Raw genomic sequence first — 53,392 nt, forward strand, 5'->3', positions numbered from 1 at the left:
CCAAGATCATCTCTCATCCGTTGGAAATTTGCTTTCCTGAAGTTTAGTGTCCTTGTAACCCCTCTACTACACATCTTATTAAAGGATACATGAAAACTTATTAATTTGTGATCACTATTACCCAAGTGACCCCCAACCCTTACATTTGATATGCGGTCTGGCCTGTTGGTTAATATTAGGTCTAGCAGTGCCCCCCCTCTTGTTGGGTCCTGAACCAGTTGTTAAAGGTAATTGTCTCTCATAGTTGTCAGAAACCTATTACTTTTGCTGGAACTGCAGGTTTCTGTTCCCCAATGTATTTCAGGGTAGTTGAAGTCCCCCATAATAATGACTTCTCCTTGAGTCGCTGCTTCATCTATTTGCTTTATGAGGATATTCTCTGTTGCTTCCATTATTTTTGGAGACTTATAACAAACCCCTATCAGTAATTTATTATTTTTTCCCCCTCCCCTTATCTCCACCAACAGGGACTCTACATTTTCATTAGATTCATATATATTATCACGAAGGATGGGTTTTAAGGATGATTTTACATATAAACACACACCTCCCCCTTGCTTATTTGTTCGGTCATTTCTGAACAGACTATAGCCCTGTAAATTAACCGCCCAGTCATGGCTCTCGTCCAGCCACGTCTCAGATATGCCCACCATGTCATAATTATGTTCCAACAACATTAACTCCAATTCCTCCATTTTGTTGGCGAGACTTCTGGCATTAGTATACATGCACTTTATGTATCTCTCTGTACCTCTATTCTTTCTTAAATTGTTAACGCTTCTGTTCTAAACAGAGAAAGCGATTGCAGTGAAAAAAAAAAATTAAACTATTTAATGATCTCTAATGAATAGATGCCAGTGATATATCTGTAGAACAGCTCAGAAGGTTGGTTTATTAGGAAAGAAGCATGAACAACTCTTGGTAAAGGACGGGCTTAGAGTCGGCACTGTACACTGCAGAAACAACATACTGGTTTTCTCTATTACTCGATGTTGCTCCTTCTGTTTCAGCTTTGGGGAATTACTGACGTCTAGAACATATGAGTCACAATGGAAGATTAACCAGAAAATCGGTATGAAAGCATCACATCCTCCCAAATGTTTATATTCAATTAACACCTTACAAAATGGTATATTCTCCCTTCTGCTTTTGGGATCTCCTTCGCTTTCAGATCGTCTTACCGTATCTACTGAAAACAGAGCACCACGCATGACGAAGGACTCGGGCAAAAGATCTACACCTGTGGGGAGCAGATTTGTGAGTCATCTCAAAATCTATTTCTTTGCATTATAAAACAAAGAAAGCATCACAGGTTTGTAATTTCTGTGACTTTTAAAATAAGAGGAAGAATAATTAAATAGGTCTTGTTGGCATCCACATGTAGATCATCATGCTTTCATGAATCCAGAATCCCAAGTACAATACCTGCTTTTTGTCACTTCAGTTAACACTTGTGCATATAAAACCTACAATGTGAACATGCGTTTATGTTCTGCATGTATACCAACTCAAGTCAAGCTCAATTTTTGTGCATGAAGATCTCAGGGTAACATGAGAATCAGCCTGCCGTAATCCTTAAAGCCTTGTCTCATCATCTTAAATGGGTAGAATTTCAAAGTGCGTCTAAAAACATACAACTTTTGCAAGTTATTTATTTTTAAAAACCCTCTCTGTTCTCAAGAATGGAATGATTATTAATTTTATAGTTTACTGCCTGTTGACTAGGATACCAGCCACCTCTGCACCTCTATCAGCAGTGGACAGGCTCCTAGGAAAGGAGTGCAACACTTATAAGCTCTTTCTTATGGAGAAAGGGTGCACAACATTTTTTAGTCTGAGGGCCACATTGTCATACTGAACCAAATCAGGGGCCTCGCTAAAAATTAAAGGGGTATTACCTTCTGTGACATTTATGGCATGTCGAAAGTAAATATCATAAATGTCTGATTGGCACAAATTCTACTTACGGGACTCTTAACTCCAACATTCAGCACCTTAAAGGCAGGTGCAGGTGACCGTATTTTGAGTACGAGTGTGATCCAACAAATCCTCGGATTGCTCTCCGGCCAATGTTACTCTATGGGGCCATTCACATGTCCGATTTAAAAAAATCACTGCATGCCTGAGTTTGATCTAATATTTGTATCACACTCACCCATGCAAGTCAATGAGTGGGTGGAAACCATTGGACATCTGAGTGCAGTCCCATTTTCATGGACTGACACAATTGAGAAGATAGAGACTTTTTTTCTCTATCTTCTCCACATCCGAGAAAATTGAATCACACTGTGCTCATACTGTGATCAAACTCTTATCTATTGTATAAAGAGCTGTTACCTTTCATTGTAATCCTGTCTGTGATGGAAGTTTATTTCTAGTGTCAGGCTTTTTGGCCACAGTGAAAATTTAAAGATTTTTGGATTTTTTTAAACAGTGTTATGAAAAAAAGAGAATTTTGTTTTTAAATATTATTACCGGAAACCGGAACTTGATTTGAAAAGTGTGTTGTTTTTTTTTAATGACACTTCCGACTTGCAAAAGTTCTATAATTCTAAAATATATTACTGTACCAATGTGGCACGTTTCTGTTTATAATGGTATGGACTGATTAGAGATGAGCAAACTTGGTCTGAAAGCAGTCGCCAATCTCAAAATCGTTACAAACCTCGCACATTTTGATTCGTGTTCGGATTCCCGAGCATTTTCCTCAAAATCGGCAAAATACTACCAATGTTCTGTCTCCAACATCTGATTAAGAATCCTGATTATCTGCTTGTTAAAGGGGTTGTCCAGGCTTTTCACATAATCTCAGTACATATCTGGGCTGCAGAATTATGACAATAAGTAATTTACTTTGTCACTAGTTTGCACGGTTTTCTAGATATTCTGAACAGAACGTCCAAGGTGTTATGGCATTGAAATGAGAACTAGTCGTAACCTCCTACTCTACTCCAAGCATGCCATGACGATTTTCCCTCCTCACTGGTTTAGTTTCACTTTCCATAGATCACTGTTCAGTGTGTGTCTGGGGGAGGAGCAGCTGCTCTCTGCAGTGAGGCTGCTAGAGGGGGAGGATTTGTTACTGTGTGATGAGGGCTTCTTCATGTGGACGCGGAGGGCCTGTAGTTATGGAGGGTGGGGTTGTTGCTATAGAGGGCATGTTTGGAGTAGAGTAGGAGGTTGCGACTAGTTCTCATTTCAATGCCATAACACCCCCCCACTGGACGTTCTGTTCAGAATATCTGGAAAACCGTGCAAACTAGTGACAGAAAGTAAATTACTTATTGTCATAATTCTGCAGCCCAGATATGTACTGAGATTATGTGAAAAGCCCGGACAACTCCTTTAATGTTTTCAGTGTTTCTGGCTCAATCTAGTAACCAGAGTCATAACCACAGTGTTATTGTGTGTTTACTTTAACTTTGCTATTTCCCTCCTTTTGCAGTGCATTCTTGTAAGGTTGCAATGCACCCTGGTAGACCTTTGTAAAGGATTATGGTTAGTTCAGCCCCCAATTTCCCTCCAGTCCACCATTTTCCTTCTGCCTGCATTCAGGAAGCATCTCATTTCTCTTCTCCCCTTGTGACAGCATCGCTGTTTCACCGCGCCAATATACCATCACGTTCAATAAAGCACAGATTCAACCTACAGTCTCCTTATTGCACCCCCGGTATAGTGGTTTAGCTGCCTGTATAAGCTGCAATGACATCTGTCTCATTCAGTGAGGACAGAGCAACCAACATTTGGTAAATGATCAAATTCCCACTAAGGCTGTGTGCACATGGCATCTCTGATCGGTGGTAATATTACCACCGGTAAGATCACTACCATCGGTCAAAGTAATGCGGGGTCATGCTGTCAGATGTCAGCATGACCCGCATTTGTGACTGTTACCCACGGTAAAAAGCTTACCGCAGGTCACAGGCGTTGGCTGATGTGAAACTACTGCTCCCATCAGCCTACGCCTGCTCTCGCTGATAACAACGGGAGCTGGCAGCGGCTGATGGGCATAGTCATCAACTGACACCTGTACTCAAAGTAAAGAAAAAAAGTTAAAATAAAGAAACATATATTGAAATAAAAATTAAAAAACACAGTATATACTCACCTTACACCTAATCCCTGAAGCCCTTTGTCTTGTGTAAGAAAACAAACCGCTGCGTGAGAAAGCTCTCATGCAGCAGAGGTGTCGTGAGATCACTTACAGTTTTTTAGTACACCCTGGATCCGCCACCTTCCCTTTTTGTGGTTTCACATCCATCTTTCTCTGTATGCCAAAGGATGAGGCACTCTTTGTAGTATCTGCATCAAGGCTTGAGATCCGGTTGTTGCAGGAATGTCTGCAAGTGATTCCATTAAGGCTTCCCGGTACCCCAATCTATAGATTCTTGCTGACACCAGAAGCCCACTGCACTTGTATTTAACCTTGGTAACTGTGCTTCCTTATCTTACAGGAAGCAGTTCCTTTATACTTGGGCTTATCCCTTCCACTATGGGCTAGTCCCAACTTTAACTATGCTTGTCTCTACAATATGTAACTGGGCAGGTCTCCCGTGCAACATTATATATTATATTACTTCCCGTTAAAACACACTATACATTATATCTGTGATTTTTTTTTTCCAGCTCAGATTGGATCATGAATCATGATCGGACTAGAAAAAAAATTGCAGCATGCTGCGATTGTACGTGAAAATCAGATTGCATTCACCAATAGAAGTCAATGCAAAAAAAAAAAAAATTGCACAGCATTAGGACTCACACATCCATGTCCTTTCAAATGACTGCAATTCATCTGCCGCATGAAGTAAAATCACAGCGTGACCAAACAAGATAGAATAGATAAAATAAATATATATACAGTGCCTTGCGAAAGTATTTGGCCCACTGGAACTTTTCACCCTTTTCCCACATATCATGCTTCAAACATAAAGATACCAAATGTTAATTTTTTGTGAAGAATCAACAACAAGTGGAACACAATTGTGAAGTTGAACGAAATTTATTGGTTATTTAAAAATTTCGTGGAATTGCAAAAACTGAAGAGTGGGGCGTGCAATATTATTCGGCCCCTTTACTTTCTGTGCAGCAAACTCACTCCAGAAGTTCATTGTGGATCTCTGAATGATCCAAAGTTGTCCTAAATGACTAATGATGATAAATATAATCCACCTGTGTGTAATCAAGTCTCCGTATAAATGCACCTGCTCTGTGATAGTCTCAGGGTTCTGTTTGATGCACAGAGAGCATCATGAAGACCAAGGAACACAACAGGCATGTCCGTGATATTGTTGTGGAGAAGTTTAAAGCTGGATTTGAATGCAAAATGATTTCCAAATTTTTAAACATCCCAAGGGGCACTGTGCAAGCGATCATTTTGAAATGGAAGGAGTATCATACTACTGCAAATCTACCAAGACCCGGCCGTCCCGCTAAACTTTCATCTCAAACAAGGAGAAGACTGATCAGAGATGCAGCCAAGAGGCCCATGATCACTCTGGATGAACTGCAGAGATCTACAGCTGAGGTGGGACAGTCTGTCCATAGGACAACAATCAGTCGTACACTGCACAAATCTGGCCTTTATGGAAGAGTGGCAAGAAGAAAGCCATTTCTCAAAGACATCCATAAAAAGTGTTGTTTAAAGTTTGCAACAAGCCACCTGGGATACACACCAAACATGTGGAAGAAGGTGCTCTGGTCACATGAAACCAAAATCGAACTTTTTGGCAACAATGCCAAATGATATGTTTGGCGTGAAGGCAACACAGCTCATCACCCTGAACACACCATCTCCGCTGTCAAACATGGTGGTGGCAGCATCATGGTTTGAGCCTGCTTTTCTTCAGCAGGGACAGGGAAGACGGTTAAAATTGATGGGAAGATGGATGGAGCCAAATACAGGACCATTCTTGTAGAAAACCTGTTGGAGTCTGCAAAAGACCTGAGACTGGGACGGAGATTTGTCTTCCAACAAGACAATGATCCCAAACATAACGCAAAATCTACAATGCAATGGTTCACAAATAAACGTATCAGGTGTTAGAATGGCCAAGTCAAAGTCCAGACCTGAATCCAATCGAGAATCTGTGGAAATTGCTGAAAACTGCTGTTCACAAATGATCTCCATCAAACCTCACTGAGCGCGAGCTGGTTGCCAAGGAAGAATAGGCAAGAATTTCAGTCTCTCGATGTACAAAAATTTTAGAGACATACCCCAAGCGACTTGCAGCTGTAATCGCAGCAAAAGGTGACGCAACGAAGTATTAAGTTAAAGAGGCCGAATAATATTGCACGCCCCACTTTTCAGTTTTAGAATTTCTAAAAAAATTTAAAATAGCCAATAAATTTCGATCAACTTCACAACTGTGTCCCACTTGTTGTTGATTCTTCACCAAAAATTTACATTTGGTATCTTTATGTTTGAAGCATGATATGTGGGAAAAGGTTGAAAAGTTCCAGGGGGCCTAAAACATTCGCAAGGCACTGTACATGGAATAGATAGATATAAAGATGTCAGTGACATATATTATTAGTACATTGCTTGTGTAGCTTACTGTACATGTATTTATTTTTACAAAATAAATTATTTTCTGAAAAAAATGGCATGGATCCCCCAACATTTTATTAACCAGCAGAGGGAAAGCAGACAGCCAAAACAACCAAAAACACGTATACTCACATCAACGCCCAATCCACTGAAACCAATGTCTCATGTAACAGAATTAAAATAATAAACAACCATATTCCTCACCTGCCTGATGAGAAGATAATCCATTTGTCCTGTGATGCCTCTAGCTCTGCTCCATCTAGATGAACTCCTTTTACCTCATTGACATGAGTTCTAACTGCGCTAGCGTTGACATCAGTAAGTTGAACTGAGTTAATTGGCAGTGAACTCTTAGGACTTTTCTGACGGCACAGCGAGTGAGAGTACTTTCTCACGCTCGTGGTGACATCAGTGAGGTGAAGAGAGTTCCCAGTCAAATTTTGTTATACAAACAAACTTGTGATTTCCCTGAGCTGAGTCTTTCCCCACTCTCGCTGGTGTCTGCTATTGTCTGCAGAGCTGATGTCACAGGGTTTTACCAATCAGTGTGCTCAGCAACTCATAGCTTCAAATCATGCTTTTTTTTGGTGTATAGCATGTTCTTTCCCCTTTCTTGGACAAGAACTCCTCCCATTTGGCACAGGTGATTTTAAATTAGCAGGAAACTGCAAAGCAAAGGGTCCAGCCTATTTTTGCTCTCATTGGAGAGATTGATAAAGGTGATTTTCAATGCTCCTTTCATTTGATGTGGTGCTGTGTGGCAGCAATTGTTGCTGTGGTTTTGTGATGGTGGGTCGGCGCAGACTGGAGTCATGGGGACTCTTCCTTGCAGCATGGGCGCTGTGGGGCACCAAGCTGTCCGCCCTCCCGGTGCATTGCCACTGTAGCAGTGGATGGCGCATGTCTCTGCTCCGTTAGGGTGATAGGGACCCACTAAGAGGTTCGCCGTGAAGTGACAGTGGGCTTCAAGTCTGATCATAATGTTAACCTAAGAACCTCATATTCAGTGAGGCCGTTCTAGGCCATAGGCCATAAGAGGGAGGCCGTCATGACAGGGTTGAGAGGGAAAGTAGATTCGGAGGTTGTTGGTGATGTGAAGGTAGAGTAAGGGGTTAATTTACTGTGCTGGCTTGGCAGGGCTGGGCTAAGACAGGGGAGGGTCACATGGTATGGGGGGAGGGTCACGGGCTGCTAATATAAATAGGGGAAGCCATTTTAGAGGGACAACCATTTTGGGTTCCCATTAGTAGCAATAGGAATCTGAGGTACCTGTCATTATGGAGATTGAGTTCGCTCTCCAAATGCGGAGGGATGCCGCGAGTTCCCACGGCACAGGATGGTTGCAGGCTTCAGTCCAGGGTCTGCTTCAAGGGGTGGCGGGGCCCCCTCAACCCCATCCAGAAGGATGCTGGTCATGGAAAACGAGGCCTCCGGAACGAGCCCTCGATCGGCCCAGGGATGGGTGTGGTCTCGTCTGGACCCCAGATCTTCGGCTGCTGGGACCTCAGCACCCAGGCAGCTAAGTGAGGCACATAATGATCAAAATGTTAACCCTTCTTTGTCTTTTCTTGATAGCAGGGGTAGCGTCGGGTTTGTTGGGGAAGCTAGTGGGGGTACAGTGTCTCTGTTACACGACTTAGGAGAGCTAGTTCGTTTATGGGATTCGGGGAACTTTCGGGGTGGGGTGTCGCCTGCGTCAGCTTGGTTGGGTGGTGATAGGGAGTCAGGAAGTCAGGGACAGGTTATGTGGTCAATTTTACCAGGCTCACTTTCAGAGGTAAGCGCTTCCGGCTCGGCTAGCAACGCGGCGGCGGTTGGCGAGGAGATAGGGGAGCAAGGTTCAGGAGCCACATCTTTAGAGGTAGCTGAAAAAGAAAAAGACGAAGCTGTCCGGGTTGGCGACGCGGCAAAAGGTGAAGTTTACGTTTGTTTCGTAGGCCCCCTGGGCACGCTTTTGAAGCAGGAGGTTAGGGAAAAGATATGGAAGGGGGAATACGTTGAGATATTCTCCCTACTTCCTTTAGAGCGCTTTAACCTGGATAGGGTGAGAAGGGAAGACAGTAAGAGAGAGGATGAGGATAGGAGGAGGTTTCGTCTAATTCCCAGAACTTTTTCCAATTGGTTGCATGCGTTCGCTATACTAGCTAGTATAATAGGTGAGAAGGCCCCGGACAATTGTTCAGGCCTTTTTTGTTATATGGATGCAATTGGTGAAGCGTATAGGGTTTAAGGTGGGCAAGGTTGGTTGCGGTATGATGAACAGTTCCATCAAAGAAAAGCGGTTAGGCCTAGCATCTGTTGGGAGCATAAAGACATAGCTTTATGGATGAGGGTGATGGCACTGCCTAGAGTGAGCCAGAGTTCTCAGTGGTTTCAAGGGGGGCACCGGGGGTTCAAGACAGTCAGGACACTTGGTGGCAATACAAAAAGGACTGTGTTTTTCCTTTAATGATGGCTCCTGCAGATTCGGAGCAAAATTTAAATTTAAACACGAGTGTGTCACACCATTCCGTCTGTATCTGCTTGTCGGCCTGACAATGCATGTGTTTGCTTTACCCCTTGATCCTTTCCCCCTAATTGAGCTGGGATACTGCTGGCTGTTACCTGTATGGAGCCTGCTCAGTTCCCTGCCCTGCTGCGCAGCTGCACGTGTTGTTAGGTCTTTGCTCTGCTGCTTGACCATCCGCATGTGCTTTCCCTGGTTGCCGCTGTGGAAGCTGTCCGCGGGTCGCGAGGTCATTTGCAGCTGGTGCATGACTTTCCACGTGTGTCTAGGCTTGTAGACGGTGCCAGGTGCTCTAGGCTGCAGTTCCTGCACTGACTGTGCTGCAATGGTTTCTGTGTGTGCTTAGGGCGTGCGCAGCCACACCTCCCCTGCTTTTATCAGGGTTAGTGTGTGTGCTTGAAATGCTGCCCCCAGCCAATTGCTGAGAGGCAGCTCCATTATAAACTTACCCTGCCCTATGGGCGGGGCCAGAGCTACTCACAACTCACAAAGCTCCTGGACTTTGCTATGTGTGTCTCGTGTCTGTGGACCTTGTCTGTCTCAGTTATGGTACCAAATTCCCTGCCTTCATTCCTGCTTTGTCCTGTTCCCTCGCCCTGCCCTGGAGGCGGTATATCCGGGCCGGAATCCCTGATCCTGTACCTGTCCTGTACCTGACCCTGTCTAAATTCGCCCTGGCCTAGAGGCGGTGTATCCAGGCTTGAATCCTTGATCCTGTACCTATGCTGTACCTGACCATGTCTGAACTGTCTGCTGTGTTATTTTCCTGGAATCCCTCTGTGTTTGGAGCCCCGCATCCAGTGACTCTGAGGCTCTTGTAACCGGTGTTCCTGCTGAGCATCTACTATGCTGTGCTCTGACTACCATGCGGTGCTAGCTCCATGCAGGCCCAGCAATCCTGCGGTGTTAGTACCATCACGCTTGAGTTCCTTCCTAGGTCCGATGCCCGGAGCCTGACGACCGCAGTCTGGAACCTGATGACCGCTGCCTGGAACCTGGAGCTGGATGACTGCAGTGGTGCCTGTAGGTCGTGTTGGATGTCCGGAACCAAACGACTCCCGTCTGATCTCTGCCGGTGACCCTGATGTCCTCGTGTGTCCTGATGTCCTGATGACCTTGTGTGTCCTGAGGACCTCGTGTGTCCTGATGTCCAGATGACCTCGTGTGTCCTGACGTCCTGCCTGTGTCCCGATGTCCCACTTATGTGTGCCTCGGTGATCCAATGGTGCCTTGGGGTCCACTGGGTGGTACCCTTCTGGGAGGTGTGGAATCGGGAGCCTGGTTTAGTCCTGTTTTGCCTATGTAATGTGACTTTACTTTAAGTAAACCTTACTTTATTTATACCTGACGTTGTACAGTGTCATCACGTCCTACGTGTCCTTGTCCACATGCTCAGCTGCTACAGTATCCCGGTCGCTGCCCTTCCCTAGTTCGGGTAGGCCCGGGTCCCCCTCTGTGGTACAGAGGGTCCATATTGCGTCCCCTGGGAACACCCACCCCGCGCCGTCAGCGTGGAGGCGCCTGCTGGGCCGCGTCTGCGGCTGCAGTTGTGACAGAGTGTTCCCCCTGTGGGGGCAGTCAAGGGGCATCGAAATGTTTCAAAGCTGGAAAAAAACGAGGGGCAGATGGTGCTGAAAAAAGGAGTGACTCCGGTTCATCTGGGAGAGATGGAGTACTTCCTAAATGAGTATCCCGATATGTCGGCAGCATTGTTATTAAGGGAGGGCTTTAGGGATGGTTTTAGGATTCCTTGTGTTGATGTTGAGGTTAGACTTTCTACCAAAAATTTGAAATCGGTCCTGCAGTTTCCTGAGGTGGTGTCTGAAAAGTTAACTAAGGAAGTTTCGTTGGGTAGGATGTCAGGCCCCTGTTGTTTGCCCATGGGTTGTTCATTGTCATGTTCTTATTTTGAGGCATTCAGTATGTTTTTGGAATGGACGGTGAAGGAAGTGTCTGGTCTGAAGTCATGTATTCATTATCTCGATGATTTTTTGTTCATCGGTCCAGCGCAGAGCACTAATTGTTTGTTGTTGCATACCATGGAGAGTTTAGCTAAACGTTTTGGAGTTCCGTTAGCGCAAGACAAGACTGTGGGCCCGGTTACCTCTCTGAGTTTCTTGGGCATTGAAATTGATTCTCTAAAAATGGAATGCAGGTTACCCGTGAATAAGGTGGTGGACATGCGGGCGGAAGTTCATCGGGTTAGTGATTTGAAGAAAGCGACTTTACGTGAAGTGCAGTCTCTGCTGGGCAAGTTGAATTTCGCTTGCCGTATCATGCTCATGGGGAGGGCATTCTGTCGCAGGTTGTCTTTGGCGACGGTTGGAGTTCGGTCCCCGAACCATTATATCAGACTGAGAATGGAAGTTCGTAACGATTGAAAGTTTGTATGCTTTTCCCTGATTCTTACAATGGCAGGTCTATGTGGATGGCACCAGTCTTACTAGCTGAGGAGCTGGGTCTTTTGGTGGGTCTATCAGATGGCAGTGGTTTTTGTTTATTTTTTCAGGGAGAATGGCTGGTTGAGGCTTGGCCTCAAACGTGGAAGGGTGTGGGTTTGTCGTCTAGTCAGGCGGTTCGAGAGATATTCCCCATAGTTGTCGCATTATCGTTATGGGGGTCGAGAATTCGGAACAGAAAAATTTGTTTCAAGTGTGAATCGTTGGGAACGGTGAGGGCCCTGAACTCCTTATCTTCTTCGGATGGTACTGTTGTGAGGATGCTGCAACATTTGGTTTGGTTAGGATTGAGTAATAATTTGTGGATTGTTTCGGAGGTTGTTTCTGGAGTCAAGTTCCCTATTCTTGAAGCTCTTTTACTTCACAGTGGGATCATTTTCGGGAACTGGCACCTCAGGCGGCATCAGGAGGGTTGAGTTGTCCCGTGGAATTATGGAACTTCCCGTTGACGCGGTAAGGGAATTACTATCCAGATTGTTTTCGGTGGGTACCTGAGCCCATTATAGGAAATCTTGGAGCGTTTGGGAAGAATGGAAGGCTTCCTTGAATGATGAGTTGGATGAGGAAAGTAAGCTGTTGATGCTGGTGGGTCACAGTTGGGAGTTGGGTTAGTCTGTTTCAAAAATTAATAATTTTATGCTTGATTTGGCGTTCGGCTTTAAATTTAAAGGTTTGCGGGATCTAACCAAAAACTTTTTGGTACTGCAGGCGGTAAAAGGCTGGAAAAAAGGTTGGAAGGTTTTGGATGGGAGACGGCCAGTATCGTATGAAATATTGCTAATATTGAATGACCAGTTTGGGTCAGTTTGTTTTTCTCAGTGGGAAAGGGCTCTTTTCAGATTATAATTTTCTTTGGCTTTTTCGGGGCCTTTCGGATTGGGGAATTAGCTAGTCCATCCAAGGAAAAGAAAGACGGCCTTTTGAGGCAGGATTTGGACGTTTATGGGGATAGGTTAGTTATATTCATCCGGATGTCAAAAACGGATAGAATAGGTAAAGGTAGTAAGATTGTTCTTTTCGAGGTCAGGGGTTTTCCCATGTGTCCAGTTACATGTTTAAAAAAATTTTGGGGGGACGTTGGGATACCGGACGCTCCACGAGGATGGTTTGTTTTTGTCGCGCTATCAGTTCGTGACAGTTTTTCGGTCTTGTTTAGAAAAAGGGGGCATTCTGGCCAAAAACTATAGTGGCCATTCTTTTCGGATTGGAGCGGCCATGGAGGCGGCAAAAAGAGGTCTGGGCGATGAGGTGGTTAAGAGGATTGGGCGTTGGGAATCAGAGAGGTTTCGTTCGTATGTTCGCCCCACTTTGGTTTAAGTATGGTATTTTGCATTCGATGGTCTGTCCTTGACATGGTTGGTATATTTTGTTTCTTTTCAGAGTTCGGACATTTCCTCTGTTGGATCATGGGGCACTCGTTCATCTTTTGGGCGGCATTGAGAGCGGCAGTTAGTCCAGACGGGAGACAGCTGAGTGTGCCACGTGATGTAGCAGTCGTGAGAGGGATCGGAAAGCGGGGCATGGTCTGGAAGCAGCATCTTCCGGAATTTCACAGATTCGTAAGACTCGATCGTGCCCCAGATTTACTGATAGTACACTTATAGGGTAACGATCTAGGGAAGCGGCCTTGCAGCGAATTGATTAACGACTTTAAATTTGACATGCTGCGCCTGTGGTCTATGTTCCCTAGATTATTGATAATCTGATCTGATATTATCCCGAGGAAAGTCTGACATGGGGCTCGTTCTGTTCAGGGCATTAACAGGGCCAGAATCAAGTTAAATAGGGCGGTTGCTCGTTTTATGGCACGAAACGGGGCGATAGTAGCTTGTCATTTGGATTTGGAAGCAGGACAGGGGGAGTTCTGGAGAAAATATGGAATTCATCTCAATGCTGTGGGGTTGGATATGTGGTGTCTAGCGGTGCAAGAAGGTATTGAAAAAGGCTTGCAGGTGTGGAGGGACACAAATGTTTGAGGGGGGAGTCAAAACATTTGTGTTGGTGGTGCGGGGGGTGGTCCTCGAAGTTGGTGAGGCTGGACGCTCTGGGGGGGATCGGAATGAGGTCCTTGACTCCCTCCAGCATGGGCTCAAGTGGACGAGCATTTTAGGTATACCGAGGAAGGGAAAAGGGGACTTGGATAGGGAAATGGTTCTGGCCAGGTGGGTTGTTTTGGTGCCTCTGAGCTGGTGCTTTACGGCTGGAGGTAAGACTCGACCTGGGGCCATGTGGGATTATTAACATCTTGGATTTTTGGTTTCGGGGCTTTGCCCCTCTGGGTTGTGATTTACTGTAAAATGTTTATCCAACAACCTGTGCATTGGTCTTTATTTATCTATAAGGGTAGTAATGAGAGGGAGTACAGCTAGGGATCTGGGAAGCGGAGTAAGGGTAGGCCGGGATTGCGGGTATAAGTATAGGAGCTACGAAGAATCTTGAATACCCCTATGTCAAGTTATATATATATATATATTTTTAGCAGCATTAGATCAATGTATGATTTTTGAAGGTGCGTTTCATGCTCTTTTTTTGGTGTACAAGCCCCAAGCTGTCTGCTATACCTTAGCTGGTTATCAAACATAGGGGGGATCCCACATCATTTTTTAAAATTATTTATTTATTTGGTTAAACCAGGCTAAAAACACAATGTATGTGCTTTTTTTTTTACTATGGATTTTCCGTATCTAATACGAGTTAATGGGAAAATTCCACACAATTCCCGCAAGAGAAACTGACATGTTGTGACTTGAAAACCCACACCGCAGGTCAGTTTACGCAACATAAATAAGAAGCACAGTGGGCAGGAGATTTCTGTTAATTCCATGCACTGTGCTTGTACTGTACAGCGCATCATTTTGCAGGCAGCGAAAATACTGATTGTGGGATCGTAGTACCCTTACAAGATATGTCCTCTGCAATTTTGCATACTACAGGGTATATATTTCTCTAGTGAGGTACATTACCTTTTTTTTGGGATCCATGATACTGTGCATTAGCCTTTAAAGTGGATTTTATGGTTTAAAAAAAGTTGAAACACCCGATTAGGGAATTATGAGGTAACCTCTTAATGTTGTGCATACTATTTTTTTTAACGATGTCAAACTTTTTAGAAATTTCTACTAGTTACAGGAGTACTCCGAGAAATGTAATAAAAATAAATAATTAAAATAAAAGTGAATTTAAATATTACAAATTTTAACAAAAATTTTGCAAAAAGGTCATCTTTAGTTAGTGCCCTATAAGGATTTTAAATCTGTCAGCTCCCAGCAGTTTCTCAGTCATCCCAGCTGTGAGATTGTGAAATTCTTACAGCATTTCTTGCGGTTTTGCGGCGACCAATGCAATTTTGATGTTTTGAAATTTTTTCTTTTTGCTCTTTTACTAATATGGTTAATAATTTTAATATTTCAATAGCTCAGACTTTTATGGACTTGGTGATACCACGTATGTGAATTTTTCAGCTTTATTTTTAAGAGAGGGGGAAGCAGGGCCGGCGTTATGGGCAGGCAGACCAGGCAGCTGCCTAGGGCCCCCGCTCCTCCAGGGGCCCCCAGCCAGCGGCACATCACACAGCCACTATGGGGCCCCTGTGAGGCAGGAGGGCCCGCCTGCCCCCAGCGCTGACTCCCGCCGCCGCACTGAAGGAGGCAGTGATGGGGGAGAGAGCGTCAGCTGACGCTCCCTCTCCCATCATTCCCCGCTCTGCCTCTGACACAGCGGGGGCGCAATGACGTCATCGCGCTCTCACTGTGTGCAGGAGGAGACAGGAGCACCCAGCAGCGCGAGCATGAGGAGAAGGTGAGGAGTGTTGGTTTTTTTTTTTTTTTTTTTAAATCAGTGCGAGTACTAGACTGTGGGGCCACTTTGGGGGGACTATATACCATGCTGGGGGGGCGCTATATACCATGCTGGGGGGCTATATACCATGCTGGGAGGGCCATATACCATGCTCGGCTGTATCATACCATGCTGGGGGGCTATATACCATGCTGGGCTGTATTATACCATGCTGGGGGGACTATATATACCATGCTCGGCTGTATCATACCATGCTGGGGGGCTATATACCATGCTGGGCTGTATTATACCATGCTGGGGGGGGCTATATACCATGCTGGGCTGTATTACACCATTCTGGGGGGACTATATACCATGCTCGGCTGTATCATACCATGCTCGGCTGTATTATACCATGCTGGGGGGGGCTATATACCATACTGGGCTGTATTATACCAGGCTGGGGGGGCTATATACAATGCTGGGCTATATTATACCATGCTGGGCTGTATTATACCATTCTGGGGGGCTATATACCATGCAGGGCTGTATTATACCATTCTGGGGGGGCTATATACCATGCAGGGCTGTATTATACCATGCTGGGCGGTATTATACTGTCCTGGGCTGTATTATACCATTTTGGGGGGGCTATATACCATGCTGGGCTGTATTATACCATTCTGTGGGGGGAATATACCATGCTGGCCTGTATTACACCATTCTGGGGGGTGCTATATACCGTGCTGGGCTGTATCATACCATGCTGGGGGGCTATATGCCATGCTGGGCTGTATTATACCGTGCTGGGCTGTATCATACCGTGCTGGGGGGCTATATATCATGCTGGCCTGTATTACACCATTCTGGGGGGTGCTATATACCGTGCTGGGCTGTATCATACCATGCTGGGGGGCTATATGCCATGCCGGGCTGTATTATACCGTGCTGGGCTGTATCATACCGTGCTGAGGGGCTATATACCATGCTGGGCTGTATTATACCATTTTGGGGGGCTATATACCTTGCTGGGCTGTATTATACCATGCTGGGCTGTATAATACCATTCTGGGGGGGCTATATACCATGCTGGGCTGTATTATACCATTTTGGGGGGGCTTTATACCATGCAGGGCTGTATTATACCATACTGGGCTGTATTATTCCATTCTGGGGTGCTATATACCATGCTGGGCTGTATTATACCATTCTGGGGGGGGGCTATATACCATGCTGGGCTGTATTATACCATTCTGGGGGGCTATATACCATGCTGGGCTGTATTATACCATTCTGGGGGGGCTATATACCACGCTGGGCTGTATTATACCATTCTGGGGGGGGCTATATACCATGCTGGCCTGTATTACACCATTCTGGGGGGGGCTATATACAGTACCATGCTGGGCTGTATTATACCATACTGGGCTGCATTATTCCATTCTGGGGTGCTATATATCATGCTGGGCTGTATTATACCATGCTGGGGGGATATATACCATGCTGGGCTGTATTATACCATACTGGGCTGTATTATTCCATTCTGGGGTGCTATATACCATGCTGGGCTGTATTATACCATGCTGGCCTGTATTACACCATTCTGGGGGGGGCTATATACAGTACCATGCTGGGCTGTATTATACCATACTGGGCTGTATTATTCCATTCTGGGGTGCTATATATCATGCTGGGCTGTATTATACCATGCTGGGGGGATATATACCATGCTGGGCTGTATTATTCCATTCTGGGGTGCTATATACCATGCTGGGCTGTATTATACCATGCTGGGCTGTATTATACCATGCTGGGCTGTATTATACCATGCTGGGCGGGCTATATTATACAATGCTGGGCTGTATTATACAGCCCACCATGGTATACAGCCTGTATACCATGGTGGGCTGTATACCATGGTGGGCTGGGCTGTATACTATGCGGTGTGTTATATACCATGTAGGGTACATTTTACACTATATTCTATAGGGGGAGGCTGTGTTAAATAATATGAAGGGCTACATTATATTCTATGGGGAGGTGGGCTGTATTATATTCTATGGGGGACGCTGTATTATAGTTATTATATGAGGAGGGCTACATTGTATTCTATGGAGGGGCTACATTATACTATATAAGGGGCTTCATTATATCCCATGAGGGGGTTGCCATATATTCTATGGAGGGGCTGCATTATACTATATGGGGGTGGGACTGCATTATATACTATGGGGAGTTACATTATATTCTGTGGAGTGGCTGCATTATATTCTATGGGGGTTACATTATATTGTATGGCGGGGCTGCATTATACTCTGTGGGGTGGCTGCATTATACTATATGTGGGCTGCATTATGCTGTATCGAGGACTATGGGGAATACATTATATGAAGAACTATGGGGTGCATTATGCTATGGGAAGTGATTTGTACTACATGGGTGACTATGGCGGTGCATTATACTATATGGAGTGTATTATACGGAGGACTGAGCAGTGTATTTTAATATATGGAGGGCTATGAGGAGTGTAGTATACTATATGGAGGACTGAGCAGTGTATTTTAATATATGGAGAGCTATAAGGAGTGTATTATACTATATGGAGGACTTTGGGGCAGATTATATTATATGGAGGACTATGGGGTGTAAACTGTAGATGTCCTGCTGATAACATGATACTGTATGGTGATCTGTTAGGGTGGTTTCACATTAACGTTGCAGGCCGCTAAGCCCCCCGCTCTCTGCCGCACCTCCTTCGGTAGCTCCGCCTACGGGCGCATAACGCTTTAGCACTGGGGACGCACACGGCCGCCGCTAAGCCCCGCCACCTGCCGCGCCTCCTCTGGTAGCTCCGCCTATGTGCGCATGACGCTGCATGCGTCCTGCATCCCCTATCTTTAGCACTGGGGACGCAGGCTGTGCGCAGGTATGTGTTTGGCGGTGCATGCGTCCTTTTGACGGTGCGCCGAGCGCACCAAATTGCAACAGGTTGCGTTTGGCGATGGTCGGCGCACCATCAAAAGGACGCATGCGCCGCCAAACGCATATCTGCGCACGGCCTGCGTCCCCAGTGCTAAAGATAGGGGACGCAGGACGCATGCAGCGTCATGCGCCCGTAGGCGGAGCTACCGGAGGAGGCGCGGCAGGTGGCGGGGCTTAGCGGCGGCCGTGTGCAGGCCAATGCTGCGGCCTGAAACGCTAATGTGAAACCACCCTTAGGGTGTGTGCACACGTTGTGGATTAGTCTGCGGCTTTTTCTGCAGAGAATCCATATCTCTTGGCAGAAACTGCAGGGTAAAACACATGCATTTTTTCTGCGGATTCCTAGCATGTGTACAGCGGATTTGATGCAGGTTCTAGTGCGGTTTGGCAGTGTGAATGAGAGAGAGAGAGATTGATTTGTATGTCCCGGAACATACACTGCAGCTGCGGTCCCGCAAAAAAGACGTAACATGCTGCGGAAAATAAACCGCAGCAAATCGGCGCGGAATTTTCCGCAGCATGTGCACGGCGGATTTGGTTTTCCATAGGTTTACATTGTACTGTAAACTGCATGGAAACTGCGGCGTAACCGCAGCAAAAACCGCAACGTGTGCACACACCCTTAGTGATCGTTCTGTTCCCATCATTCTTTCTCAGATGGTGGAAAGAGGCCGGGAAACAAGCATTGAACAACTTCAATTTTGACGATCATTTAGCGGCCCGAACTCAGTGCATGTAAATACAATCGAAATGCTTCTGTGTGATGTGCAATATGTTAGCATTTGGGGCCCCATTTTAAACTTTGCCTAGGGCCCCACTTTGCCTAAAACCGGCCCTGGGGGGAAGGGTTATTCAAACTTTTATGTTTACTGTCTTTATTTTTCATTTATTTATTTTACTTTTCACTGTGCTTATTAGTCACCTTAGGGGACTTTAACCTGCATTCGTCTGATCGCTTGTCCTTTCCACAGTAATACACCACAGTATAGGCAGAGACAGACTGCCGTATTTCTCGTGCCAGAATCGCATCGTAAAAATCATAATGGCTGTCGGCTCTCCTGACCTGAGCTTGACAGCTGCATAGAAATACATCATACTGTCTTGCTCAGGTCAGGAGAGGCGCTGGCCAGTCCATGCAGTGCTATGCATTATCGCATTAGTTATATGGCCGTGTGGCTCAGACCTATTGCTGCATATAGTAAAAATAACAGTCTCCTTTAAAACCCAGCCAGAGTGTGGGTTTCCATAATGACAGGTACAGAGGTCTTCAACAGACCCCTGTCCATCTTTTTAATTGCTTTTTTTATAACTGTAGAATTTTACAATTTTTTAACAAATGGAAATAAGTCCGGACACACAATAACAATCAAAAGCTTATGAAATAAAAAGGTTACACTGACAAGGCAGTGTGGGACGCAATAGAAGAAGAAACTCCCTAGTACAATAAGACACTTATATAATGAATATAAAATGGGTCAATCATACCCATATTCTCGAGCGAATCCCGATACTAAAAATTCTCAATTGTACCTTAATTAGAAAGTTACAACAAAAAGCATACAAAGAAAAACACAAAAAAAAGAGTGGGGGATTATCATGAGAAAATCCTCAAATATACGGACAAGAAGACAGAAAGACACAAAAAGGAAGGGAAGGATGGGGAGAGTATAACATCAGAGAAGAGGATGGGTCAATTGGACTAAAGATGGCCTAAACATTTCTCTGAGCCCAATAGTAATTCCATGGGGCCCATATGTAACAAATGCTGATGTATGGGAACAGAGGCTTGCTTCCAATTAAGGTAAGTGCAATCAGACAACTAGCCGCAGTAAGAATATGTAGTAACTGTCATGTCGGACGCTATTCACACCACAGCGTCCGGCAGGCAGAGGTAGTTCCACCTCCGTCCACTATAGCCTCAGTGGCGCCGGCTTGATCTTCAGGCTCTCGGGGGTTAATCTTGCTGGAGACCAGGTTGGATGTTTAGTCACACCCACGGTCTTTAAATAGTCATGCTGGCCTATGGGCGTCGCCGATTATAGCTTGTGTTTCATACCAAGTGGTTCCGGTCTGGAGTGGAGGTGTTGAAGAGAGAGAGATTCGTATCTGGAGGCGTATGATCCTGTGTTATCCTTTCTCCTTCCCATATTTGTGTTTAGTTGTGCCCTGTTCACATTACTGTATATTCCTGTGTGCGTGCGGCGCAGTGCAGTTTAAGTTCTCTCTGTCTGTCATAATTTGTGTGGGGGCTTTGGTGGTGTGTCTCATCACTGGGTGGAGGGTGGAGGGTTAAGTGCAGGGCCGAGCAGGAGATAAGGAAAGGTTGGAGTCTCAGGCATTTGCACCATCAGCAAAAACCCTGGTTTGAGGGTCAGACAGGGTTTTCCCTAGTTAAAGGGACATCACCGGGGCCCCGGGTATTTCAGCCTTAGTTGAACTAAGCCCCGCGTGACATTATAATCGGCCCACATTTTTTCAGGAGTCCATGGATCCATTAGATTCCATAACCCGCCAGTTGGCGATGCTGTCCTTACAGGTCTCCGAGTTGAAAGGGGCTGTTCAGCAGCAGGGACTGGTAGTAGCAAAGGTGCAAATGGCAGCTGGAGGTATCGGTGCAGAGCCGAAGATCCCGCTGCCAGAACGATTTTCAGGGGATCGCAGCAAATTTGTCGTATTTCGGGAGGCCTGCAAGTTATACTTCCGCATGCGCCCTATCTCCTCAGGTAATGAGGCTCAGCGGGTAGGGCTTGTGTTGTCATTACTGAGTGGTGACCCCCAAGCATGGGCATTTTCCTTACCAGCGGACTCTGCTACATTTCATTCTGTCGATAATGTTTTTTCTGTCCTCGGGCTCATTTACGATGATCCTGACCGACTGGCTCTAGCGGAATCTAAAATCCGCGCCCTCCGTCAGGGGGAGCGCTTGGCAGAGGACTATTGTTCGGAATTTCGCCGTTGGGCCGTAGACACACAGTGGAATGACCCAGCACTGCGGAGCCAGTTTATTCATGGGGTATCAGGGAAGGTTAAACAAGCCCTCCTGATGTATGAGACTCCGGCATCGTTGGAGCCGGCCATGAGTTTGGTGATACGTATTGATCGCCGTTTTCGTCAGGGGGCACAGGAGACGCTACCTCTGGGGGATAGCAGAGGTGCAAGTATGGTTGAAGTAGATGAGTCCACTGAACCTATGCAGATTGCTGGCGTGGCACAGGTTAAGCGTCGCGTTCCGGGATTCCGGAAGCCCGGAGCATGTTTCTACTGTGGTAAAGGAGGTCATTATGTTAACGTTTGCCCTGTACTACCTAAGAGGGTCACACCGGCGGAAAACTGTTAAGCTCAGAGGGTATGGAGGAGGCCCAACTGAGCGTATGCATATCCTCCATGATAGTATCTCAATGTATGCTCCCTGCCAAGGTTATTATCGCGGGCAGAGAGCTACCAATATCAGTGTTTGTGGATAGCGGTTCCGCTACCAATCACATAGATGGGGAGTTTGCACACACCGCCGGGTTTAAGATCGAAAGACTTCCTCACCCCATACAGGTGGTTACCATTAATGCGGTTCCCCTCCCTCAAGGGGAGATTACGGAATTTGTGGCAGAGGTGAAACTCCACATTGGGGTCCTACATTCTGAGTCGGTTACATGTAGGGTCCTCCGTAATCTCCCAGCACAAATGGTCCTGGGTTTTCCATGGTTGTCCAGGCACAACCCGGTAATTGATTGGAAAACTCAGGACATAGTACAATGGAGTGGTTTCTGCCAAGACAATTGCTTGGCCACATGTGTGTCCGCCATGACGCCCACCCTGCCGGAGGCTTTGCAGGATTTCGCGGATGTTTTCTCTGAGAGGGGTTGCTCAGAACTGCCTCCACATCGAGCCTATGATTGTGCAATTAGGCTAAAACCCGGGGCCAAATTACCTAAGGCCAGGATGTTTAATATTTCTGGTCCTGAGAGACAAGCTCTGAAAGACTACATCGCGGAGAGTCTGAGCAAAGGACACATCCGGCCTTCGTCCTCGCCTGTAGCCGCGGGGTTCTTCTTCATTAAGAAGAAAGATGGGTGGCTACGCCCGTGTCTGGATTTCCGAGAGTTAAACCAGATTACTATCCGTGATCCCTACCCAATGCCGTTGATCCCGGATTTGTTCAACCAGGTAGCGGGGCGAAATGGTTTTCCAAGCTGGACCTCAGGGGGGCATATAACCTCATAAGGGTCCGTCAGGGGGATGAGTGGAAGACGGCGTTTAACACTCTTGAGGGTCATTTTGAGAGTCTGGTTATGCCGTTTGGGTTGACAACCGCACCGGCCGTTTTCCAACATTTTATTAATGATGTATTTGCTCATGTCCTGGGGAGATTTGTGATTGTATACCTGGATGATATCCTCATTTATTCTAGCGATCGGGACACTCATTTGGAGCATGTCAGGCAGGGGTTACAGTTGCTCCGGGAGAACCAGCTCTATGCTAAGCTGGAAAAATGTTTATTTTTTGTCCAGGAGTTGCCCTTTTTGGGATATATTGTGTCCGCAGCCAGGTTTAAAATGGACACCGCTAAGGTGCAAGCGGTGCTGCAATGGGAGAGGCCGGAGAGTCTGAAAGCACTCCAGCGGTTCCTTGGGTTTGCGAATTATTATAGGAAATTTATAAAACACTTTTTGACTATCACCAAACCGCTCACGGACATGACAAAAAAAGGTGCCGATCTGGCGAGCTGGCCTGAGGTGGCCATACGCGCATTTGAGCGTCTGAAGAATAGCTTTGCTTCAGCCCCCATTCTGGTGCAACCAGACGTGTCTAAACCTTTTGTAGTGGAGGTTGATGCGTCGGAGGTGGGAGTGGGGGCAGTACTGTCTCAAGGCTCGTCCTTGAGAGAGATGCATCCATGCTCCTACTTCTCCAAGAAGCTGTCGCCGGCCGAACGGAATTATGATATCGGCAACAGGGAGTTGTTGGCCATCAAATTGGCTTTTGAGGAATGGCGACACTTCTTGGAGGGGGCGGCTCACCAGGTCACAGTCATCACCGACCATAAGAATCTGCTCTATCTGGAGTCGGCGTCTGTCTCCTAGGCAGGCCCGCTGGGCATTGTTTTTTTTCACGTTTCAATTTCCTTGTGACTTACCATCCCGGAGCTAAAAACACCAAAGCGGATGCTTTGTCTAGGTGTTTTCCGGGGGAGAACCTCGGGAAGAGCCGGTACCCATCCTCCAGGAAGGGGTAGTGGTCTCGGCTCTCACGACTGAGGTAGAGGCGGAGATTGCCGAGGCCCAAGAGGAGGTACCGCCAGGACTTCCCGCCAACAAATCATTTGTACCCCTGCATCTTCGGCTTAAGGTGTTGAAGGAACACAACGACTCGGTACTGGCTGGTCATCCAGGGGTGAAGGGCACCTTAGAGCTGGTATCGCGTCGTTTCTGGTGGCCCAAAATCCGGCAGGACGTGGTCTCATACGTGGCAGCTTGCATCACGTGCGCTAGGGCCAAGTCGCCCCAAGCCCGTCCTGCTGGCACGCTACAGTCTCTGGGGGTACCCAATAGGCCATGGACAGAAATCTCCATGGATTTCATCACTGACTTGCCAGCCTCGGCGGGGAACACGATCATCCTGGTGGTGGTTGACCGTTTTTCAAAGATGGCGCATTTTGTGGCGTTGTCTTCATTGCCCAATGCAAAGACATTGGCTCAGGTATTTGTGCAGGAGGTGGTCAGACTCCACGGAGTTCCGTCGGACATAGTATCTGATAGGGGTACGCAATTTGTGGTGAGGTTTTGGAAAGCTTTTTGCTCATGTTTGGGGATCAAGTTGTCACATTCATCGGCGTTTCATCCACAGTCTAATGGACAAACTAAGCGCATGAACCAAAATCTAGAACAGTATTTACGATGCTTTGTGTCCGACAACCAGGAGGAGTGGTCTACTTTCCTTCCTCTGGCCGAATTCGCGTTAAATAATCACCGCCAAGAGTCATCGGGAGAGTCTCCGTTCTTTTGTGTTTACGGTCAACATCCTCAGTTTTGAACCTTACGTCAGGGTGACTCGGGGGGTGTCCCGGAGGAGGATCAGCTAGGAGCCCAATTGTCATCGGTCTGGAGGAGGGTGAAACAGCGTTTGTTGAGCATGAGTGCTAGGTACAAACGGGTGGCTGACAGTAGACGCGTGCCAGGTCCGGACCTGTGTGTGGGTGAATGGGTGTGGTTAGCTACGAAGAACATAAAACTCAAAATTCCATCTTTAAAACTGGGTCCAAGGTTTATTGGGCCTTTTAGGATTTCTGCCATCATTAACCCAGTGGCTTATCGGTTGGAACTTCCTGCGGTGTACAAGATACACAACGTGTTTCACAGGGCTTTATTGAAAAAGGTGGTAGGCTCTGTGGACACGACGCCGATGCCACCTCCAGTCATGGTGGATGGCGATTTAGAGTTTGAGGTCGCCAAGGTAGTGGACTCTCGAGTAGTACGCCGTACTCTTCAGTATTTGGTGCACTGGCGGGGGTATGGTCCGGAGGAGAGTTCTTGGGTTCCAGCCTCAGACATACATGCGAATCGGCTGGTCAGTTCCTTTCACCGTCGTCATCCGGACAAGCCGGATTGGGGTTAATCTTGCTGGAGACCAGGTTGGATGTTTAGTCATGCCCACGGTCTTTAAATAGTCATGCTGGCCTATGGGCGTCGCCGATTATAGCTTGTGTTTCATACCAAGTGGTTCCGGTCTGGAGTGGAGGTGTTGGAGAGAGAGAGATTCGTATCTGGTGGCGTATGATCCTGTGTTATCCTTTCTCCTTCCCATATTTGTGTTTAGTTGTGCCCTGTTCACATTACTGTATATTCCTGTGTGCATGCGGCGCAGTGCAGTTTAAGTTCTCCCTGTCTGTCATAATTTGTGTGGGGGCTTTGGTGGTGTGTCTCATCACTGGGTGGAGGGTGGAGGGTTAAGTGCAGGGCCGAGCAGGAGATAAGGAAAGGTTGGAGGCTCAGGCATTTGCACCATCAGCAAAAACCCTGGGTTGAGGGTCAGACAGGGTTTTCCCTAGTTAAAGGGACATCACAGGGGCCCCGGGTATTTCAGCCTTAGTTGAACTAAGCCCCGCGTGACAGTAACATCTTAGCTGAATTTTTCCCCATCCCTTTAGGTGTAATATTTAATAGATATAGAATCGGGTCTAGCCCCACCTCAACATAAAGAACCATGGAGATCAACTGTTTCACTTCCTCCCAAAAATCCGTGATACCAGCACAAGACCAAAAAATATGATACTGTGTTCTTACCTCAGAGCCACAACACCAGCACCTATCTGATATTAAAGGGTTCAATCTATGAAGGAGATCAGGAATGTGATACCAAAACATAAGTATTTTATACTGGCTCTCCTTGTAGAGAGTGCAAATAGAGGAATTTGACGCTTTTTCCCAAATAATATTCCAACTTTGGGGTGATAACCCTTTTCCCAACATAGACTCCCATTTGCACATATAGGGATGTTTTAGCTGTTGACCCGCCAGAGAAGAACCCAGTATTCTATATATTTCAGATATTAGCCCTTTAGTCGATGGCCCTCTCCTGCAGATTCTCTCAAAGTCAGTCGGAAGGGAGACCCCAGAAGATCCATAAAAGCGAGGAAGCGAAATGTTTAATTTGCAGATATTGGTAAAACTCTTTATTAGTAATAGAATACCTGAACTTGACAGCATCAAATGTGAGAAGCTCCAGCGTATCCCCATACTATAGGTTTATCATGTATTTCAGACTCTGCCAACATTTGACTATCCCTGAGAGCCAGCGTGTGGTACTCATCTTTTCACTGCTACATTGAAATACAAGGCTAATATGAGCTGAACTCTTACTTTCTAATATCTTAAAGGTTCCTTTAAGACAGGCTACCAATATGGGTTCCCGATGGTCATTAACATCTTAGCACTACAATCCACCCTTGACCACATATCATTTATATACAATACCATATCCCGAGGGAATAGCTTCAGCATATAAACAACACATTGATATAAGAGAAAGAATACATTGTATACAGCAGCATAAGGCAATACAAGCACAGATTATAGCAAAAATTACTCCTAAAATATAGCGTAAATAACCAAAATCAGGCAACCAGGAAAATAACCAATCCCACCATTTACCATTGCTTTGTGTGTTGTGATCAATTGGTCTGAGACTGCAAATCCTGGCTATGATCTGATAAGTTAAAACAACGCATACCTTCAAACTCTAGACACCTATGACAGTGAATTCATAACAAATAATGTATAGTTACTCTATTCTGTAAGATAGCTTTGCGGTAACTTTGTATATCTAATAATATATCTTCTAAGACTCTACTGGTAGTATTTATTGATCTAGCCACAAGACAAAATAATCTTCCTACAGTCTTAGCAGCATATGCGGCTATGGCAGGAGATCCTACAATCGTAAGGAATGACCCTAGAATTTCTAATTCAGTTAAAAGGTTTACATTATAATTGCAATTTTCAGCTAAGCGGGAAAATCCCCTTTTTGGATTTTAGCTTTATGGAATGGAAACAAAGGATGATACATCATTAGGCCTAATCTAGAAATAACACATGGCCCGCCTATTATATTAGCTGGAATATAATTAAAAGTGGTATCCCCACAAAAAAAACATCCCCCCTTGGGCAATTTTACATGTTGTATATGTTACAATTTCTATCTGAATGTGAACCGCACATGATATTATCTTCATTGTGCCTTTTTTACCTTCCATTTTTATTTGCTGACTTTTACCTATTTTATTTTGATTACAAGTCATTTGATAACATAATTCAGCAGATGCAATATTTTGAGTCTTTATAGTTATCATGTCTTCGATAAGAAAATCCTCTCCAGTACAGTTTATACAAACATAATATGGGTTGCATGTATAATTCTGGATCACATCTTCTTCTTCTTCAATCGCCTCATCTTGGACAATCCCCCCTATCAATTTTGTCCACAGTTGTAAGGGGGTTGGTATAGCTACCATGCAAGTTTCTAGTTTATTGGTAGCGGTAGCAGTCTTTGTCATACAAAAATGGCTCACGTTCATCAATTGTGCCAAATAACTCTATAGGTTCTGTTTCATTTTCCACAATACCACATTTTCTTCTCTTTGTTGCTACAATGGTTTGGTAATGAAAGAGACCAAAAGGACCATGCCTGTAACACCGATCAACCACCATCTCTAAATTTGAATTGGACACTAAAAAGAAAGAACAGACTTATTTTTCCCGGAGTAACCCCTGTCTGTTGGAATATGTTGCCACTTTTCTTGTCCTGGTTTCATCACTATCAACACATTGTTTGCCCCTCTAGCAATCACCTCTGCAAGCTGTGGGGGACCTTTATCACCAGGTTGTTTTACCCAAATCTTTGCACCATCATTTAAATAATGAGTGGACCTTTATCAAATCTAACCTGATGGGCACCCCTATGGTCTGTGCCCATTGTTAAGTAGCTTTTTCTCCCAGATTTCCACATTTCTGGTGTGCTCACTGAATCACTCCAAGTAGCTTTTCAGCTGAGTCAGGCTCTTCACTGGCATCAGCAACTGATCATTTGTAATGTTCATCTGCTACTGAGTTGGAGTATTTTCAGTGTACCTGAAGCACAATTAGCATCAACATTAAACACAGTCACATTAATTCTTTGTACAATTGCCCAGATATCTTGCCACACCTCTTATCTCCACACTGCATGTTTGTTCGTTCAGTATTCACAGGCACAAGCACAATTCCTGATTTGTCTCACTGATCTCCTTATTCCCCCCCCCCCCCCCCCCGGGATCCTGCACTGTTTCATACTGATCATCTTTGAGCTGGGAGGAATTTCTACAGGAGACATTTTGACTCTTCCGACCATCACTGGAGCCGCTTTGATATAGGGCTTCACTGACAGCTGAGATGGTCTAGCTGTTACTGCAGGAGGTACCCCAAATTGATACTTATCATCCGGTAACTGTAATATCATCCCTTTCAGCATATCAATGCCAATTATACAGTTGTGGCCAAAAGTATTGACACCCCTGCATTTCTGTCAGATAATACTCAGTTTCTTCCTGAAAATGATTGCAAACACAAATTCTTTGGTGTTATTATCTTCATTTAATTTGTCTTAAATGAAAAAACAGAAAAAGAATTGTCCTAAAGCCAAATTGGATATAATTCCACACCAAACATAAAAAAGAGGGTGGACAAAAGTATTGGCACTGTTCGAAAAATCATGTGATGCTTCTCTAATTTGTGTAATTAACAGCACCTGTAACTTACCTGTGGCACCTAACAGGTGTTGGCAATAACTAAATCACACTTGCAGCCAGTTGACATGGATTAAAGTTGACTCAACCTCTGTCCTGTGTCCTTGTGTGTACCACATTGAGCATGGAGAAAAGAAAGAAGACCGAAGAACTGTCTGAGGACTTGAGAAACCAAATTGTGAGGAAGCATGAGCAATCTCAAGGCTACAAGTCCATCTCCAAAGACCTGAATGTTCCTGTGTCTACCGTGCGCAGTGTCATCAAGACGTTTAAAGCCCATGGCACTGTGGCTAACTTCCCTAGATGTGAATGGAAAATAAAAATTGACAAGAGATTTCAACGCAAGATTGTGCGGATGTTGGATAAAGAACCTCGACTAACATCCCAACAAGTTCAAGCTGCCCTACAGTCCGAGGGTACAATAGTGTCAACCCGTTCTATCCATCGGCGTCCGAATGAAAAGGGACTGTATGGTAGGAGACCCAGGAAGACCCCACTTCTTACCCCGAGACATAAAAAAGTCAGGCAGTAGTTTGCCAAAACTTACCTGAAAAAGCCTAAAACGTTTTGGAAGAATGTTCTCTGGTCAGCCGAGACAAAAGTAGAGCTTTTTGGGCAAAGGCATCAACATAGAGTTTACAGGAGAAAAAAAGAGGCATTCAAAGAAAAGAACACGGTCCCTACAGTCAAACATGGCGGAGGTTCCCTGATGTTTTAGGGTTGCTTTGCTGCCTCTGGCACTGGACTGCTTGACCGTGTGCATGGCATTATGAAGTCTGAAGACAACAAATTTTGCAGCATAATATAGGGCCCAGTGTGAGAAAGCTGGGTCTCCCTCAGAGGTCATGGGGCTTCCAGCAGGACAATGACCCAAAACACACTTCAAAAAGCACTAGAAAATGGTTTGAGAGAAAGCACTGGAGACTTCTAAGGTGGCCAGCAATGAGTCCAGACCTGAATCCCATAGAACACCTGTGGAGCAGTTTGGAGAAGGCACCCTTCAAATATCAGGGACCTGGAGCAGTTTGCCAAAGAAGAATGGTCTAAAATTCCAGCAGAGTATTGTAAGAAACTCATTGATGGTTACCGGAAGCGGTTGGTCGCAGTTATTTTGGCTAAAGGTTGTGCAACCAAGTATTAGGCTGAGGGTGCCAATACTTTTGTCTGGCCCATTTTTGGAGTTTTGTGTGAAATAATCAATGTTTTGCTTTTTGCTTCATTCTCTTTTGTGTTTTTTCATTTAAGATAAATTAAATGAAGATAATAATACCAAAGAATTTGTGTTTGCAATCATTTTCAGGAAGAAACTGAGTATTATCAGGGGTGTCAATACTTTTGGCCACAACTGAATACTCTGAAATAGGGACAATCATGACTTTGTACAAATTCCCTATTTTATGATACTTTAGTTTGCACTGCTTCTATTTGTTTCCCCCTAATCATATGATTATTACTTTTCTTCCTTTAAGTTGCTTTGGATTACCATAGATCAAGCTGGCCTCCGCCCCTGCATCCACTAGGGTTTTTACACATTGCCTATTCATATTTTTCCAATTAACAACCAAATCTACATGAGCGCGTCTATCTACATGCAACAGAGATTTTACTTCAGCATAAAGATCCTCAAACCCTGGCGCTGTGGGTTTCACTGGGGATGAAGAGGGAGTGGGCCCTCTCTCTCCGTGCCCTACTATGCCCACGCTGTGATGATCCCGAATCTTCCACTGTCACCTTTTTATTTTGTGAACTTCCTGATTTCCTATGAAACCCTCACTTTTGGTATAATTTCCACATTTCATCAGTACCAATCCCATTGATTGGGATCCCACTGAACCCCATCTTTTGGCCAAAGCTCCCTTTTTCTTATTCACTTTTCCTCGTATCTTTTTATATTTGCATTGTGCTACCCATATGGCTGCCTGTTTTGGCATTGTGCCACTATCAGAGCACGCTGCATCTCACATACTTGCTGTTCTAATACTTGCATTTTTTTTTTTAGAACAGCTGAATACATTTTTCATGCTGCTTCCCACTGTATAAGCATATAACAAAATCCAACCTCTCCTGCTTACTACATTCAATTCCTTCTTCCTATCAACTTTCACCCGTTCCAAACATGTCACTACATCAGCTGGTTCAGCCTCATTCATACAATTATCCTATGATTCACTGAATCCAACACATTGAGACCACTCATTGGCCAAAACACGGTAGGGAGCCTGCTCCTAGCCTGGAATCTCAACAGATATGTTTACAACTTCTTTTTTCTTAAAGAAAGACATGTTTTACGTAATTTCACACACTTTTCTGGACTATTGAAATTTGGTCTCAAAATTCCGGATTATCAGAATTTAGCTAAAATTTAAATTTTAAGCCTTCTACATATCCTACTTCTGGCACCAAATGTTTTGCCAAGTATTTAAATGGATCAGATACGGCTTTAAAGAAGGTGATTAATTTTATTATAATAATCAAATGATTACAGAAAATAGGAAATAGTGTTATATTGCATACACTTTTGCATAATATAAATCACAAAGGTAAAGTACTACATAAGAAAAACTTCACCAGGAAAAGCTCATCATCTGTCCGGGAAACATCAGCTGTGAGAAGCAAACAGCGAAGACAGAGAAATTCCTGGGATATCTACACGGTGGCATCATGGGCGTCCCCTTCAGGACACAGGTTAACAGGCTTCTGTCTTAGCTGAAATCTTCCCCAGTTTATGTCTTGTTTGGAAAAAACAATGCTTGGGTAACCATATGTAACCAGATGGTGCTATTTGTCCAATACAGTATCCCTCATACTGAGTGGCCAGCTCTGCAGATGTTAATCAACACTGGGCAAATATGTCACCGGATAAATCATGCCCAAAGCTATCCTGGCACCAAATGTTCTACCATACGATAAGCGCGACATTTGTCACTAAACATTAATAACGAAACTATGCAGTAATTGGATGATACTGTAAACATACACTTTCCCACTAAAGATATTGGAAACATATGCTTTCTCACTAAACATTAATAAAGGAACTGTGCGATTTTGGATGATACTATAAACATGCATGTTCTCACTAAAAAACGATGCGGACCAGGTGTTGGGAAAATGACAGAAAATACAAGACTAATATGAGCTGAACTGTTACTGTCTAATATCTTAAAGGTTCCTTAAAGACAGGCTACCAATATGGATTCCCGATGGTCATTAACATCTTAGCACTACACAGGGTGACCTCTAGGCTTGAGCCTTCTTCTTACCCCTTAATGCTCCAGAACTCTCCGCTGCTGATTCCTTTCTTGAGGCCTTTGGGCTTCTCTATAATGACCCTGACTGAGTAGCTTTAGCAGAAAGTAAACTAACAGCCATTTTCCATGGGCAATGTACTGCTGAGGAGTACTATCCTTGAGTTTCGGCCTTGGGCCACAGACTTACGATGGAATAACCAGACCATTTGCCATTAGTTTCATACTGGACTTTCTGACACTGCTGACTGAATCTAAAATTATATTTTCCTGTGAAAGTCACTACTGTTGATACAACTCCCACCCAGGTAAAGTATATCACTAAGGAGGTGTCCATGCTTATTGGTACCTTACAACTTGAATCCATTTAGTTTTTGTTCTTTAAAACCTGTGTGCGCTGCGGTCTTGGGCATGCCTTGGTTACAGAAACATAACCCAGTTATTGACTGACATCAGGAAATCAGGAAGACATTGTACACTGGAGGCCTGTGTGTTAGAACAAATGTGTGTCTTTAGATGTTAATCTAAAGCCTTACTCAGTGATTTTCCTGAAATATTTGAACATTTTGCTGATTTTTTTGTGTTAGAATCTAAAAAAAATTACCCTCTATAATAAAATTATAATTGCCCCATTGATCTTGCACCAAACTACCGTCTCCCACAGGGTAAAGTATATGATCTTTAGGGTCCACAATGTCTGGCCATGAAAAATTATATAGCAGACAGTCTGAAAAAAGGGTTTATCAGACCGTCCACATCACTAGCAGGTGCCAGTTACTTTTTTGTTGTTAAAAAAGATTGAGGTGTTAGACCATGTATTAATTATTGGGAATTTAAAGGGGTGGTCTGTCAATGTTTTCTAAATACCCATCTTTACACCCTAACGACTTTTGTAATGAGCAAAATTACACAATACCCTACACTTCTCTCCATATACCTAATCTCTAAATGTGATTATTTACTTCACTTCCTGCGATGTTTCCTCTGAGGAGAGTCTCAAATGTGACGTCACAGGCTGCTCTCACTTCCCCGCAGTGTCTATCGTCCCTGCTACAACAAGATGTCACAGGAAGCAGCGCTGCAGTTAGTCATCTTTTCCAGCTCTTGCTCAGTCTGTTGGATTCTTGCATTTTTTTGGTACCTATGTCCATGTTTTGATTACACGTCAGCCTGACGATTCTTTCCTGTCTTTTGCCTCCTGGTTCTGACCAAGTCACCTGACCATTCCTGGCACCCAGCTCCACATCCCTGTATAGAGGTTACAGGGTGAAGGCTAGGGCTTACCAGGGATCTGATAGTTGTCGGAGTAGCTAGCACAAAGCCTGTTCATGGAAGCCCTATTTGTGAGCTGCCAGATGACTGTAGACGGAACCCTTATGCAGAGGTTAGTTAGATTGCCTCCGAAGATGGAACATTTTACCCACCTTCTGTCATTAATAAAGTAAATTTGTAAGTGATTGTAAGGCCGGATATACTGATGAGGATGGATTGGTTTGGTTGGTCACAGTGAGCAACCACAAGCTCAGGGCTAATGCAACCTCACTAGTCGAGGAACACAAGCTGTGCCACAGGTTCCTTGGTATCCACAAACCTTAATGAAACAGCTCCTGGTTGTCTAGGGCATGGACAAACGGCAGGGGCAATCATGTTAACCATGAGTGATGTTGCAATTGGTTGTGCTTGTTTCTCATCATATGTTTGTGAAGTGAAATATTTAGGGGTGTCTCATATCTCCATTGATGGTAGAAGTCAGGGAAAAGAAGGGTTAGACATGTTAGATCTCTACATGCCCAATCTCATCATTCTCAGGAGAGACAAACCGCCAACAGAGGAATCTGGCAGTGGGTTTATTCCTTCCCCATGCGGAGCCTGCAAGTCAATGGGAGAGGTTGGGAGATAGGATGGGATTAGTATATACGCTTCTTATAGAAAGCCTACAAATGCTCTTGTTATATTTTATTTCTCAATAATTGAACATAACGTAGACTTTTTAATTCTCCTCATCGTTATGATTTATTTCACATATTTCTGTCCCCGTGGAGAACACATTTCTATTACTGAAGAGTTAACTTCAGCAGGTATTGAACACCACACATTTCTGCTTAAACCGCACTTATATGTTTTTCTTAGTTCACAGGAAGCACCTGCCAGAAAAACGATGAGATGCTCTGTCACAAGTACTTGAAAAATTGAATCTTATCTCCTTCACATCTGTAAGGTGCTTCACATGTTCAAGAATACGGAGATAAGCTCTGTCATAGTCTACAGCCACAATATGTGCCTGTGGTTCAGGAAAGATGCCACTCCATGAAATCTAACATGTTTCTATATCTTGGCCTTGTGTACCTAAATAATCTCTTACTGCTACCGGGGATAATCTGGTGACACAGAGAACATGCCGCTATTCACATTTGTGTGTCACATTGCACATAACGCTGGGTATTCTGATTGGACTTATGTCTGTTCTACAGGTGACCTTCTGGTGCAAGCCAAAAATTAAGTAAAACTGACAATAAACTATTTAATTTTTATTATGATGACCGGACCAAAAATCTGGTTGTGAAGGACGCGAGCTATTCCGTTACTTTCCCACTCACAAGTGATTTTTATATTATATATTTAACCATCTATGTGCAATTATGCGAAATGATCATTTTAGCAAATTTGAACCCACTTCCCTATGGAGGGATCCACTCAGGCGTTAACTCTGAACCAGAAGAGAGGCACTAACAAAGAGAGGCCGCCATTGTGGTAGACATCATTACACGGCCAGCCATTTATTTGGGGGACATCTATACTAACATTAATACTATTTGACGTCTTGGTTTATGTGAGACAAGTTGTAGATTTATTTAAAGCTAGTATCTAATAAAAATGGCAATTTCTTTATTTTTTTTTTCTTTCTGCTCAACTTAATTGATGCAAAAACTTTTTTTTACAACTGTGAGAAGGCGCCTATTTTACTATATAGTGTGTTTTTGAATTAAAGATGATAACTTAAAAATTTGATGTATTTTTTATTTTTTTGTCATTACTTTTTTTATTTATTTTTTTATTTATTTTTATAACAGTCACTTTAATTATTTTGAACATCAATATAGTCTATTTGAGAACTTTACTTCTTAGGCATTGTTCCCAGGATGAGTTTTTTTCTGCACCAATTAAGTAAAATAAGTTCCTTGCGTTTTTTAAGTGCGTTATGAGTGCGGTTTTTTACATGCATTTCTTTTGTTTTTTTTGATTCTACGGTTTTTGTCTCTTCTTGTTATGTCATGTTTTAAATAAAGCTGCTTTGTTTTTCATTTCTCGTGGTATTTGGCTTTGATAAAAGTTTATTGCTATAGTCATGTGTGGATTACATGCGCTTTTGATGCATTTCCACATTGGATACACACTAAAAATACATATGCGTTTTTTTTTTCTTACGAGTGGATTTTCGCATCTAATCAATTCTATGGGGAAAATCTGCACAGAAAACTCGGCGTACCCTCAAGAGAGATTTTGCGGATATGAAACAGGCTACACCAAGTAAGTAAGAGGCTGTGGTTTTGACACACCAAAAACTCATCAAAAACTCATCATGGGCACACAGGCTTAGGCTAAGTTCCCACAATGAATATTTGGTGAGTTTTTGATATGGCAGATTAGGTTATGTTCACATGCAGCGCAAATGATGTTTTTTTTCCTTCTGTTTATTTCTTTGCAACTTTTCTACAGGTGTCTGCACCAAAATACGCAATGATAATCTTTTCTGGTTGTTGCTTTTTTATCTATTGTTTTTATGCATTTGCTCCCGTTTTTGTTGCATTTTTGGTGCAGATTAAAAGCAGCATTTTTAATGTTTTTTAAGCGCAGAAAAGTTTTGACTCTGGATTTAAAATCAGAACTGCGTTTTTTTTCCTGACTCCCTATAAAAGCTGATAGAAAAAATAACATTTAGCTCAACAGCGTGTTTAAGATGCACATCTGGCATAAGTTTTTATCAGATCCCATCCACTTTGCTTGGACAGTTAAGCAAGGAAAATTTTCTGCATGAAAAAATGCAGCATTTATGCTCCGTATGAACACAGCCTTGGGTCACTTGTGTTGCTATAATGCGTCTTTTTACATGCTGTATTACGGCATATTTTCCCACAGTGGTATTTGGCTTTTTTGGTATGTTATGATTTCAATAAAACTGCTTTGTCTGGATACTTATTCACATTTACGATATGTCACATATGGTGGGGTTTTAATAATAGACGTGGTGGGGTGGCTTTTAGGTTTTTTAAATTAAAATTGTGTAAATTAAGTACCTTATAGTATTTTCATGCACTATTTCTGTTCATTTTTTTACTGTAGGGTATTTGAAAAAAATTTTTTTTAGGTTTTATATTTAAAGTGAAGCTGACAGGTAATACATGTTGCCCAATCCGTGGGGAGCATGTATCAGGCACTGACTGTATGATCTCAGCCATGTATGTTGGACTCTGCAGCGTTTCAAGAGAAAACCATACTTTAATAGACACCGCAGACCAAGCCGTGCTGGAGACTAATTAGACTGGTGGGTCCCCAGCGGCTTCTACACATTTGCTATCCTGAATTGACAGGTAGAGACAGGAGTAAATACCAGATACCAAATAAAAGAAAAATAAATTGTTTGCACTTACAAGACAGAACAAAGCAATAAAAGTGAAGATGTAATGAGTTATTCTTCTAGTACTAGCTGAAAAGGGACCATGCTACGATATTTATTATACATTTTCTTTGTCTGTCTATTATCTATCTATCTATCTATCTATCTATCTATCTATCTATCTATCTATTGTACATTATTTTGGGAATTTATTAAATAAACACAATGGAGCCAGTTCAGTGAATTTGTATTTGCTTTTTGAGTTCTTATCTCTTTTGTTTTCCATCTAAGCCATTATCTTTTTTATGCACTTTGCCACTTTTCGCTTCTGTTCTTCATTGTCTGCTTGATTGGTCAATTCTAGATGTTTTTGGCTAATTCATCTGTTGCAACTAAAGTCACAGAGGACTCCGATTCATCATCTGCATCTTCTTTTTTTTGTCTTGTGGCATTCATTGACATTTTTGGGTCAAAATATTCAAAATGGCACATACGGTTCAAAAATTTTGCACAAAATGAAAATTGCTTCGTATGGTTCTCTTTAATTTTTTGTGCGACTTTTTAACTGCAAAAAGCTGCATGTTTTGTGAAAATATTTCAAAAATTATGGCTGAAAAAAGAAGAATCATGTGCATATGAAAAACAAGAGAAAATCACCCAAAACTATATAAATAAGGTTCAAATGAATTGGGACTAATACTTTTGCACAGCATCCTAGAGCATTACAAGTACTTTATAATTTTTTTGTGCTTTTAAAGACTAATGTGGGATATTTTTGTGTTTATTGAAAGGATTGTGCCACTTTTTGCTCTAAAAAGTCAAAAAGTCTTGAGAATTAGCTTAAAAACCCCACAATTGATGAATTGGCCCCTATGCAAATGAATATTGAAGACTGAGACAGATTTATGGTATACTAGATGGAGGCCAGATACTATCGCATCGGGAGGGCGGTAATGTCATGAGGGGGGCAGGCTTTGCAGCGTTGAGAATCTCTGCCCCCCATGTGCTCACCCACCTATCCACTCTCTCTTTTCCCATGTGCTGACTTCTCCCTTCTGTGCTCTCTTCTTTGACCTGTCTACCCCATGTGCTATCCCCCTTGTCTGCTGTCTCTCTTCTTCCTGTGCTGTGTTCTCCCCTCATGTGCTGTCCCGTTTGAGCTGTCTCCCTGTGCTCTGTCTGTCTCACCCCTGTGCACTTTCTCTCTCCCCATCTTCTGTCTTCTCCTCTCATGTCATCTCTTCCTTGACCTGTGTACCCCATGTGCTCTCCCCCTTGTCTGCTCTCTCTCTCCCCACCGTGCTGTCTTCTTCCCTCATGTCTTGTCTCGTTTGAGCTGTCTCCCCCCTTTGTACAGACAGATAGCGGCGGTCACATTAAAACTGCACATACGTTCCTCCTGTACAAAGATGGCGGCGGTCAGTGAATCATTCGGCTGATCCCGGCGGCGGCATGTTTGCAACGGTGTTCTGCTGGTGGTACCGCGCAAGAGGCTGCGTACGGCATATACAGTGTGTGTGTGGTGCGTACGTACGGCATATACAGAGTGTGTTTGTGTGGTGTGTACAGTGTATACAATGTGTGTGTGTGTGTGGTGCAATGGTGTTCCGCTGGTGGTACCGCGCAAGAGGCTGGTACCACCAGCAGTTTCCATATTGAGACACCCATCACTTGGGTGTCCTAATATGGTGGTCAGTAAACTTCCGCCGCTTGGAATTCTGGGATCCGGACACATCTGGACGGAACAGGATGTGAAGACATTACAAGGTAAGTATATATTAAAATTAACTAATTGTACATGAATTTATGCTCTAGCACCGTATCAATAATACAAATACCCTAGATTTTTCAGGCAAATTTGCTGTTGTCAAAGAATCTACCTCATAGTACAGATTCTACAGGAAGATACAATATGTAGCGTATATACTGCTCAAAAAATAAAACAAATAATAAATCTTTGCAATAAAGAACTAGTACACATAGTAGAAACATTTATTGTTTTCTCATTGACTCCAAACAAATTGGGGTATATACTATTAATACATATAGAAATGCAACATTCCTCCAATCCATCACCTAGTAACCCAGAAATCGTAATATAAAGGGAGCAATGGGCAAGTCCAGCAAATGGTTCCACACTATATGTTAATGTGTTAATATGGTCTGCTTTCCATTATGCCACATTCATACGCTCAGCATTTGGTCGGTATTTTACATTTTGTAAGCCAAAACCAGGAGAGGAACATTCAGAGGAAATGTATAATAGGAACACGTCACCACTTCTTGATTTTTTACCCACTCCTAAATCTGGCTTACAAATACTGATGTAAAATACCGACCAAATACTAAACGTGGAACAATACTAATGTGGAACAAGGCTTAAAGCTTAGTTTCACTGAGACCTATATTGACATTCAATCTGGCAGTGACTGCGCTTTCCAGCAGAAGTGATTAGCTCCTCGCTGTGGCAAATGGGAAAGCGCCACACCCTAAGGCTGTGTGCACACGCTGCGGATTGTCCTGCGGATTTTTCGGCGTGGATTTGTCAAAAAACGCAGGTAAATCGGCAGGTCTAAAGACCTGCGGTTTATCTGCAGTTTTTCTGCGGTTTAGCCTGCGGTTTTCCCTTGTGGTTTGACACCTGCCACGGAGCAGGTGCTAAATCACAGCGGAATCCGTACAAAGAATTGACATGCTGCGGTTTTGAAACCGCAGCGAAAAATCCGCACTGTCTGCACAGCGGTTTTCATTTTTAATTGATTTTAATGGACCAAAACAGGACCAAAACCGCTGCGGATCCACACACCCTTATAGTTTTCCTAGCTCTTGTTCAGTCCTGTTTTTCAGCTTTAGGGCTCATACTCACTTGCAAGAGACTCGCATGATTCTCGTGCGAGTCTCTCGCATGAAAACCTCGCGCTGCCGCCGACACTGGGACCGGAGCGTGCGGCTACATGTATTTCTATGCAGCCGCACGCTCCGGTCCGAGTGCCAGGTTTTCATGCAAGAGACTCGCACGAGAATCGTGCAAGTCTCTCGCTAGTGAGTATGAGCCCTTACAGAGTGATTTTATATAGATTTTTATAATTTATAATTTTTATAATTGGGATCTTTATTTTAAAATGGTTTGTGATTATTCCATCCAGCAAACATTACAGATCCCAATAATAATAAAGCAATTAACTTCTCAAGTATACTCGGAAAAATAAAGAGTATTCAATGCATTAAACATCTAAAGGTTTGATAACAGATTAACATTATTCACATAGTGGCAAAACCCATCGTGTACATGTCGGTCATGTCTTCACATCTGCAGATTAATGGGTTTTTTTTCTTATACATCTCCTTGAGCAGGAAATCCATCAAACAAGCCGCTGAGAATGTGACTCGGGGGTCTGAGAGACTTATGATTTTTTAGAGAACAACTAACGCCTGTAATATAGGACGTTCAAGCCTCAAAATGAACGAAATAAAGCAATGACCCTGCGGATAAGGTGTAGCTGTGCCAAGTGAATTTATTTAATATCAGATAACTTTATCATGTAGAACAATCCATGAATTATACACAGAAACATATACCCATGGTGCATTCACAAGAGCAACGCTAGAGAGCAAATAACAATGTCCTAATGTGTCTTAATCTAATTATTTCTTATGGGAAAAGGACATTCTTGCTTTAAATGTTTTTTTATTTGTTATGAAATAAGAAAAAAAAATGAGTTGATCTGATCTTAAATGTTTATTACCCAAGACCTTATAGTAGCAAAACTGCAAAGTTATGCAGTGGGCAGATGAAGTGTGTGAAGGTTTGTGATCAAAGCTTTGCAGGGGTCTCCCTCTTCGCTGCCAAACTGCAATACCATTCATCTCATAACCAATACAGACAATCATTTGGCATCCAAATAATTATTCCACTACTGTCCTAATTAATACATTCAATGCCCAACATACTGCCCTATAACTCTCTCAAAAATGGACTGTACCCTAAAGATAAAATGTTACGTAGAGACCCAAAATAATTTTTTCACTGTGGAAAAAATAAATCCTTCTTGGATCAATTGTAATGGGGGATGCTGTACTGATACGGTCGGTTACCCCTTCTTATCGTGCTTTACGGCAACTTTTCAAGTATATTTTCTTGCAAAATTTGTAGCCGCCGTTGATTGTGATGTCTTATAGAACTTGAAAAGTTCCATTTAACATTATAATAAACCGTTCTCTCTCTACGTTATGTAGTCTATACACTTTCACTTTCTTAATGCCTTTGCTTCAATCATCTATCAAAAACCTACCATTCATACTCCCCTCTTTCTTGTCTTCTCCCCAGCTTGTAGGTTGCGAGCAACTTACCCCGCCTGCAAATTACAGGAATAAAATTCAGCCCGCTCTAATCACAGGCATTCTTTATTCGCTTTGTATAGGAAGCCTTTATCAAAGTTATAAACTCATGAATGATGAGCCGATCGTCTGCTTTTAACCCTTAGCTCGGAGCTTTACATTAGTTAGGCTGCCCTTTTCATAAAAAAAGAATAAAAAACATTTTCCATGAACAGTGAAAATGTGAAAGGTGTTTTACCTACCAGACAAGCCCCAAAAGTTTACATTATCGAAAACTGCAGGTCGGCACACTCCTACTCACTCTATTTATGTATCCTTAACGAATACTAATTTTCTACATTAGTCACCAAGTATATATATCCTGCATGTAGGATGGAGCTGCTGGCAAGCTGACGTACAGACCGGCATATGCAGAACATACTATTGACTGTCTTTCACACTGTATTAATATGTTATGCAATTTAGGAAATGCTAAAAATAAAAAAGTTAATTGCTCATTTGTCAGAAGGACATTGATCACTTTTCAGAGATTTTAAGAAAATTAACAAAAATGTAACAGTAGATCATAACAAAACAGAAAAAGTTACAAAGAGGATAAAGTCGGAAAGAGTCAAAGCGCACACAATGGACATAACCTGCACACAATGGGCATAACCTGTACACTATGGACATAAACTGCACACAATGGGCATAACCTGCACATTATGGGCATAAACTGCACACAATGGACATAAACTGCACACAATGGGAATAAACCACACAATGGGCATAAACTGCACATTATGGGCATAACCTGCACACTATGGGCATAAACTGCACACTATGGGCATAAACTGCACATTATGGGCATAACCTGCACACTATGGGCATAAATTGCACACAATAGGCATAAACTGCACACCATGGGAGTAAACTGCACACAATGGGCGTAAACTGCACACTATGGGCATAAACTGCACACAATGGGCATAAACTGCACATTATGGGCATAACCTGCACACTATGGGCATAAACTGCACACTATGGGCATAAACTGCACATTATGGGCATAACCTGCACACTATGGGCATAAATTGCACACAATAGGCATAAACTGCACACCATGGGAGTAAACTGCACACAATGGGCGTAAACTGCACACTATGGGCATAAACTGCACACAATGGGCATAAACTGCACACAATGGGCATAAATTGCACACAATGGGCATAAACTGCACACAATGGGCGTAAACTGCACACAATGGGCGTAAACTGCACACTATGGGCGTAAACTGCACATTATGGGCATAAACTGCACACAATGGGCATAAATTGCACACAATGGGCATAAAATGCACACAATGGGCATAAACTGCACACAATGGGCGTAAACTGCACACAATGGGCGTAAACTGCACACTATGGGCATAAATTGCACAAATTGGCATAAACTGCACACCATGGGCGTAAACTGCACACTATGGGCATAAACTGCACACAATGGGCATAAACTGCACACTATGGGCATAAACTGCACACTATGGGCATAAACTGCACATTATGGGCATAAACTGCAGACAATGGGCATAAACTGCACACAATGAGCATAAACTGCACACTATGGGCATAAACTGCACATTATGGGCATAAACTGCACACTATGGGCATAAACTGCGCACAATGGGCATAAACTGCACACTATGGGCATAAACTGCACACTATGGGCATAAACTGCACACTATGGGCATAAATTGCACACAATGGGCATAAAATGCACACAATGGGCGTAAACTGCACACAATGGGTGTAAACTGCACACAATGGGCGTAAACTGCACACTATAGGCATAAACTGCACACAATGGGCACAAACTGCACATTATGGGCATAAACTGCACACAATGGGCATAAACTGCATACTATGGGCATAAACTGCACATAATGGGCATAAACTGCACACTATGGGCATAAACTGCACACAATGGGCATAAACTGCACACTATTTGCATAAACTGCACACTATGGGCATAAACTGCACACTATGGGCATAAACTGCACACAATGGGCATAAACTGCACACTATTTGCATAAACTGCACACTATGGGCATAAACTGCGCACAATGGGCATAAACTGCATACAATGGGAATAAACTGCACACTATGGACAGAAACTGCAAACAACGGACATAAACTGGACACAATGGGCATAAACTGCACACTATGGGCATAAATTGCGCACAATGGGCATAAACTGCACACTATGGGCATAAACTGCACACAATGGGCATAAACTGCGCACAATGGGCATAAATTGCGCACAATGGGCATAAACTGCACACTATGGGCATAAACTGCACACTATGGGCATAAACTGCGCATAATGGGCATAAACTGCACACAATGGGCATAAACTGCATACAATGGGAATGAACTGGACACAATGGGCATAAACTGCACACAAAGGGCATAAACTGCACACTATGGACATAAACTGCACACATTTGGCATAAACTGCACACTATGGGCATAAACTGCACACTATGGGCATAAACTGCACACTATGGGCATAAACTGCGCATAATGGGCATAAACTGCACACAATGGGCATAAACTGCACACAATGGGCATAAACTGCATACAATGGGAATGAACTGGACACAATGGGCATAAACTGCACACAAAGGGCATAAACTGCACACTATGGACATAAACTGCACACAATTGGCATAAACTGCACACTATGGGCATAAACTGCACACAATGGGCATAAACTGCACACTATGGGCATAAACTGCACACTAGGGTGACCGGATCTCATATGGGGGGGGGAAAATGTCAGAATCTTGTTCGTCTGGACCCCACAAAACGATTCCCCTTTCCAGATATTGAGATAGCCAAAATTTGAGCTTGATCAAACGACGTTAACCCGTGCCACTCGTCGCTCAAAGTTTGAAAAAATCCAAATTGAGGTATTTTAAGATTTAGGTATTTTGCATAGTCTGTTAGACTATAAAGAATGTGACAACAACATTGCAGAAATAGCCCTGACCAAATTTTCGAACCATTTGTGGTATTTGAATGCAGAGTTGGTGGGATTATCGTTTTTTGATCCCACCATTACAGACAATGAAAAGTTGTTAATGGCTAATAAATTGCTCAGTAGCACAGATGAACCATCAGAGCACGCTAACCTACATGAGTTGATAATTTTACATAGTTATCTAATCTATTCTAGAGCTTTTGTTAAAGTAGTTTTTGAAACATCAGAATATAATGCTCGGCATTTGCTTACAACTTGCAGGACATATTGCTTTTGTTCTTCATCTTTTGTCAGAAGGTCATTAAAGACGGTTACTTACTACCTCTTTTAATTTTTCTTTCCTAACTTTTGGATTTACAACCCTAGCGTGCTCTGATGGTTCATCTGTGCTACGTCGTTTGATCGAGCTCAAATTTTGGCTATCTCAATATCTGGAAAGGGGAATCGTTTTGTGGGGTCCAGATGGACAAAATTCCGATATCGATTTTTTGCGGTCACCCTACTGCACACTATGGGCATAAACTGCACACAATGGGAATAAACTGCACACAGTGGGCATAAACTGCACACTATGGGCATAAACTGCATGCAATGGGCATAAACTGCGCACAAAGGGCATAAACTGCACACTATGGACATAAACTGCACACAATGGGCATAAACTGCACACTATGGGCATAAACTGCACACTATGGGCATAAACTGCGCACAATGGGCATAACCTGCACACTATGGGCATAAACTGCACACTATGGACATAAACTGCAAACAACGGACATAAACTGGACACAATGGGCATAAACTGCACACAATGGGCATAAACTGCACATTATGGGCATAAACTGCACACAATGGGCATAAACTGCACACAGTGGGCATAAACTGCACACTATGGGCATAAACTGCACACAATGGGCATAAACTGCACACTATGGGCATAAACTGCACATTATGGGCATAAACTGCACACAATGGGCATAAACTGCACACAGTGGGCATAAACTGCACACTATGGGCATAAACTGCACAAAATGGGCATAAACTGCATGCAATGGGCATAAACTGCGCACAATGGGCATAACCTGCGCACAATGGGCATAACCTGCACACTATGGACATAAACTGCACACAATGGGCATAAACTGCATACAATGGGCATAAACTGCACACAATGGGCATAAACTGCACACTATGGACATAAACTGCACACAATTGGGATAAACTGCACACAATTGGCATAAACTGCACACTGTGGGCATAAACTGCACACAATGGGCATAAACTGCGCACAATGGGCATAAACTGCGCACAATGGGCATAACCTGCACACTATGGGCATAAACTGCACACTATGGGCATAAACTGCGCACAATTGGCATAAACTGCGCACAATGGGCATAACCTGCACACTATGTGCATAAACTGCACACTATGGACATAAACTGCAAACAACGGACATAAACTGGACACAATGGGCATAAACTGCACACAATGGGCATAAACTGCACATTATGGGCATAAACTGCACACAATGGGCATAAACTGCACACAATGGGCATAAACTGCACACAGTGGGCATAAACTGCACACTATGGGCATAAACTGCACATTATGGGCATAAACTGCACACAATGGGCATAAACTGCACACTATGGGCATAAACTGCACATTATGGGCATAAACTGCACATAATGGGCATAAACTGCACACAGTGGGCATAAACTGCACACTTTGGGCATAAACTGCACAAAATGGGCATAAACTGCATGCAATGGGCATAAACTGCGCACAATGGGCATAACCTGCACACTATGGACATAAACTGCACACAATGGGCATAAACTGCATACAATGGGCATAAACTGCACACAATGGGCATAAACTGCACACTATGGACATAAACTGCACACAATTGGCATAAACTGCACACAATTGGCATAAACTGCACACTATGGGCATAAACTGCACACTATGGGCATAAACTGCACACTATGGACATAAACTGCAAACAATGGACATAAACTGGACACAATGGGCATAAACTGCACACAATGGGCATAAACTGCACATTATGGGCATAAACTGCACACAGTGGGCATAAACTGCACATTATGGGCATAACCTGCACACTATGGGCATAAACTGCACACTATGGACATAAACTGCAAACAATGGACATAAACTGGACACAATGGGCATAAACTGCACACAATGGGCATAAACTGCACATTATGGGCATAAACTGCACACAATGGGCATAAACTGCACACAATGGGCATAAACTGCACACTATGGGCATAAACTGCACATTATGGGCATAACCTGCACACTATGGGCATAAACTGCACACTATGGACATAAACTGCAAACAATGGACATAAACTGGTCACAATGGGCATAAACTGCACACAATGGGCATAAACTGCACATTATGGGCATAAACTGCACACAATGGGCATAAACTGCACACTATGGGCATAAACTGCGCACAATGGGCATAACCTGCACACTATGGGCATAAACTGCACACTATGGACATAAACTGCAAACAATGGACATAAACTGGACACAATGGGCATAAACTGCACACAATGGGCATAAACTGCACATTATGGGCATAAACTGCACACAGTGGGCATAAACTGCACACTATGGGCATAAACTGCACATTATGGGCATAAACTGCACACAATGGGCATAAACTGCACACTGTGGGCATAAACTGCACATTATGGGCATAAACTGCACACAATGGGCATAAACTGCACACTATGGGCATAAACTGCACAAAATGGGCATAAACTGCCCATTATGGGCATAAACTGCACACAATGGGAATAAACTGCACACAATGGGCATAAACTGCACACTATGGACATAAACTGCACAGTATGGACATAAACTGCACACAATGGGCATAAACTGCATACAATGGGAATAAACTACACACAATGGGCATAAACTGCACACTATGGACATAAACTGCACTCAATGGGTATAAACTGCACACAGTGGGCATAAACTGCACACAATGGGCATAAACTGCAAACAATGGGCATAAACTGCGCACAATGGGCATAACCTGCACACTATGGACATAAACTGCGCACAATGGGCATAAACTGCACACAATGGGCATAACCTGCACACTATGGACATAAACTGCACTCAATGGGTATAAACTGCACACAGTGGGCATAAACTGCACACAATGGGCATAAACTGCAAACAATGGGCATAAACTGCGCACAATGGGCATAACCTGCACACTATGGACATAAACTGCGCACAATGGGCATAAACTGCACACAATGGGCATAACCTGCACACTATGGACATAAACTGCACACAATGGGCATAAACTGCACACAATGGGCATAACCTGCACACTATGGACATAAACTGCACACAATGGGCATAAACTGCATACAATGGGAATAAACTGCACACAATGGGCATAAACTGCACACTATGGACATAAACTGCATACAATGGGTATAAACTGCACACAGTGGGCATAAACTGCACACAATGGGCATAAACTGCACACAATGGGCAATGGGCAAAATTGAACCCTGGCATAGTAAGATAGAGGTTCTTGGAATATGAAACTGGGGGATGGAGTTGGGATCTACGCACTCCGTGAAAAGCCTTAGGCATGTTTTATATTTCTCATACCCCATGTTCCCCAAATACTGATTTCTATTTGCATTACATATCTGGGACTGGTGACATGGCACTGCCTTTATTCAGTCAGGCTAGTATTGGGAAGTCAGGGCAATTGTTTCCAGTTAAGAATTCCTCCAACATGCAAAGTCTGATGGGACTGATGGGGCACTTACCTGATGGGCCCACCTGAAGTGACCACCACTCTTAACTCTGTCGTTGTGCATAGGATGCTGATACGGTATGCCAGAAAGCCATGGTCTCACTGCCTTACCTCCATGCAGTATACAAAGCAGCAGAGGCACCCAGAATATCAGCTTCCTGGCACAGACAGCACAATGGTATTACCACTTTAGGCCTCTCCACCGGTGCCAGGACGCCGACAGTGCTGGCAAACTCATCAGGATGCACGGGTTAGGTAAGTATTTGTATATGTATTTTTCAAATTTTATTTTCTACCACGCTGTTATTTTTTTGTGGGAGATTTCCTGTGGCATTATTACCATTAGCATGGAACTCAGGGGGAAATATTAGTATATGTGCTTGGACATTTTTAACTGTTTTTACTATTTTATCTGATGAGCCACTCAAGGCATTTTTGTAAAATGGGAGCTCAGGGGTCCATTTTATTTTTTGTGGGGCACAGTGAGGACATTACTATTCTTTATGGGCACTTTGGGCATTTTAATTGTTAAGAGAATAATAGGTACAGAGGGAATTATAGTGATCTCAGGAGTAAAAAGGTGGCATTTTTACTTTCTAATGGGCATGAATATTTTCAAGGGTGCTTACAAAGGGCATTAATATTTTAGCGGACATTTTCACCACCCACAGTTCAGGATAGGGCGATTATTACTATGTAGGGGTGTAAGCAGGTTGTGGGATGCAGTGACGCAAAGGAGGCAGAGTAAGGGTTAACAAATTTAAAAATTTAATTAACTGGGTAGATAAACTCCTCGGAGGAAGATAAAAGGTTAAATAGTGAAAAGCAAGTGTAAAATAATAACACTCCAATTATCAAACTTATCGTGTCCTTTATGTTCCTCCACTGCAGATGATCCTGGGTTGCAACACTGGCAACGGCCATGGAGATGTCCACAGATGGGGTCCCTAAAACGATGACCCCCCTTCAGGCAGCAACGGGCGGTCTCCGGTTTTACTCATTCAGTCCCTAGTCCATAATCCTGTGCAGCCAAATCAAAAAGGGCCGCAACCATCCCGGGGTTATGAGTGAGCTGATGTGCAACAGATGGCAGAGATGGTAAAAGAGTAACCAAACTTACAACCTGAGAAACATGTTACATTGCATGATTACCATTTTCACCCTCTGAGAGCTACAGTGGAAGTTGCCCAGATGAGGGATCCGTTTGCTGCTTACTTTGCTTCAGATAATGGATGTTTGGCATGGCATGACAAAATGATTTAAGCTGCTAAGTAAAATGTACCTGTTATTTTTAAATTTACCTGTAATGTCAATATTACATACCTGTTATGTTTAAATGTACCTATGATATAAAAATGTATATGCAATGTTACAATTTACCCCTAATGTTTGCTGAGTTAAATAATAAAATACCTTCCCTTAAAAATACAATACACCTGTGTGTGTTTGTGGCGGTGGTGGCGCATAAAGATACAAATAAAACAAGATATAGTGCAAACAAAGTGCAACTTTTATTTTACAAAATTTAACAAAAAAGAAGGGTTAAGGTCAAGGTGATTGTTTTTTGCATCAGTGTTTACGTGAGGGTGAGATGGGGTGAACCTTGGGGGTGTGGAACTGTGAGGATTGGGTGGTAGTTGATGAGGAAGGGGTTACAGGGGAGGGGTCTACAGGGGAAGGGGCAACAAATTGAAGGATTTGATCAGGGATGGCAGTAGAGACATTGTGGGTAGATGACAAAGTAGAATCATGGGAATCGATAGACAAACTGGAAGGAACAGACAAAGGCACAAGGGAAGGTAGTGACAAATTGGTAGGTGAGGGTGGAGGTGGTGGGTTCAATGTGGTAATGGTTTTTTGGCTCCTGGTTTTCGTTCTGGTGGAAAAAATTTTTTTGCTGGACTCTGAAGCATGGTGGATGCTGCCGGCTGCAGGGTTGATAAATTCGGCAGCAAAGTCGCTCTGTGAACTGGAGGCGGTGGTGGTGGAGGATAGTTCGGTGCTGTGGAAGTTGGGAAATAGAATGGCTGCTGGTAATATCCTCCGGCCTGTTGATTGCATGACATTCAGCTGAAGCGTAAGGTTTTCCGACACGCTCCGCTCTATTGCAGAAAAAAAATGTTGCGCCGGTCTCTCAAGGTCGGCTTCCAGGCGGTCTTCACTCTGTCAACCTAACACCATCCTGGAAGACCGAGCTTAAGTGCATAAACTTGGGCATGCCTGACCTCTCCCAGGCCCTCTGCGTTGACGAGAAGATCCAACAAAAGAAGGGGCAGAGGGCTGGAAGAGGGGAAAACCTGATGGACCGGCTGCCTGTTTCCAAGCCTGTGACGCCTGCAAGGTTGCTCCATCGCTGGTGGATGATTGGGACTGCGACTGTTCAGTGGCTGGTAGATGAGGGGCCACTTTAACTGAGGATGATCCGGGTTGTGTTGTGCTGCACCAGGTTCTGTGTGGAAAAGTGAAAAACATTAGTGAAAAAATCCAGGTTGTGTTGTGTTGCTCCAGTTTCTGTATGGGAAAAAAATTAAAACATTATTAACACGAAAATAAAAAAAAAATGAAAAAAATATATACTTACGTTCGCTGAGCAAGTGCAGGCCTCAGAAATGCAAGGTTCCGGTGGTACTTGTATTTCCGGAACCTTAAAGCAGAACCACTTCGAACCTGAATCTCCTCTCTCATGTCCTTGTTGAAGCGGTCCTTCATCGAGTGCCAACAGATTTTGATTCTCTTCACTGTGAAGGGGGAAAAAAAGAAAAAATTAATTGGGAAACAATGCACATACATTAACAGGATCAATGCCACGTCAGACCACATTGCAATACTTACCAAAATAATTTCTGTCACGTAGCGTGGCACGGTTCCAATCAGCCAGCAGCAATGTTGCCACTTCTTCCCAGAGATGTCAAATCACCACATTGTCAGAGTGCTGACGGTCACGGGTGTCCCACAATGGTACTAGGTGGATTAGTTGCTCGTTGTCTATATCGAGTGTGGCTTATTCCAGTTGTGAAACCTATAGATAAAATAGAAAAAAGAATTTTACGTAAAACTGAAAAAAATTCTATTACAACTCTGATGAAAAGACTACTTACACCCTGTCTTTCCTCCTGAGACACATGACCCCGACGACCCTGGAAAGAATCATCTCAATTCGACTGCTCCTGCTCTTCATCAGTGGCAGGTACCTGTAAAGAAATTACTTGATTTAACACGTGTAGCATTGCCAGTCAACACATACTAATCAGTATAGCAAATGTGATTACATAATCTTTGTCAGGTCCACCCTGGGAAGAAGTCAGTTCTTCGCCTGAGGACATGTTTGAAGAGCAGGCAGCAGTCAAGTGAAACACTACAGAAAAGCACAGAGAAGAAAAATTAATCTTGTTAGGATCCAAAAACAATGTAGACAAAAAAAAAAATCCATGGACACCAATACTTACATTACAGGCAGTAGTCCAATAGCACAGCAGATAGCACAGACCAGAGACAGACGGCAGCACCAGGAGACAACCGCAGCCCCAGGAGACAACCACAGCACCAGGAGAGCCGATCAGTCTACAAGGAACAGAAAAGCATTGAGAGAGACAGACATTTTCAAAGCTTCTATACTTACATAGACAATGTTGTCCACACCAGAACAGAAAGCAGCACCAGGAGAAAACCGCTGCACCAGGAGACAACCAGGAGAAAACCGCTGCACCAGGAGACAACCAGGAGAAAACCGCTGCACCAGGAGACAACCACTGCACCAGGTGAGTCAATAAGTCTAAAAGTAGCAAAAAAGGTTAGTACAAAGTACAAACAGCAATGAGAGAGACAGACATTTTCAAAGGTTCTATACTCACATAGCCAGTCTTGTGCAATCGTCCAGAGAGTTATGGCCTTCCAGTGTCCACACTTCCTTTTATAGAGCTACTAGCTGAAGAGCCTGGTGCTGCCCGAGCATAGTAACTAACTACGGTTAGTTATAACAAATTATAATGATTATATATATATATATATATATATATATATATATAGCTGAGTGTATAGCCCCTCCCAATCCGCATAGCCACATTCACTATAATATCCCACATCATCCCGTCAGCCAGAGCTACCTGACTACTACCCCTAATATCCCACATCATCCCGTCAAAGCCAGTAAATGTAGAATAGTGAAATTGCACAGAAACATGGTTCACTAAGATTCCAGGTTTTCTACTGATCAGGCTGATAATCTCACTTATCTGCCACCATAAATATCAGTCATGCTTTTCACCAATGGACAGGCACAAACCTTTTACATTAGTACAGTAGAGAAACCTTCACACACATTTTCATGCACCGTCAACTTGTAATTTGTCCGGCTGAGTTGCTCATGGATGTACAGCATCTGTATGCAGTATAGTATTATATTTAATGGGTTGTTATGGGAAAAGCATTATGTGTTATATGGGTATATTTAGGTGAATTATGGGGAAAGTAGCACTTTAAAAAACTCACAGCATCAGAGCACAGTAACACATCAATAATGCATAAAAGTGTCTGTGAGAAAATATTAAATCCACATGACATTTATTATGTGCACTTTCCTACATTCATGTGTGTCACTTAATGATACCACACGGGAGGGGGGGATTCATTTCTATCATGGACTCACTGCTCCTTTCTGGGGGACAGACAATGGCTGGAGCTACTGTTCCTGGGGATGCTAGATTTCTCCCACCATGTCAGCGTCTGCTGAGGTGTTGTCAAGTGGGAAAACTTGCGCATAGCAACCAATCACAGCTCAGCTACTTTTAAACAGCTCTGGTGAAATGAGAGATGCTTAGTGATTGGTTGCAAGGAAAACTGTTGGTCATAGCAACCAATCACAGCTCAGCTTCCTTTGAACAGCTCTGGTGAAATGAAAGATGCTTCGTGATTTGTTGGTGATACACACACACACACACACACACACACATTGATTTTTATACAAAGGCCGGGGTCACACTGGCGAGGAATACGGGAGAGTGAGAGGCGCTAAAAGCACGCATTAGACACGGACAAATGATTCTCTATGTGGTCCCTCGCACCAGCCGTATATTTCTCCTCCGTATCCTACGCTCCGTGCCACTCGCAGCATGCTGCGATTGTCAGCGTACTACGGCCGTAGTACACCAATGCAAGTCTATGGGTGCGCAAAAAATACGGATTACACACGGACCACACATGTGACTTGCGAGAAATACGCACCAGGTGTCTTTTAGCAAAGCCGGCAATTCAGTGCGCTATACAGTAAACTCACACTGACAGGTTTAATAAAGAAACGAAAGGATATATACACATAGAATATATATATATATATATATATATATATATATATATCCTGTATATATGCATTCTATGTGTCTATATCTATTCTTTCTTTCTTTATTAAACCTGTAATAGGGCTCAATTATATGTCCATTTTGCAACCCTGCGAGAAAATCTCACCATACGGATGCCATACGGATTACATATGGATGCTGACATGCGCAAAATACGCGACCACACCTTGATTACGGATGACATACGGAGCACCATTTAGGGGTCTGTCATCCGTATTACGCATGTAAAATACGGAGCGTATTTTGCGCAGGTTAGTGTGACTCCAGCCATAGAGATTAATTAGCAGGTGGCTGAATCACTTCCTGGACCAACTCATTAAAATTACGCATGCGCATTGAACGCATGTGCGTACACATGTCCTTTCGTACGCATGCATTCCCATAGACAGTAATGCATTTTTTACGCACTCATCCACATGCACACGACTGCGCATATTTGATGG

The 53,392-nt window shown here is 43.5% G+C and overlaps 1 long non-coding RNA gene across 2 annotated transcripts; it reads left to right on the forward strand.

Moving 5' to 3' along the window:
- The first annotated feature begins 1,168 nt into the window (after positions 1-1,168).
- On the forward strand, positions 1,169-49,147 carry LOC141073719 (uncharacterized). 2 transcript variants are annotated; one of them, XR_012227052.1, is made up of 3 exons: positions 1,169-1,257; positions 47,662-47,850; positions 48,487-49,147. It is a non-coding gene; the product is annotated as an uncharacterized lncRNA (long non-coding RNA). The 2 variants fall into 2 exon arrangements; XR_012227053.1 differs by lacking the exon at positions 1,169-1,257 and adding an exon at positions 34,956-35,320.
- Positions 49,148-53,392: the final 4,245 nt, after the last annotated feature.

The sequence above is a fragment of the Dendrobates tinctorius genome, unplaced genomic scaffold, assembly GCF_039654945.1.
Source record: "Dendrobates tinctorius isolate UK_male_01 unplaced genomic scaffold, ASM3965494v1 ptg000314l, whole genome shotgun sequence".
Classification (NCBI taxonomy): Eukaryota; Metazoa; Chordata; class Amphibia; order Anura; family Dendrobatidae; genus Dendrobates; species Dendrobates tinctorius.